Source organism: Dendrobates tinctorius, unplaced genomic scaffold (genome assembly GCF_039654945.1).
Source record: "Dendrobates tinctorius isolate UK_male_01 unplaced genomic scaffold, ASM3965494v1 ptg000396l, whole genome shotgun sequence".
In the NCBI taxonomy this organism is placed as follows: domain Eukaryota; kingdom Metazoa; phylum Chordata; class Amphibia; order Anura; family Dendrobatidae; genus Dendrobates; species Dendrobates tinctorius.
Genome location: NW_027362062.1, coordinates 2524272 through 2585219, shown reverse-complemented (window position 1 = coordinate 2585219; position 60948 = coordinate 2524272). Strand labels below are relative to the sequence as shown.

The 60948-nt window shown below is 46.3% G+C and overlaps 3 protein-coding genes across 6 annotated transcripts; 1 reads left to right on the top strand and 2 right to left on the bottom strand.

Moving 5' to 3' along the window:
* Nucleotides 1-270: 270 nt before the first annotated feature.
* Nucleotides 271-9023, bottom strand: MAGOH (mago homolog, exon junction complex subunit). Its single transcript, XM_073563731.1, has 5 exons — nt 8797-9023; nt 7573-7631; nt 4923-5033; nt 3041-3123; nt 271-480 (listed from the first exon to the last, which is right to left on the bottom strand). The coding sequence occupies exons 1-5, from the start codon at nt 8882-8884 to the stop codon at nt 381-383; spliced, it is 441 nt and encodes a 146-aa protein (XP_073419832.1). The 5' UTR covers nt 8885-9023; the 3' UTR covers nt 271-380.
* A 5556-nt stretch (nt 9024-14579) lies between these two features.
* Nucleotides 14580-25389, top strand: CZIB (CXXC motif containing zinc binding protein). Its single transcript, XM_073563632.1, has 8 exons — nt 14580-14861; nt 15872-15955; nt 20870-20926; nt 21918-21999; nt 22372-22403; nt 22852-22929; nt 24745-24810; nt 25153-25389. The coding sequence occupies exons 1-8, from the start codon at nt 14856-14858 to the stop codon at nt 25228-25230; spliced, it is 483 nt and encodes a 160-aa protein (XP_073419733.1). The 5' UTR covers nt 14580-14855; the 3' UTR covers nt 25231-25389.
* A 10143-nt stretch (nt 25390-35532) lies between these two features.
* On the bottom strand, nt 35533-53327 carry CPT2 (carnitine palmitoyltransferase 2). Of its 4 annotated transcripts, none has more exons than XM_073563630.1 (6): nt 53226-53327; nt 48838-49019; nt 45863-45943; nt 45671-45777; nt 37430-38734; nt 35533-36106 (listed from the first exon to the last, which is right to left on the bottom strand). In XM_073563630.1, the coding sequence occupies exons 2-6, from the start codon at nt 48993-48995 to the stop codon at nt 35772-35774; spliced, it is 1986 nt and encodes a 661-aa protein (XP_073419731.1). In that variant the 5' UTR covers nt 48996-49019; nt 53226-53327; the 3' UTR covers nt 35533-35771. The 4 variants fall into 4 exon arrangements, with proteins under 4 accessions (XP_073419731.1, XP_073419730.1, XP_073419728.1 ...); XM_073563629.1 differs by having other exon boundaries at nt 53126-53233; XM_073563627.1 differs by lacking the exon at nt 53226-53327 and adding an exon at nt 52820-53069.
* Between the last annotated feature and the right edge of the window lie 7621 nt (nt 53328-60948).

The following is a 60948-nucleotide window of genomic DNA, read 5'->3' as shown; positions in this document are numbered from 1 at the left end:
AACGGAGCGCTCGCAAACGTCACAGAGGAGCGGGAACTCCACGGCACTTCAGGAGAGGAGGAACAGACTGTTACTGGGGAGGAGGAGGAGGAGAGGTTCCTCCAAGACTACACAACAAAGATGTCCAGTTTCCTGAGCTCCATAATAAGAGTGCTGTACTTTTTTTTTTTGTACAAATTAAAGTGTTAACTGTCACTTTACAAGAGATAAGGAAAAATCCTTAATAAATGTATAGTAGTTTATTATAACCGTAAGCAAGACGACTTTCACTTTGTAGTATTTTACTATTTTTATTAGTCAGAACTGTAAAAACAAAAGATTCCATACATAAAAAACCTTCAGAAAATAAAATACAATGTGCAACCACCCTCCCCAGAGGATTAAATAGGTTTAATCTTAAAGTGAAGCCCAATCAAACTGAAGACTAGACACTTTAGGTCCTGAACCAGGTAATAGAAGACTCTCAATCCCTCGGGGTCTCTGCAAGACAGAAATACAAGGAGGTTTTGAGACTCTGGTAGACTTAATTATGTAGCACCAATCATCAACGAAGAGCACTGACCTTCCCCATCTAGAACACATACAAACATAGTACGATGTGAAGGACACTCAGGGGCTATATGCTGTGTGCCCACGTAAGCGTTTTTGAAGCGTCCCGGTCAAAACGCATTAAAGAAGCATCCCATTCATTTTAAATGAATTCCGCACTTTTTGTGCACATTGATGCGTTTTTTTCCCTCTCAAAAAATGCTTCGCAGCCAAAAATGCAGCACGCTCATTAATTTTGCGGAAAAGTCCGCGTTTTTGCTATTTTTTATGAGTCAGAAAACATGCGGTTTTTATGCAAAAACGCACGAAAAACGCGCGGAAATAAAACACGCGTTTTCTGGGAAGGTGTCCGATTTTGAAGCAGAAATTTTCTGCATACGTGGGCACATAGCCTAATGCATACTATGTGGGCTTTTATAGTAGTAAGCTGATACATGCCACAAAACAAACATACCAATGTTTTATCAAGATTTATTGTAGAAACACCTGCACTAATCTGTCCCATACGTGGGTTTCTGTGTGCTAAAGCTACATTTCATGGCAGCCCCCTGCTTCTCCTCAATGCTGTAGAACCCTCCCTCTGCTCTCCTATGTTCTTACCAACAGAGTTAGATAGATCTCAACATGGGAAATTTATACGGTTGGAGGTGACCATTGAGTGTAATGACTGTGACACACTACTTTGTAAATACTAATGGATATTGGAAAACTCCACACTTCACTGGTGGTCCAAGGGGATCTTTCATTTTACCCTTATAGAATCATAGAATCGTAGAGTTGGAAGGGACCTCCTGGGCCATCTGGTCCAACCCCCTGCTCAAAGCAGGATTCGCTAAATCATCCCAGTCAGATGTCTGTCCAGCCTCTGTTTGAAGACTTCCATTGAAGGAGAACTCACCACTTCTCGTGGCAGCCTGTTCCACTCATTGATCACTCTAACTGTCAAAAAGTTTTTTCTAATATCTAATCTGTGTCTCCTCCCATTCAGTTTCATCCCATTGCTTCTAGTCTTTCCTTGTGCAAATGAGAATAAAGTTGATCCTTCTACAATGTGACAGCCCTTTAGATATTTGTAGACAGCTATTAAGTCTCCTCTCAGTCTTCTCTTTTGCAAACTAAACATTCCCAAATCCTGCAACCTTTCCTCATAAGACAGGGTTTGCAGACCGGTCACCATTCTGGTCGCTCTTTTCTGAACTTGCTCCAGTTTGTTGATGTCTTTTTTAAAATGTGGTGCCCAAAACTGGACACAATATTCCAGATGAGGTCTGACCAAAGAGGAGTAGAGGGAAATAATGACTTCACGTGATCTAGACTGTATGCTTCTGTTAATACATCCTAGAATTGCATTTGCCTTTTTTGCTGCTGCATCACACTGTTGACTCATATTCAGTCTGTGATCTATTAGTATACCCAAGTCTTTTTCACATGTGCTGTCACTTAGCCCTATTCCTCCCATTCTATACATGCTTTTTCCATTTTTATTGCCCAGATGTAGTACTTTGCATTTCTCCCTGTTAAAAACCATTCTGTTAGTTGCTGCCCACTTCTCCAGTTTATTTAAATCTTTTTGAATCCTCTCTCTCTCTTCTCTAGTATTAGCTATCCCTCCTAGCTTTGTGTCATCAGCAAATTTAATCAGTTTACCCTCAATTCCTTCATCTAAATCGTTGATAAAGATGTTGAACAATACAGGGCCCAGGACAGAGCCCATTGGTACCCCACTTGAGACATTCTTCCAACTGGATGTGCAGCCATTTACGACCACTCTTTGGGTCCGATCACTAAGCCAGTTATGAATCCACCTAACAGTTGCCTATGTACTCCCCTCCGTGCTGATCTGTGCTACAACACGGCTGTCAGGACAATGTCTATGTTTTAGTAGACAGGGTCCATAGGTGCATATGGAGCCACCTAACAGTTGCCTATGTACTCCCCTCCGTGCTGATCTGTGCTACAACACGGCTGTCAGGACAATGTCTATGTTTTAGTAGACAGGGTCCATAGGTGCATATGGAGCCGATATCAGTGGGTTTCTCCACATAGCTGAGCTGCAACACGGATGTCGGTTTTATTAGACAGGGTATTTAGGGGCATCTGAGCAAAATCAGCCGATAGCATTAGAAATACTGAAGGAAGAATCCAGTGAAGAGCAAAAAGAACATCAACATTAGAGTAGTAATAGCTGCAACTCGGTGGAGAATTAAAAATATGTTAATATTGCTATATTGGTGCACACAATTAATTATGTGCGGAAACCTGAGACCACATTATAATTTTAGGAATAACCCGTTTAGCTACCATGTAAAATACTGAATGAGCCGTCTTCTCTAATACCAGTACGCCTTCTCTGGAGGATGTAGGGCCACCATATATGACCTACTGTAGATAGTTTCCCTTGATCATATCTGAATGCTAGAGCCTACTTTTTAATGATCAGGCATGTTAAATAAAAAAATAAAAGGATAAAAAAAAAAAAAAAAAAACTTACTTAGACTGATTCACATCTATGAGAGAGCCAATTTTTGAAGTAGTAAAGGATATGTGCTCATCGCCAATCACAATCTCCAGCTCCTGCAACATAAACAGAAAATATATTAATATCATGCAGCACCACTACTCACTCTGCAGGGATGACATTTACCCCCGCTGGCCTCACATATAAACAGCTAGATACCAATGTATACATGGAGAATATACCAGCACAGAAATGACACTTCCATAGCCACTCTGATATTAAAGCAGCACCTGTGTGTGGAATTAACAAAGACCTGGTAACTTACCCCCTGGGGAAGCCTGTTGAGGCAAAACTTGTTGGGGTGGCTGGCTATGTGTACATTTTAGTTAGGACCAGTGAAACGTGTGTATATCCTACACTACAGATACTCTTGTCTAAAGCTGTCTCAATCCATGGTATAGATCGGGTCGCATAGCCTCAGCAATGTATTTAGGTTGATCAATGAAATGTATAGGATCTAGGGATTATACTTGTATAGAAATAACACAGGCTCACTAATGTAATTTTAATCAGATTGTACCACTTTTCAAAATAGATCATAAGAGTCATGTTTTAATACATCTCTTAATTATGGATTAGTTATTGTGAAGAATATTGGAGATATAATTTTACACCAATCGTTTGTAGCCTATGTTGCACGGGATTATAATACCCCCTTCATTCTGCAGCTAGCTCAGCATGGGGTAAGGGGGTAAAGCCTCATGGGCTATGAGTGACAGATCTCACACCTTGAGTCAACTCAGAGCAGAAAAAAAGGCTTGCTGGCCATGTGGATACCATGCGGTAGAAACTGCTTTGTTGAGTTAGCCATTCTAGCACCCAGGGGTATGGAGGATACATAGAACAGCCAGTAGAAGCCAGATAGCAAAGCTGTGTTTGGTCTTAACGTGTAGCAAGGGCCCAGCTGGATCAGATGGCACCAAAACCGCCACTCTTGGAACGCCCAGAAAGGAGCTATGCTCTTTCACAGGTTTTGGAGTTTGCAGCTGCAGAAGTCAGGGGAGGGGATTTAGGCTCAGCCCTCAGGGCAGAGGGAAATGACCCAAAGGGGATAAAGGCTAGTGTAAGGCCATGTGGTCCCTTTCTCTGTGGTGCATGTGGTGCACTTCGACTGTGGGGGCCACATTGAGCAACATGCTGTGAATGACCTAGAAGCCAGCTGGCAACCCATGTCCCCTTGTGGCCCAGCACACCCATGATCTAACATCACCTGGTAATTGACATATTCTGCTTATATCTTGTCCTACCACTATTGTATTTGCATACTTGACCATTGTGTACTGTCTAGTGTGCCCTAAGGAAAGTAAATATATACTTTAACCTTGGGCTGCTCTTTTATCTTGATCCTGATGTCCGTTTCTCAGTTTAACTTTCCATGCGACCGGGTCTGATTTCTGGCCTGATCCCAATCCGTTAACGGGATTGTATTATTTCTAATGAGGAACTGGTGGCAGTGATCTGTTTCACGGTTCCTAGTGAAAGGGGCCTCTCAGGGTTGTGAGTGAGTGTGGTGCCATGTCAGCAAATGTGTGGGCCACATACTCTCCCCTCCCCAATGCCTCCCTGGACACAAACGCGCATAAAACTGCATCAATCTGACCTTCCTTGTTCCCAGGGGGTGCAGAACGTCACGTTGGTGTGAGTGTGGAGACCATACCAGGTGATCTCGCTGATGTAATAGTGATGTCAAGTGGGGAGGCGAGGTGAGGATTCGTCACAAGTGGTGGCAGCAGTGGGATTCTGCTTGATCTCCTTTGTGTAATCCGTCACAGTTATCACATTATCTAAAAGGTAATATGAATGTTCATCCCTAAACGGGCGTTTACACTCATCAATCAGCCCTACTAAAATCTACCTGTCGACCGACTCTGTCTGGCGGGGGCCAGAGGGCATCATCTTCTTTTGTGATTTCACTGTCATCTATGATCCGTTTCAATTCCTCCATCACACTCTTGTGTACATATGACTGGAATGAGAGAATTACCAGAACACACTAAGGAAATACCAACATTTTTCCCATGAATCAATAGTGCACGTGAATGTAAAACTTTGTAACATATCTTATCACAGAAATACACTTTTCTTTCTTTTCTATCTTTAATTCTGGCTCTTTATAGAATTTTAGAAGCACCAACTGCCATCTCTTGCAGTAATAGGAAACTCTATTCTCATTTAATACAGATTTTTTTTTTTCCTTGAAATGAGAGTAAAATATAAGTCCAGCAAGAGAAACAAGCAAATTTCTCTGATAACACACATTGCAAAGTCTGTGATCATTCATGGATGACTCCAGATATCATTTATAATGCAAAACAGAAAGAAACAGTCGTGTCCCAGACTGGACAAACTTTACAAGCTATGGTGCCCAAGAGACCAGCTGATCAGATGGAGATCTACGGTCAGTGCTGTAAATGGGATAAATAAGGTGTAATCGTTGGTGTTCTTCATGAACGGTCAACCAATGCAAAAATTAAACTCATGGACTGTACTAGACCCTAATACACATCAGGCAGCAAGATGTCAGCAACTTTGGTTCTCTTAAAAGCACAAAATGACTTCACACCAAGCAGAGGTACTCTCTGCACCCTTGGCGTCGAGCAGGTCAGTGCAGGTTCCCACCTACTTTCTTTCCAGTCGTCTCCACTAGTGATGAGAGAGCATGCTTGTATAAGGTGTTATTTGAGCACGCTTATGTTTAAGGCTAAGTGCACACGTACCGGAACTCTCGCGGAAATTACCGCGAGAGTTCCGGAATTCCAGTCCGTGGGAAAATCGCATTTTAAATTCCCGCGATTTTCCCGCGGAAAAACTAGCGTTTTGCAAGCGTATTTAGCTTGCAAAATGCTAGCGTTCTCCAAGCGATCTGTAGCATCGCTTGGAGAACTGATTGACAGGTTGGTCACACTCGTCAAACAGTGTTTGACGAGTGTGACCAACTTTTTACTACTGAGGCCGCCTATGCAGCATCAGTAGTAAAGATAGAATGTAAAAAAAAAAAAAAAAAAAAAAAAAAAAAATAGTGTTATTCTTACCCTCCGACGTCCCGCGCATCCGTTCCCAGTAATCCTTTGCGAAAATGCCCGCGATGACGTCAGTTCTCGCGGGATCGCGACGTCTCGCGGTAATTCACAATGACCGCGAGACTTCGCGATCCCACGAGAACGGACGCCATCGCGGGCATTTTCACAAAGGACTACTGGGAACGAGAGCGTGGAGAGAAGCGGGAAGGCTGCGCGGGACGCCGGAGGGTGAGAATAACAATATTTTTTTTTTTTAAATTCTATTTTTTGCAGGGATATGGTACCCAAAGCCCGGAGGACAGTCTCCTCTCCTCTGGCCCGTGGGTACCATCCGCAAATGTTCTGCTTACTTTCCGCATGGTGTGCACAGCCACATGCGGGAAGTAAGCGGAACAATGCATTCCTATGGGTGCGGGATCGCCGCGATTCCGCAAATTAATGAGCATGCTGCGGTTTTTACCGCGAAGCGATTCCGCCGCGGTAAAAACCGCAGCATTAGCACAGCATTGCGGAATCCCATAGGAAGCTTATTTTTCACGTTTTCGCGGCAAAATCGCGCGGTTAAAACCGCCGCGGAAACGCGAAAAAAACGCCACGTGTGAACTCAGCCTTAATAGAGCATCTTCGGCGTGCTCAAATGTTTCAGTCCCCTCAGCTGCATGTCTCGCGGCTGTTCGACAGCTGCAAAACATGTAGGGATTGCCTAACAGCGAGGAGACATGCAGCTGCTTGGACACAGTATTAGAGCATGGAGAAGATACTCTATTAGCACTCGAGCATGCTCAGATAACACCTTATCCAAACACGCTTGCTCATCACTAATCTCCAATCTCCCGTTTACTGTGCAATCAGAACTGTCAAAGGAAGAGGACGGGAGAGAAAAATGCAAAACTATGAAGTGGAAAGCGTGCACTGTACTGCTCGGCCATGCAAAAGGTACACTAAGCGCCTCTGTATTTGTTCGAATAGTCACTTTGTATTAAAATTTCATTTGATCTCTACAAGACTGTGCAATTTTTTCATTTTTTGCAGGTTCATATTTTTTCCCCTCGTTCTTCCAAAGGGCCATAATTATTTTTCCATCCACATATTCATTCTACCATATATGTACTAAAGAATGGGAAAAGTGGGGTGGAACAGAAGAAAAAATGAAATGTAATTTTAGTGATGACTGCCGTGTTTGAAGCCTTTTTAAATACTGCAGTCTCGCTTCACATCGGAATTTACAATTTTAATCTTGCAGTTGGGGCCTAGCTCAGATTGCAATAGTATCTCTTGGATGCCAGTTGTGCAACACAGCCGGCACCTGAGCCGCATGGAGCGTGCGCATTCCTGCAGCGATGATGCATTTCTAACATATATGCATGGCCACAGTTACCAAGTTGTTAGCAAACATGTAATGAATGCACCGAGCAGAACGGAGAAAACATTGAATCCTTTAAAGACGACGACCATAAAGTGCACACAAGAACAGCGATCACAAACCTCCTTTCTGATCATGACGTCATTCTTGTAATTGCTGTTATTGGCATAACGAAGTTTACCTGTAAGAAGAAAAATAACATTGGCTTTATACAAGACTCCTGCCACATACTGCACATATACAAACACTGGCTGAATACACACGATTGTACTGTACTATGGAACACATCTGCCAGACAACCCACAGCTGCAATAAAGTTATCCAGGAAGTCGCCATAGTCCAATCCATACAAGAACTGGCAATGGTGAAGTGTGGACCCTAATCCCATATTAGAGCATCAAATCCAGGGAGGGCGAGTAAAATACAGGGTCATTTTTTTTTTTTTTTTATTATTTTACACAAACTGCCGGGGAATAAAGGTTTTCTGAAAATGAAATAAATATTGAAGCGCCTAAAGGATTTTTCACAAGCTTCCTCATAGAGGGAAATGCGATAAACAAAGACACAACTATCACTCAGGGGGTAAATACTCTGTAGCTCTGGTGGCCCCACTGGTGTTGACTGACCCTGCAGTGCCAACCACACGTGATCGCTTACTTCACCTCTCACTACATTTAGCAGTCTCATGTGCCGGCATCACAGGTGGAACCAGTGATTGGCTGCAGCGGTCACATGGATGATGTCTAACTGTTAAATGCTATAAGAGCAGGAGCGGTAGAAGTTTTCCCTGGCGAGTGCACAAGGTTTTATAGAATTTTACAACAATCACTAAGGCAGAAGCAACGATACAAAACAAGGTAATGAGCAGTCAGCCTGTGTCTCCAGCACTCCCCACCAGACTCCACATTTGTGTCCTCACATGTGTCACCGCTGTGATCAATCACTGGCTGTCACACACTGCTTAGGCCAGTGATCGGCTGCAGCGGTCACACGCGCACAGGCTACACATGATGGCTGCAGGATGTCAGCCGAGACCGAGTGAAACAAATATAGGATATTCTTTACCTAGGCCAGCGATTGTCTGCAGCGGTCACATACTACTCGTGATCGCTGCAGGATGTCAGCCGAGAGCGGCGCAGAGCCCCAGAACTGCGAGAATGAGGCAAATACTGGATATTTTACAGCACAGCCTCCTGGAGGCCAATCTTCATGAAATATTGGAGCAGTCCCTGGGGGCAGCAGTTCTCAGAGCCTCAGGTGCCCACAGTAACGCCCTGCCCGGCACACACAGCCCAGGCCTGCCGCCAGCTGGCCCCGCAGCCCGGCTCTCATTCCCAGATTCTTACCGTCCGGTCTGAATTCAAACTCTAAAAACTCGTGTCCGAATTTGCCTTTGTGCCCCACGTAATACCGGAGGTAGAAATCGCTGCCCATGACGTGAAGTAACGGTGGAAGCTCCGGAGAGACGACAACCCCGAGCACCGGGCGCAAAAGATGATCGCACTTCCGGCTGGTGACGTAAAGGAGCGCGCCTCGAGAATCAACCAATGAGCTACGAGGGGGGCGGTCCTAAGAAGCCAGGTGCTTCCGCTTTTCACTAGACGGCGCAGGTAGCTGATTCTGATTGGCTTTACCCGAGCGCGAGAGGACATAGATTCTATAATGATAGTAATCGGCTTGGTCTCCGGAAAAATGGCCGCTAGCAGCACAGCTAGCTCTAGCGATTGGTGACAAACTTCCGGAAAAATGGCCGCTGGTAGTACAGCTAGCTCTACTATGTGGTGGCAACAAGTCTCCGGAAAAATGGCCGCTAGCAGTACAGATAGCTCTAGTGTGTGGTGACAAGCCTCCTGGAAAATGGCCACTAATAGGACAGCATGCTCTAATGATGGCGGCCATTAAGCAGTTGACAGTGTTTTCAAGCCATTTTATACCGACACAACATTGGGGAAGGAGGCTGCATGAACAGCTACAGGACTGAAACCTTCCATTTTTGCTCGTTTCATAACCTTTGCATTTTTGTCGTCGACATAGCCATATAAAACTGTTTTTTCTCTTGCAGGACCAGTTGCCGTTCTGAATGTTTCTGGATTAAAGGGAAAAAATGAATGAAATTGTTATAAAATTATGAGGAAAAAGTATGCAATACCGGCCTGAGTAACGGCGGCCCTCAGATTTGCCGTACTGTCATGTTTTGCATTAGTGCTGCTCGACTCTAAAAATCATATGTTGCAAAATGAACCGCCGATGCCAAAATGGCTGTGTTCTGACCATTCATGTGCAGCAAGACATTTCTTAAGTGCTGTGCCAGCTATGGTCCATTAGATGCCATAGTTGCCCTTCTCTTTTTCTATTCATGGATGTAAAATCCTTTCTCTTTAATTGTTGTTCTGTGTAGAACCGCCCCTCCAGGTTTCCCAGGCTTGAAGCATGTAGCCATTTTCTCTCTGATCTCTGAGCTACTCACGTTTCCAGCTTTCTGCAAAATCTTTGCGGATTCCGGTGAGGATTTAAAGGTCCCGTTACATTTAGCGATGCACCAGTGATCCCGACAACAATACGACTCGGTCAGGATCGCTGGTGCATCGCTAAATGGTCGCTAGTGAGCTGCCACACAGGCAGATCTCACCAGCGATGCTCAGCAGTCGTTACCTGCCACACGCAGCGCTGATGACGTCTTCCGCCTGCGTCCATGCGTCGCTCGTCGGCGCCAGTGAGAAGAAAAAAGGCCCAGGACGTTCTCGCGCAATCAACGATATCCGGGGGGGGGGGAGGTTGAAGGTAAGTGTCACATGTAGCAATATCGCTGTTGCGTCACAAAATCGGTCCTTAATGCATTTTTAACCGATCTCATCCACAATTGTGTTCACCAATCTCCTCCACTATATCATCTGTTATCTACCATTGTTGTTCACATCATCCTAATAAATATAGACTTAAGCATCCATACAGTCTTTTTACTGGGAGTGGATGAAGGGTTTAGCCGTATGCTGGAATCCACACAGCGTCATACGTGGAAGAAGGCAGAACAAGCCGCACACTGCAAAATCTATTCATAATCTATGGGACTAATGGAATAGAGAGCGGAGTACAGCATTGAGCTCAGTTTCACAGATCTGTGTATTACCACCATGCATGGATGGTCTGAGGATCTCCTGACCTGACATCTGGAGCCTCACGTACGCCTGTATGGCTGTGAAATCTGGATCAGGAGAGCTACGATCAGTCCTGTGCGTCACAATCCAAGTATGGAAAACAAAACAATATTGTTCAACAAGTTAGGCCTAGAAAAAATGGCACTTCCCAAAAAACATGTAAACCAAACAGATCAAGGAAGCATATAGCTATAAAATAAACAAAAATTTTATTGAAATTCATACAAAAAGACAGAGACAATCATAAAAAGAGATGGATATCCAATAAGATACGAAAAGTACACATGCATGTATGGCCTCTTTCACACTTCAGTTTTTTACAATCAGTCACAATCCGCCAGGTTTTGAAAAAAACGGATCCGCAATTTTTTTTTGAGGATTAGTTTTTTTTTCCCCATTGACTTGCATTATGGGCGGATTGTGACGGATTGCTGTCCGTTGCATCCGTTTTTTTTGCGGATCCGCCAAAAGTTGCTGTCCGTTACCATCCTCAAAGATTTCAAAACGGAGCTTGCAACGTTTTTTTTTCTGGCGGATCCTCCAGACACTGTTTTAACCCGAAATTCTTTCTGGCTGCCGGACAAAAAAAAAATTCTCTCTTTCTCTCTTTCTCTTTCTCTCTCTCTCTCTTTTTCTCGCTCTCTCTTTCTCTCTCTCTCTTTCTCTCTCTCTCTCTCTTTCTCTTTCTCTTTTTTCCAGGCTGCGATTCCTTTAAAAATCTGCATTTGTCGGATCCGTCAAAAAAACGGACGGGTGGCATCCGTTGTCATCAGTTCTACAACGGATCCGCCATCCGTCCTTTTGGCGGATTATGACTGATGCAAAAAACTGAAGTGTGAAAGAGGCCTAACCATGTAATGTGCCTAACGCTACACCAAGGGGTACACTCATGAATGTCAAACAATACGCAAAGAGTCATAGTATAGTACAATCAATATAAAATATGTAAGATACCAAGTAAAAATATGACACGCATGATGTGTACACTGCATAAGACACCACTGAAATATATGTCATGGGAGTGCAATTTCTCTGCAAGCTATATAAATGTTATGGTTAAATTACATCTACGCGGGTAAGTACCCATCAGAAATCATTAGTGTAAAAATATAATCACCCATAACTCAGACTACAAGCAGAAAACGCATTATGAGGTGCATGGCAAATGGCAGCAAAATGTATGCGACATCACAAGGTCGTATGCTTGTTACTATGCCTTCTTGGGGCTGCTGCAGCACACTTAGGGAATGGGATTAGTGCAATGTAGGAACTATATGGGCCGTTTAAGCATTTATGCTGGAATTTCATGTGCTAATCATCTCGGCACAGTTTCTATTTAACCCCTGTTATATACTGTCATACATTTTGCTGCCATTTGACCATTATATTATGGCACTATTGCCATGCACCTCATAATGCTTTTTCTGCTTGTAGTCTGAGTTATGGGTGATTATATTTTTACACTAATGATTTCTGATGGGTACTTACCCGCGTAGATGTAATTTAACCATAACATTTATATAGCTTGCAGAGAAATTGCACTCCCCTGACGTATATTTCAGTGGTGTCTTATGCAGTGTACACATCATGCGTGTCATATTTTTACTTGGTATCTTACATATTTTATATTGATTGTACTATACTATGACTCTTTGAGTATTGTTTGACATTCATGAGTGTACCCCTTGGTGTAGCGTTAGGCACATTACATGGTTACATGCATGTGTACTTTTCGTACCTTATTGGATATCCATCTCTTTTTATGATTGTCTCTGTCTTTTTGTATGAATTTCAATAAAGCTTTGTTTATTTTATGGCTATATGCTTCCTTGATCTGTTTGGTTTACAAAATTAACAATATCTAGTCCGACATCAGATAGATGCACTTTATCTGCTCTATACAGACCTGGAACAAAACCTCCCTGGTCTATATGCCTGTAAGAGAAATCCCCTAATAATGGAAGACATTTTTTTAATGGCCTGATTAATCCTCCTTAATTTTCCATAAAAGCCAGCCCCATTCCAGACCAAATTAACCTGGTTGCAACTTTGGTTAAAAGAAAAAAAAAGAAAGAAGCATTGGGAAAATAAAATTTAAGGAGAGCAAAATCATTTTTCATCTTTCAAATCAAATCCAGAATCCTAACTTTCCTGACGTCATTATCCCCAACATGTAGAATAATTCAGTATTGATTAGGCCATTCCAAATTTAGCTTTTTTTAATTCATGAATTTCCAAAACCCATTGCAATCCTCTAACTGCGAACCAAAATATACTGCAAAGCTTATTGTTAAATGACAGGTTTTCTAAATAATTTCTCCTTGAAGATCTCTAGAGCAGGTAGAGCAGGGTTCCCCAACTCCAGTCCTCAAGGCCCACCAACAGATCATGTTTTCAGGATTTCCTAAGGGTGGTTTCACATTAGCGCTTTTTAAGCGCACGCACGGCCGGGGGTAGCTCCGCCCCCGAGCCGGCTCTCTGCCCGGCGTGCCCGCCCCTTGCTTGTAGCGCCGCCTCCTAGCGCACAGCGGCGCCTGCGATCGGCGCACCCTATCTTTAGCGTAGGGTGCGCAGATCGTGCGCAGGCCGTGCGCTAGTTGCGCTTTGACCTGCGCTGCGCACTTTTGATGGTGCGCCGTGCGCGCCAAAATCAAACTTTTCGGATTTTGGCGCGCACGGCGCACCGTCAAAATTGCGCAGCGCAGGTCAAAGCGCAACTAGCGCACGGCCTGCGCACGATCTGCGCACCCTATGCTAAAGATAGGGTGCGCCGATCGCAGGCGCCGCTGTGCGCTAGGAGGCAGCGCTACAAGCAAGGGGCGGGCACGCCGGGCAGAGAGCCTGCTCGGGGGCGGAGCTACCCCCGGCCGTGCGTGCGCTTAAAAAGCGCTAATGTGAAACCACCCTTAGTATTGCTTAGGTGATAATTGCTTCACCTGTACAATATAAAGGAAATCCTGAAAACATGATCTGTTGGTGGGCCTTGAGGACTGGAGTTGGGGAACCCTGCCCTAGAGGGCCCAATAATTTCCACCCCCAATCCCATGTTACCAATGTTACCATATGGATTGCTGGATGACAGAGGAAAAAAATAAAGGGCGGTGAAATGAAAAAAAAAAGCAATTCTGCCATGAGTAGCGCTGCCTTTTGTCCCATTCAAATTAAAACAATAAAAAAATACACATTTGGTACGTTCAGAGACTCCCGATCTGTCAAAATATAAAAAGAATTAATCCGATCGGTGAACGGCGTAACTAGAAAATAAATCAAAACGCCAGAATTGTTATTTTTTTGTCACCGCAAAGTTGCATTAAAATGCAATAATGGGCGATTAAAACATCGTATCTGCACCAAAATGGTGTCATTAAAAAATGTCAGCTCGGACCCCAAAAAATAAGCCCCCACCCAACCCGAGATCTCAAAAAACATCTCTGAAAATGGGTGTGGGGGCTTTTATTTCACAAACTCTGAATTTTTTTTCACCACTTAAATAAAAAAGAACCTAGACATGTTTGGTGTCTATGAACTCGTAATGACCTGAAGAATCATCATGGCAGGGCAGGTTTAGCATCTAGTGAACCTAGTAAAAAAGCCAAACAAAAAAACAAGTGTTGAATCGCATTTTGTTTTTGCAATTTCACTGCACTTCGAATTTTTTATTCCTGTTTTCCAGTACACGATATGGTAAAATCAATGGTGGCATTAAAAAAGCACAACTTGTCCCGCAAAAAAACAAAAACAAACAAGCCCTCACATGGCCATATTGACTGGGAAATAAAAAAAAATTATGGCTCTGGGAAAAAGGGGAGGAAAAAACGAAAAAAGGAAAATCCCAAGGTGGTGAAGGGGTTACAGCACCACTCCAAGCCGTGTAATAAAAATGAAAAAAAAAATGCTGGCGTGGTGCTTTAAAAGAAAAAAAAAAAAGTAATTGCCTTGCAGCCCTTTCCCTAGCTCTCAGGACTGAGCTAATAGATGCATATTTAACCTTCGCTGCTCAAATGTGTTTCACCCAATTATTTATCAAACGCTCAGAAGTTTTGGGTGAAGAGGATAAAAACTAAAAGCAATCAATTCAGTAGCAGTCCGATGTCAGTAACAGGCATATACCAGCAGATGGCGACGTTCTACCACGTTTAGACTTTTCAAACTGCGCCACGTGACCCCTGCCGTCGTGGAGGGGGAACTCTTTGCGACGTGTATGTAGAGTTCCCATATCTTGCCGTAAAGCAATCACCGCCCGTGACGTCATGGTGGTAAGTTCTGCAGAAAAATTGCATGTTCCTGATTGGTATTACAGTAAGGCTGCTGGGAGCTGTAGGGTTAAATATAAGGGCATGGTACACTAGAGCTGGAAGGTGCACAATGGAGGGTAAAAGCAAGTCCTGTGCACTGGTCAATAGTACTTTATACATAAGCTGTTGCAAAACTACAACCTCCAGCATGCCCTGGCAGGTACATACTACCAAAGCATGCTGGATGTTGTAGTTTTTCACTCTCTAAATGCACACATACAAATAATGTTTGTGCACCCTTTGCCCTGTGAAAAACTACAACTCCCAGAATTCCCAAGCAGCTTCATACTATCATGGCATGCTGGGGGCTGTAGTTTTGCAGAGCTGCAGGTCACAGATCAACATTAGGGATATAATTCGGCTACCTTCACGCCATCTGCATTAGGGAATAGACAGTCACATGATGGACACGACGGCTCGTAATAGACCCTCTTGACTATAATGGGAAAAATCATGCAGAGTCAGTAGGGTCCTTTGGGTGCCATTTGTGTCCATCATGTGACAGATCCGTCCCATGAGAAATTCTGTATGACACATGTTGCCATGGCTTTAAGGAGCAGTTTTCTTAAAGGGCTGTTCTAAACAAAAAAACAAGTTATCTCCCAATCCATGGGGTTGGGAATAACTTTCTGATATCTGGGGTGTCCAACCCCCGGGATAAATAAATAATAATCTTTATTTTTATATAGCGCTAACATATTCCGCAGCGCTTTACAGTTTGCACACATTATCATCACTGTCCCCGATGGGGGCTCACAATCTACATTCCCTATCAGTATGTCTTTGAAGTCTTTGGATCCCCGGCAATCCTGACAGTAGCACTATCCTGAAGGAGGTGCATATTATTTCTCCAGCTGCTGAGATACTACAACTCCCAGCATTCATCTACCAATGGACTTGTGAGTGAGATGATCTTTGACATCATGAAGTCTTCACCGGTTTCTCTTTTTCTCCTGTTTGGACACTTGTAGAAGTTTGCGTTACAGTTGAAGGCCAATCTAGAAAACATCACAAGGCTGCGGCCGGTGGGTGATGATTTCCGCTGGTTCCTAAAGGTGAGAGGATCTCTGTTACTGTGTCTAGTGCTGAGAATGGGGATATGATGTGCAGACTCCGCTATGTTTGGATACAGGAAATACATTACTGCGGTACCACAACCTTATGGAAGGGATACTTGGGCACTACTGCGGGAACAATGTGTGCTCATTAATCTTCTAAACCGCTGATGTATGGTGCTACTGTGTGACCTTAGTATTTGTGTTGCTGCGTGGCTAGTGTTTGCACTGCTGCAGCCACTAGCGATTGTGCTACTGCGAGCACTAGCGATTGCACTGTTGCAGCCACTAGCGATTGTGCTGCGGACACTAGCTATTGTGCTGTTGTGTTCACTAGCCTTTGCGCTGCTGCGGGCTCTAGCGATTGCACTACTGCGTGCACTAGCGATTGCGCTGCTGCGGGCTCTAGCGATTGCGCTGCTGCGGGCTCTAGCGATTGCGCTGCTGCGTGCACTAGCAATTGCACTGTTGTGGGCACTAGCCATTGTGCTGCGGACACTAGCTATTGTGCTGTTGTGTTCACTAGCCTTTGCACTGTTGTGAGCACTAGCGATTGTACTGCTGCGTGCACTAGCGATTGCACTGTTGTGGGCACTAGCCTTTGCACTGTTGTGGGCACTAGCCTTTGCACTGTTGTGAGCACTAGCGATTGTGCTGCTGCGAGCACTAGCGATTGTGCTGCTGCGAGCACTAGCGATTGTGCTGCTGCGAGCACTAGCGATTGTGCTGCTGCGTGCACTAGCGATTGCACTGTTGTGAGCACTAGCGATTGTGCTGTTGCGGGCACTAGCGATTGTGCTACTGTGAGCACTAGCGATTGCACTGTCGTGGGCACTAGCGATTGTGCTGCTGCGTGCACTAGCGATTGTGCCGTTGCGGGCACTAGCGATTGCGCTGCTGCGAGCACTAGCGATTGTGCTGCTGCGAGCACTAGCGATTGCGCTGTTGTGAGCACTAGCGATTGTGCTGTTGCGGGCACTAGCGATTGTGCTACTGGGTGCACTAGCGATTGTGCTACTGGGTGCACTAGCGATTGCGCTGCTGCGTGCACTAGCGATTGCGCTGCTGCGAGCACTAGCGATTGTACTGCTGTGTGCACTAGCAATTGCTCTGCTGCGGACACTAGCGATTGCACTGTTGTGGGCACTAGCGATTGTGCTGTTGCGGGCACTAGCGATTGCGCTGCTGCGAGCACTAGCGATTGTGCTGCTGCGAGCACTAGCGATTGCGCTGTTGTGAGCACTAGCGATTGTGCTGTTGCGGGCACTAGCGATTGTGCTACTGCGAGCACTAGCGATTGCACTGTTGTGGGCACTAGCGATTGTGCTGTTGTGGGCACTAGCGATTGTGCTACTGCGAGCACTAGCGATTGCACTGTTGTGGGCACTAGCGATTGTGCTACTGCGAGCACTAGCGATTGTGCTACTGCGAGCACTAGCGATTGCACTGTTGTGGGCACTAGCGATTGTGCTGTTGCGGGCACTAGCGATTGTGCTACTGCGAGCACTAGCGATTGCACTGTTGCAGCAACTACGATTGTGCTGCTGCGGGCACTAACGATTGTGCTGCTGCGGGCACTAGCGATTGTGCTGTTGTGTTCACTAGCCTTTGCACTGTTGTGAGCACTAGCGATTGTGCTGCAGCGTGCACTAGCGATTGCACTGTTGTGAGCACTAGAGATTGTGCTGTTGCGGGCACTAGCGATTGTGCTACTGCGAGCACTAGCGATTGCACTGTTGTGGGCACTAGCGATTGTGCTGCTGCGTGCACTAGCGATTGTGCCGTTGCGTGCACTAGCGATTGTGCTGCTGCGAGCACTAGCGATTGTGCTGTTGCGAGCACTAGCGATTGCGCTGTTGCGAGCACTAGCGATTGTGCTGTTGCAGGCACTAGCGATTGTGCTACTGGGTGCACTAGCGATTGCGCTGCTGCGTGCACTAGCGATTGCGCTGCTGCGTGCACTAGCGATTGCGCTGCTGCGAGCACTAGCGATTGTACTGCTGTGTGCACTAGCAATTGCTCTGCTGCGGACACTAGCGATTGCACTGTTGTGGGCACTAGCGATTGTGCTGTTGCGGGCACTAGCGATTGCACTGTTGTGAGCACTAGCGATTGCACTGTTGTGGGCACTAGCGATTGTGCTGCTGCGTGCACTAGCAATTGTGCTGCTGCGTACACTGGCGATTGCGCTGCTGCGAGCACTAGCGATTGTGCTGCTGCGTGCACTAGCAATTGCACTGTTGTGGGCACTAGCGATTGTGCTGCGGGCACTAGCTATTGTACTGTTGTAAGCACTAGCGATTTTGCTGCTGCGTGCACTAGCGATTGTGCTACTGCGAGCACTAGCGATTGCACTGTTGTGGGCACTAGCGATTGTGCTGTTGCGGGCACTAGCGATTGTGCTACTGCGAGCACTAGCGATTGCACTGTTGTGGGCACTAGCGATTGTGCTGTTGCGGGCACTAGCGATTGCACTGTTGCAGCAACTACGATTGTGCTGCTGCGGGCACTAGCGATTGTGCTGTTGTGTTCACTAGCCTTTGCACTGTTGTGAGCACTAGCGATTGTGCTGCTGCGTGCACTAGCGATTGCACTGTTGTGGTCACTAGCGATTGTGCTGTTGCGGGCACTAGCGATTGCACTGTTGTGGGCACTAGCGATTGTGCTACTGCGAGCACTAGCGATTGCACTGTTGTGGGAACTAGCGATTGTGCTACTGCGAGCACTAGCGATTGCACTGTTGTGGGCACTAGCGATTGTGCTGTTGTGGGCACTAGCGATTGTGCTACTGCGAGCACTAGCGATTGCACTGTTGTGGGCACTAGCGATTGTGCTACTGCGAGCACTAGCGATTGCACTGTTGTGGGCACTAGCGATTGTGCTGTTGCGGGCACTAGCGATTGCACTGTTGTGGGCACTAGCGATTGTGCTGTTGCGGGCACTAGCGATTGCACTGTTGCAGCAACTACGATTGTGCTGCTGCGGGCACTAGCGATTGTGCTGTTGTGTTCACTAGCCTTTGCACTGTTGTGAGCACTAGCGATTGTGCTGCTGCGTGCACTAGCGATTGCACTGTTGTGGGCACTAGCGATTGTGCTACTGCGAGCACTAGCGATTGCACTGTTGTGGGCACTAGCGATTGTGCTGTTGCGGGCACTAGCGATTGTGCTACTGCGAGCACTAGCGATTGCACTGTTGTGGGCACTAGCGATTGTGCTGTTGCGGGCACTAGCGATTGCACTGTTGCAGCAACTACGATTGTGCTGCTGCGGGCACTAGCGATTGTGCTGTTGTGTTCACTAGCCTTTGCACTGTTGTGAGCACTAGCGATTGTGCTGCTGCGTGCACTAGCGATTGCACTGTTGTGGGCACTAGCGATTGTGCTGTTGCGGGCACTAGCGATTGCACTGTTGTGGGCACTAGCGATTGTGCTACTGCGAGCACTAGCGATTGCACTGTTGCAGCCACTACGATTGTGCTGCTGCGGGCATTAGCGATTGTGCTGCGGACACTAGCTATTGTGCTGTTGTGTTCACTAGCCTTTGCGCTGCTGCGGGCACTAGCTATTGTGCTGTTGTGTTCACTAGCCTTTGCGCTGCAGCGTGCACTAGCGATTGTGCTGCTGCGGGCACTAGCGATTGCGCTGCTGCGGGCACTAGCGATTGCACTGTTGCAGCCACTAGCGATTGCGCTGCTGCGGGCACTAGCGATTGTGCTGTTGTGTTCACTAGCCTTTGCACTGCTGCGGGCATTAGCGATTGTGCTGCTGCGGGCACTAGCGGTTGCGCTGCTGCGGGCACTAGCGATTGTACTGTTGTGAGCACTAGCGATTGTGCTGCTGCGGGCACTAGCGGTTGCGCTGCTGTGGGCACTAGCTATTGCGCTGCTGCGGGCACTAGCGGTTGCGCTGCTGCGGGCACTAGCGATTGCGCTGCTGCGGGCACTAGCGATTGTGCTGTTGTGGGCACAGTTGGTATATAACCATTATAGTCAGTTGCTGTGTAAGCTGCCAAGATTTATATCAGCTACTTCATTCAAAAAAGGAGCTGCGCCTACAAAAGGCAAGTAATTGTACATCGCTAGGAAATATCACTTGAAGGCATATTCCACAGGATAGGTGATAAGTTATAGAGCAGTGAGAGTTCAACTGCTGGGACCTGCACCAATCGCCTGCACGGATCACTTTCATATCTGTTAAAATGCAGCTGCTCATGGTCGACTGCCGCTCAGTTCATTCTCCATGAGACTGCCAAGCGCGATAGAGGGCTATCTCCGGCAATCCCCTAGAAAATGGATGGATGTGGCGGTTAATTTTGCGGACCACCACTCCATTTTAATGGAGATAGTGCCCCTTTCTGGCGATCTCTGTGCGTCGCAGCAGTACCAACCAAAATACCTCATTATGATCCAACCTCTGGAACTCTCACCGATCCGTCCTTTAACGGGACGTATTTTTCCTTGGCTCCCGGCCAATCAATGTGCAGCCCCATATACCGAAATGCACACGCTCTGTGCAGTCTTCATTCCCATGATCAATGGGAGGTTGGCCCCCTGCGATCTAGAGATGCCACATCCTGGCAATAGTCTATTACTTTTTCTATATAGTAATACTCCTTTAATAATCATGTTAATGGCAGCTTAGATTTGCGGAAAGTTAACGCTCCAGTTGAAAACTCTTTGCATGTGGCCATGTTTTGGCCATTGCAGCATGTAGACTCTTGTGTAAAATTTCCAAAATGGTCTCCTTGTAAATGTTCCCCGTCACTTATTATATACGGTGTACAAAAGTTAAATAAGTCTTCTTCACCATGTGGCTCTTCAGCTGTTGAACTACACCTTCCATCGTGCCTTGGAATGTTTCACCCACAGTGATCTAGATCATTTAATAATTATTTCCATTCTTCTTTTTTGTAGTTGAAATGTGGAAACTGCGGAGAGTTATCGGACAAATGGCAGTATATCACATTGATGGTGAGCGAGGATATCCTCTGGACTGTCTGGTATAATAATTCTGAATAGCAGCGTCTGACCGAAGGGAGATAGGGCAAATTAACATTTTTAGGACATGTTCACACAATGCTTTTTTTGCAGTGTTTTGCTGCTTCTATTACACACATTTGTTTTTTTTTTATGCTTTTTTTTTTACGCATTCAATTGACTGGATAAAAACAGCAAAAACTCTGAAAGAAATAGACAGCACCTCCTGTCCAGAATTCTGTCAGCTGCTTGCTTACATACCCTCCCCCTCTGTCCAAAGACAGGGGCTGGGCATTTTCACTCAAACAATTATGAACCTTATCCCAAGTCTTGACCAAGCCAATATGACATGCCTGGTTGGGCCTCCTTTTTCGTTGATTGGTAAACTTTCTAGTGGCTCTCATCAGCCCTTTACATATTCATCTTATTAACCCTCTCTGCACTTCCTATCCAGGATTCTGCCTGCTGCTTTTCTACACACAGAAAAATCAGAACGCGTGAACAAGCCCTCAAAGAGAACTTTCCATAATATTATTACATATGGGAGTGGTGGTATGTCTCTGTAGGTGGCTGTACCCATCTAAAAATATTATCTTTTTTGTAGACATCTGATGGGCCAGTCTTGAGAAATCTAATGTAGAAGTCATATGGAAATCAGTCTGTAAGGCATTGGGGGCGTGACAAAGCAGTCTGACTGCACGGACACGCCCTCAGTGCACTTCCAGTCTGATTTGCATATGGCTACCCTAGATTTCTCATGACTGGCACTTCAGATCTCTACAATAAAGGTATCATTTTTATATGAGGAAACCCAGGTACACAGCTATCTTGCTACTGCCATATGTAAAACGTGCTGATAGGTTCCCTTTAACAGTGTTTTGGATATACAGTTAGTAAATATTGGAGTGAGGATGACTGCGCTCTATACGTTTTATAGGTATAAGTCTGGTAATCTTCTGTCATTATTTCATTCATTCACGTGTAGGACAGTGTTCCTTTAAAAGGTGGCCGAGGCAGCGCCAGTATGGTACAGAAGTGTAAGCTTTGCTCTCGAGAAAACTCCATCGGTGAGTTATATTACAGGGGTGACCATAGCCTCGTTATTATATTACCTCCCAATAATAAGTTTATTATGGCGCCTGTGACCGTAGCAATCAGCTGCGATATCAAGGAGAAACCTACAAGGAGTGTCCTGTTTCCCTGCAGCACCTCTACAGGAGAAACAAAGCATTACACAGTCCCTATTAAATCAATGTGTTGGTTCTGTAATGTATAGGGCTGGAGACCCTCTTCATAGCTCTCTTGACTAATGGGAGACTCTAATAGCTCAGTACATGGACAACCCCTTAAAGCTCTTAGACCAGTCATTGATTACACAAAACATGGCAATAGAAAAAATATAGTAATGTGACAATTTTCCTTTTTTTGTTTTTGTATAGATATATTGAAAATCTCGCTGCAGCCGTACAATGTAAGTGACTTACAGGACTAAATAGTCGCATTACATGTGACGTTGTACGTGTTGTGGATGGCACATCGGTCTAATCTCGGATCACAATGCACCGAGCGGCCGCTCATCTCCTGCCCCCCAAGTGTGACCGCCTCATAGAAATATATGAAGCTGTCACGCTCGGGGTCGGGAGACACACCGCCAGTCCATGCACTGTGATCCGAGATCGTACCGATGACCACGGACGTCTGAAACAGCCCTAAGGCTGAGATAGTAATAACCCTATAGTATTTTATTGCGAGTGTTCTTCCGGAGTTTCTCTGTGTTACCGATGGGGTTTATGTACGTTTTATGAAGTGATCATGAAGTTTAAAGTCTACAAATATGAGTTTTATTCATGCTCGAATGCTCTCAGCCACACCGACCGATCATGTAATATTTCTGTTTTTGCCCCCTTTATCATATTCAGGCTGAAGACAGCGAGCGCTTTAAGACTATAGTGGAATTTGAGTGTCGCGGTTTGGAGCCGGTCGATTTTCAACCTCAGGTACATTTTTAATCACTGCGTTTTGCAAACGTAAAGCTACCGGCCTGGTGACTCAAAGCAGCAGTGTTGCCTCAAAGGGGTTGTCCGGCCTCGGAGTACAAGCCTGCAGTCACTTTAATCGGCTAGTGACCTCGTGTATGTAAATCATATACTTGCGGCCATGCGCCAACACCGGAGGATCCTGACAGCGCACGCACTGCACGCTGTGAGGATTCACAAGTCTGTAGTCACGTATAGTGACTGCAGACTTATACCCTAAGGCTGGACAACCCCTTTAATTCTCTGCATAACTCATCTCCAAACTCTGCATAGTAATCATATTGTGACTGCCGGCAGCCACCACTGGAGGGAGCTCTCTTCACTTCCATCAATATAGGATGCAGTCATCTACTGTCAGTGATGACTTTACGTAGCCCAGAAGGCTAAATATTAAATCTATGCAGAAGATTCGGAGCCCTGTGTCAGGAAAAAAACAGATGTCACACCATCTTCGTTCAATTTTGCATCAAAATATTTTGGAAAAAAAACGCATAAAAAAATAAATAAAATCAGGTATTTGGTTAAAAGTTGGACTCAAAACAGAAGCGGAGATGCACAAAAACTACCAAAAATACACGTTTTGGACATGCAGAGTTCATACTCTGTGGTGCCGGTATACAATCAGGACACAGAGTAAATGTCCAGATTAGGTGCAGGTAGAATAAAACGACTCCTATTTGGGATGATCAGATGTCATGTATATTCCCTGATGAGTAAGTGGGGTGATAACACGAGGAAAAGCTCCTGTACCTCCCTTTGGTTCAGTAAGTGAAAGACTGAGGTCTTTTCTTACCAATGTCACTTGTAGCCCCCCCATCCTATTCCCACACCGGCCTTCTCTTTCAGCCAACACCGATCCATCCTGACCACAGCGTCCAAGAAAGGTGGAGAAGAATGGGGATTCTGGCAGCGACTTCCATGAGAATAAAGTTTGGCCATGTTCATAGAATCGTTTGGAAGGGACCTCCTGGGCCATCTGGTCCACCCCCTGCTCTAAGCAGGATTCGCTAAATCATCCCAGACAGATGTCTGTCCAGCCTCTGTTTGAAGACTTCCATTGGAGGAGAACTTACCACTTCTCGTGGCAGTCTGTTCCACTCATTGATCACTCTGTCAAAAAGTTTTTTCTAATATCTAATCTGTGTCTCCTCCCATTCAGCTTCATCCCATTGCTTCTAGTCTTTCCTTGTGCAAATGAGAATAAAGTTGATCCTTCTACAATGTGACAGCCCTTGAGATATTTGTAGACAGCTATTAAGTCTCCTCTCAGTCTTCTCTTTTGCAAAGTCCAAAGTCCATGTTGGAAGTCCAAAATGCAGAACTCTGATAGGTGATAGGTGGTCGGCTGATTCTGCAAAGATTGGATGTGTTTATTTTTTAATAATAATCCTGTTCCCGGTCCTCTTTTGCTGTGAGAACAGCGATGATTGCTGGGGGTTTTTGCACCTTTTAAGTCCATGTGCTGTAAGCCCTTTATTAGATTACAGATTAGTCACGGCTCTATTACCGCCCATGTCTGATGTAACTGATTACTGTCGGTTATGTAAACCGGAACACTCACCGGGATTGCCAATCAATATATCCGTTACACAACGTCATTTATACATTACCAGATGGCCCCGCTCATAATGGCGGATACATTCTTGCTCCCTGTGGAGGCTCCATTGTGTTATTATTAATGTACAAGGGTGATGACACAATGATCTATCGATGGACTGAACACAAAAGGTATATATGTGTGTGTATATGACGACTGCTCTTATTATGCTCCTGCAGGCCGGATTTGCTGCTGAAGGGGCAGAAACTGGGACACCGTTCGGTGACATTAACCTGCAGGAAAAGGTTGGTGTTTGGGGGAAATTTTTTACCAAAAACAATTCTGTGAAAACTTGAGATAGGCTAAGGGCACGTTGTATCTGAGCCCAGTGTATGGCGGCACAATGCACACAGCGGCTACGGCCTGGATGGAGACGGCAGCATTCGTCCATCATAGATGTAACGTGTTCCAACACAACACCCCTTTAAATAAACGATAAGCAAAAGTATATCAGGCAGAGACGTTTAGCATATGACGTGAGGTTTTCCCAGTGAACATTTGGAGGGGGGGGTCTTAGCACCTGGAACCCCTACTGCTGACATGTCACTATAGCTACCTTTTACCATTGACTTTACGTTCTCCCGTAGGACTGGACGGATTATGATGAGAAGGCACAAGAGTCCGTGGGGATCTATGAGGTGACGCATCAGTTCAAGAAGTGCTAACACCGTCCTGTTTATATCTTAATTTGTCAGAAATTATTACACAGACTCGTTACACATCCAATATGGACATTGTCAAAGCTTTTACATTCATCTCTGTAAGTTATAAATGTACATTACTTATGTATCCGATTACTGAAAATATTTAAAAACAAAAAACTTTTCAGCAGTTTTTTTTTTCATCTGAGGAGTGTGCATGTGTATGTGTGGAATGGGAATATGCCCGCTCTTTCTAGTATGCAAACTTAAAGGGATTGTCTGGGAATAAAGTGTAGATGACCTGTAAGAGTGGCGAAGAGGCTGGAAACTCCAAAATCAGCTTCAAGGAGGGGAGGATGTAACCTGTGGCCCAAGCAAAACACCACAGCTGTTTCCTGTACGGCAGCCGTTCTCGGGTAGAGCCACTCAGATCCTATTCATTCCAATAAGAGCTGAGCCGCAGCATCCAGGATCAGATTCAATAGCAGGAATCACGTCGCTGAAGAGCTGGGATCTTGCACTGCAGCGTGCGCGAACATCAAACACTGGACATGTGTTTCTTCAGAGAGGAAATCAAGGCGCACTAGGGGGTGACAGAATATATATATATTTTTATTTTTTTTCTTTTACACAAGTCACAAATTTGTCATCTTGAAAGATTGAATAGTAAATCAATATAGATTCATGGGACACAGCCTTTTATCAAGAAGCGTGTAAACTAATCCCATTCTAATGCCGAGTTTGAAATTATTGGATATTCAATATCAGCTAAATGGCAGCCGAACTTTCACCGCTGATCTGCTGGAGTTAAGGGGTACTTCCATCTCAAAGATCCTACCTCCAATTAGAAATGTAGTATAGTTCTTCTGATTAGTTATGTCACTTACCCCATGTGCAGAGCATTACAGTATCTTAGGTATCCATGGTTACGGCCACTGATATAATGAAACTTGGTTAGTTGTTAGTAAAAATAACCATGGATACCTAAGCTACTGCAATGCCCTGCACATGGGGTAAGCATATTTTATCAGGAGAACTATACTACATTTCTAATTGCAGGTATTTGCTGATATTATTATACCTACTACATATTGGGATAGGATGTTGGAGATGGGAATACCCCTTCAAAAAGTGAGTGCCACATTCCCTTCATTGCTTGCTAAGCATTTTATTATGCATCTTTTTTTTACTCACATATTATAGTGCCTTTATCATTATTTGGGACTGTGTGTGAGGTCGTAGAAGAGCCTTGCTAATAAAAGATGGATTTTTGGTTCTTACCGTAAAATCTCTTTCTTGGAGCCTTCATTGGGGGACACAGAATACCATGGGTGTATGCTGCTGCTGCTAGGAGGCTGACACTATGCAAAAACAATAAAATTAGCTCCTCCCCGGCAGTATACACCCACCGACAGGCACCAAGCACCTCAGTTGGTGAAAAAGCAGTAGGAGAAGCAACGAGAAAAAAACTCGAACCATATGTACCAACCCAACAGGGGACTCTAAGACCCAACACGGTACAACTGAAAAAGGGAGGGTGCTGTGTCCCCCAATGAAGGCTCCAAGAAAGAGATTTTACGGTAAGAACCAAAAATCCATCTTTCTTTATCGCCTTATTGGGGGACACAGAATACCATGGGACGTCCCAAAGCAGTCCCAAGGGTGGGAACAGCAAAAAGGAACGAAAGTAACCGAAAGGCTCAGGTCGGCCGGTGAGCCACCGCCGCCTGCAGAACCTTCCTACCAACCACAGCATCAGACGAGGCCTGGGTATGAACCCTGTAGAACCTCGTGAAGGTGTGCAAGGATGACCAGGTTGCAGCCTTGCAAATTTGCATGGCCGAGGCCTGGTGACGAGCAGCCCACGAAGCCGCCACAGCCCGGGTGGAATGAGCTCTTACTCCCGGAGGGGGCCGCTGTTCCTGAAGACGATACGCTTCCAGAATGGTAGAACGAATCCAGCGAGCGATCGTGGATTTGGAAGCCGGAAGGCCCTTCTGGCGACCTTCAGAGATGATTAGCAAGGAATCGGACAGACGGAAGGAAGAGGTCCTGGCAAGATAGACACGCAGGGCTCTAACTACGTCCAGTTTGTGGAGAGACTTCTCAAGAGGATGAGATGGAGCCGGACAAAAAGAAGGAAGGACGATATCCTCATTGATATGGAAAGCGGAAACCACCTTTGGAAGAAAAGAAGGAACGGGCCTGAGGACGGCTTTGTCCTGATGGAGAATGAGGTAAGGGGAACGACATGACAAGGCCGCCAATTCAGAAACTCTTCTGATGGAGGAAATGGCGATCAAAAAGGTGACCTTCCAAGAGAGAAGGGACAAAGGAATGTCCTGGAGAGGCTCGAACGGCGCCTTCTGGAGCGCGCTAAGAACGAGGTTGAGATCCCACGGGTCTATTGGCGAATGATGAGGGGGAGCCACGTGGGAAACCCCTTGTAGAAAAGTCTTGACCTGTGGTAGAGAAGCTAGCTCTCTTTGGAAGAGGATAGAGAGAGCGGAAACCTGGCCCTTGAGCGTACTGAGGGACAGACCCGCGTCTAACCCAGCTTGAAGAAACCCTAGGATAGACGGGATAGAAAACGACATTGGGAAGACTTTGCTATCATCGCACCAACGGAAAAAAGCCTTCCAGTACCTATAGTAAATGCGGGAAGAGGCTGGTTTCCTGGCTCTGATCATAGTTTGAATAACCTGACTGGACAGACCTGATTCCTTTAGAATTGCGGTCTCAATGGCCATGCCGTCAAACTCAGAGACTGAGAATTCTCGTGGTAAAGGGGGCCTTGCGAGAGAAGGTCTGGACGGTCCGGAAGCCTCCAGGGAACGTCCGCGAGCATGTTGACCAGCTCCGCGTACCAAGGCCGTCTTGGCCAATCTGGAGCAACTAGAATCACTGGTACGCCTTCTGATTTTATCTTTTTTACCACCCGAGGGATCAATGCCAGAGGCGGGAACAAATACGGAAGTTGAAACTGGGACCACGGAGTCACCAGTGCGTCGCATGCGACGGCTAGAGGGTCCCTGGACCTGGCTACGAACTGCGGTACCTTGTGGTTCATCCGAGATGCCATGAGATCGACATCCGGGGTGCCCCAACGGTCGCATATCTGAGAGAAAACCGCGGGGTGCAGGGACCATTCGCCGGACGCTAGGCCCTGGCGACTCAGAAAGTCGGCTGCCCAATTTTCCACCCCTGGAATATGGACGGCAGAGATTGTCGGAACGTAACGTTCTGCCCAGCGGAATATCTTGGCCACTTCTGACATTACCTGTTTGCTGCGCGTACCCCCCTGATGGTTTATGTACGCCACGGCCGTGGCGTTGTCCGACTGAATGCGGACCGGCTTGCCGGAAAGGAGGGGCTGCCAGTGAAGAAGGGCAAGGAAAATCGCCCTGATCTCCAAAAGATTGATTGGAAGGAGAGACTCCTGTGGCTTCCAGCGTCCTTGGGCCGCTTTCTGATGGAACACGGCTCCCCATCCTAGAAGGCTTGCATCGGTGGTGATGATTTGCCACTGAGGAGGAAGGAAGGACCTCCCTTGGAGAACTGACGCTGGCCGTAGCCACCAAGTGAGAGACTGCCTCACTCTGAGAGGAAGCCGAATAGGACGGTCCAAGGACATCGTGGTCTTGTCCCAGGCTGAAAGCAGAGACAGCTGGAGAGGGCGAAGGTGGTACTGCGCAAAGGGCACTGCCTCCATGGAGGCCACCATCTTCCCCAGGACCTTCATGCCGAACCAAATCGGAATGGGAACAGGCCTCTTGAGAGATTTGATGCACTTGGACAGAGTTGCAAACTTTTCCTTTGGAAGAAAAACACGGGCTAGCTCCGTGTCGAATTCCATACCCAGAAAGGTCAGACGCTGGGTGGGGACCAGAATGGACTTCTCCTTGTTGACTAGCCAACCTAGGCGGCTGAGAGTGTCCAGGGTTATCTGAAGGCTCCGGAGACAGTCCTGGCGAGACGAACCCTTGATCAAAAGATCGTCCAGATAAGGGATGATGAGGATCCCTCTGGAGCGAAGGATGGCCATCACAGTCGCCATCACCTTCGTGAAAACCCGGGGCGCTGAAGCCAGGCCGAAAGGAAGAGCTGTGAACTGAAAGTGGTCTCCCTGAAACGCAAATCGAAGATACTTCTGATGTTGCACACATATTGGAATGTGGAGATAGGCATCCCGAATGTCCACCGAGCAGAGAAATTCCCCGGGCTCCATGGAAGCAATCACCGACCGAAGAGACTCCATCCTGAAATGGAGAATCTTCACGTGGCGATTGAGCAATTTGAGGTCCAGAATAGGACGAAGAGAGCCGTCTTTCTTCGGGACTACAAAGAGATTGGAGTAGAACCCGGAAAACCGTTCGTCTGAGGGAACGGGAACAATGACTCCGGCGGAAAGAAGGGAGGAAATGGCCTGCAGAAAACCCGGAATCTGGGCCCGCTGTCGCGGAGGCCGAGACCGGAAAAACCGTCTGTTCGGGAGTGAAGCAAATTCGATTTTGTAACCGGATGCGACGAGTTCTCTGACCCAAGCGTCGTCTACAACGGACAGCCAAGCATCCGCGAAAAAGGAAAGTCTGCCGCCCACCCTGGAAGGAATTCCAGGTGGGGGTGACCCGTCACTTAGACGAAAATCTGCCGGAATTGGCTCCTGCAGATCTGGAATATTGTCCTCTAGATCTCCAGCGAGGAGCGGGTTTGTAGGAAGGTTTCCTCTGATCCCGCTCCCTGGTGGCAGGCGGCCGATCCTGTTGAGTGGCCCTCTCCGTGGCAGAGAAGGGACGAAAAGGCCTGAATGGTCGAAACCCCCTTCTGTTGAAGGGGCGTTTTGGTCGAGACTGGGGAAGCGAAGTACTTTTGCCTCCAGTGGCATCGGAAATTATCTGATCCAGCTTTGCTCCAAAGAGCCTAGAGCCATGGAATGGCAGATTGGTAAGCGACTTTTTCGAAGTAGTGTCCGCATTCCATGACTTTAGCCAAAGGACTCGGCGTACAGCTACTATGTTGCTGTTAGCCCTTGCTACGCAGCCGGCCGCGTCCAAGGAGGCGGCCAAAAGGTATTTTCCCGCCTGGTTAATCTGATCTGCAAGATCTGCCAATTCGTCTTGAGGAGCTGACGCTAAGATGCCTCTGCGAAGAATTTTTGCCCAAGCGGAAATGACCTTCGCCACCCAGGCGGATGCGAAAATAGGGCAGAGAGAGGTGCCAGATGCCTCAAAGATAGATTTAGCCAGAGATTCAATCTGCCTGTCAGAAGGATCTTTGAGCGACGCCCCGTCTGGAAGAGAGAGAACCGTTTTAGAGGCTATCCGGGATACTGGAGGATCTACCTCTGGAGCCTTGGACCACTTTGAGAGCAGTTCTGCGTCAAAGGGGTACAGAACGTCCAAATACTTGCGGCCTGAGAAACGTTGTTCAGGGCGCTCCCAGTGTTTGGCTAAGGTAGTATTAAAATCGTTGTGATTGGGAAAGGTTCGGGACGGAGGTCTGGCTCGTCTAAGGACAACCGAGCCTTCCTGAGCTGGAGCCTCATCCTGTTTAAGTTTTAGTGTTTGGAAGATAGCTGCAAGCAAACTATCGACCATGTCCCGCGTTTTAGAAACGCTGTTCCCCTCAGAGCTAGCTTCCGAATGAGAATCATCGCCTGACTGAAGGCTGTCATCTGAGGAAGGAGAAGGAGGCCTGGGAGCAGAAGGGCCCTGCGAGCTCGAGGACGAAGAGGACCGAGCCCGCTTCCTAGAAGACCTTCCCCGTCTGTCTCTCTGAAGGTCGCGGTCAGGTGCGGACGACTCACCCCGAGAGGTGGTCGGGGCAGAGGTGGCTGAGGATAGCTGAGGTAATCGTTCTAAAACCTGGACCAGCGACTGTGATACTTTTGTCAAGTCAGACACAGACTGTGACATTGTAACGGCCCACTCCGGGGAGAGAGAGGAGGGAAGAGCGCCCTCCGCCCGGGACTCTGTGCGCTCCTGAGATGCTGACATATTGGAAGGACTGCAGGGGGGGCAGAATGGAGACGACTGACCTGATGCCCACTTCTTTTTACAGCGCGCACAGGCGTAATAGATAGCGGTGGGCCTGAAGCAGAGATCCCCTGAAGGGTTGGGCATAAGTAGACTGCACTGAATGGCCGCAGGATTTATGGAATAACTGCTGAGGGGAGCTAATCTTTGCCTCAGAGCAGAGCCTACCGAGATTCTGTGAGCAGCAGAAAACGCTGAAGTGTCCCCCAAACAGCGCAGGAAGGAGTGAGACAACCAGGAAATCCTTGTGCTGGAAGATGGGGGGCGGAGCTTAGCGGCTGCGCCGTGATTGGCTACCAGCGACGGAGGGGGCATGACAGAGAGGGGAGGCTGGCATTCCAAAGAGAAAGAAGCCCTGTGATGGGCTAGAAAAGGCGCGCTGAAAGAGCGCGCTCAAGAATGGAGGAGGGAGCAGAGAAATTCCCCTGGCTGAGGGGAAAGTGAAAGTGAAAGTGACGGCGCCCGCGCCGGCGCTGCAACCCCTTGCCCACCCCGACATACCGCGCTCAGGATGAAATATGAAGCGGTCCCCTGCTTGCGACGCTGCTGCGGTGAGTGAAGGAATCCGCAGCGTCTCCCTGACTAAGAGGGGAAGGGATAGTTCCATTGTGAGAGCGCGCGGCAGGCAAAAAGGGCGGGAGATTCAAAAACAGTGGACCTGTAATCCCAAGATCCAACTTCTCCCATGCACTGGAGCTTATGCGGGGGCCGGAGGGAACGTACAGGCACTTACCTGACGTCCCTGAAGAGGATGACCACAGGGGCCCACGGGGAAACGGCAGGCCGCTGGGGGGAAGGGAGTCCTCTGTACCCGCATCCTGCAGAAGACGGCTTGAAATACCTGCGATCGCCGTCTTCCTCTCAGCCCTGTCCCGAGAGAGGGGTGAGGAGGGGGATTCGGCAAGGACTAGCCACCTGTCCACAACCCTTATCACCGGAAGGCGAAAGGGAAAAGTCCTGCCTGCGGTACTGAGAGTTGCGATGTGGATGACACCACACTGCTCGCTCAGCCGCATGATATGGGAAATCAGGGTGACAACTACACCCTGTTTCCCGATGGAAAATAACCTAAAAGACAAAAGAGGGAAAAATTAAAAAGTTCAGACTAAACCTGAAAAGAAAAAAGCGGATCTGGGGAGATCCCGGTCCGCCTCCTACAGACACTAAGCACAAACTGAGGTGCTTGGTGCCTGTCGGTGGGTGTATACTGCCGGGGAGGAGCTAATTTTATTGTTTTTGCATAGTGTCAGCCTCCTAGCAGCAGCAGCATACACCCATGGTATTCTGTGTCCCCCAATAAGGCGATAAAGAAACACTGATGTTCTTAGTCTCCATTTTACGGGCTAAGACCCCCATATACATCGGTCAAATCCGCTGTTATCGACAGGTTCTTCCGACACCCCAATTTCAGTCTGCTGATCCTCTGTAATCTAAGAGATAAGCCGCCACTGCCAGAGATGTGTGGCAGCAGCTCTTTCATAAAGAAGACAGGAGAGGAGACATGCGAGAGCCAAGATAATCTTCCAACTGAACAATCGTTTGGTAGACAGGTATCCAAGGTGACGACTGTATCTCAATCACTAATGACACAGGCACATCGGGAGGTTGTTCTATTGTACATCTCCTACATGGAACAACCAAATAACATCAGCTCAATTTCTGCAGAAGTAAAGTGCTTTGCTTCGGTACAGTTTCCATTTTTAGACTTTTCTATGAAGATAACAGGAGATGATGTCTTATCAGATGGTCACAGACATGACATTCTTAAGGATTATCCGACCACAATCAATCAGAATAACACAGGTAAGGGATGTTTCAGATTGTGACAATATCCAAGAACTATTGATCTCATTAAAGGGAACCCATCAAGATGACTTTACACCTGGAACTTGTGGCAGGGCCTAGTACAAGAATCAATACAACACCTCTGTTACAGTAATCTATGTTCTTGCACCTAGAAATCAAACTTTGACGCCACATACAAATCAGACTGGAAGTGCATGGGGGGGGGTGTCCAGTGTGTACATCACCCCGCCCTCAATGCACTAAGGGGCTAATTTGCAAGTGGCTTTAAATCTTGATTTGTCAGCAGAACCATGGAGCGATGTGGTAAAAGCAAATGTTTTAAATACTTTTTTTCTCAACAGTGTTCACACAGGAAAAGGATTTGCCAGGGGAAATGCAGAGTGATAATGTAAACTCCCCATTAAGTATTACCTGCCTAACCCAGGAAGAAGTGCAGAACCGCCTTAGTAAGATTAAAATTGACAAATCACCAGGCCCTGATGGCATTCACCCTCAGGTATTAAGGGAGTTAAGTAATGTGATTGACAGGCCTCTATGCCTTATATTTAAAGACTCTATAGAAACAGGGTCTGTTCCTTTTGATTGGCGGCAAGCAAATGTGGTACCAATATTCCAAAAGGGGTGTAAAAGGGAACCTGGAAACTATAGGCCGGTAAGCTTAACATCTGTTGTGGGCAAAATTTTTGAAGGGTTTCTAAGGGATACCATTATGGAATATCTCAATGTTAATGTTTAACTCCATATCAACATGGATTTATGAAGGATCGCTCCTGTCAGACTAACCTGATCAGCTTCTATGAGGATGTAAGCTCTCAAATGGACCAAGGAGAATCATTGGATGTCATTTATCTCGACTTCCCTAAAGCATTTGACACTGTCCCACATAAAAGATTGGTAAGTAAGATGAGAAAGCTTGGGCTAGGGGAAAATGTGTGTAGATGGGTAGGTAGCTGGCTTAGTGATAGAAAACAAAGAGTGGTTATTAATGGTGCACACTCAGATTGGGCTAGGGTTACTAGTGGGGTACCACAGGGTTCTGTATTGGGCCCTCTACTATTTAATATATTTATTAATGATCTAGTGGATGGCTTACACAGTAAAATATCAGTATTTGCAGATGATACAAAACTATGTAAGGTAGTTAACACAAAGGAGGACAGTTTGCAACTACAGACAGATTTGAGTAAATTGGAGAATTGGGCTGAAAAATGGCAAATGAGGTTTAACACAGATAAGTGTAAGGTTATGCACATGGGAAGGAGAAACAGATGCTACAATTACTTACTAAATGGGAAACTGCTGGGGAAATCAGACATGGAAAAAGACTTAGGCATCTTAGTCAATAAGAAGCTAAATTGGAGTGCCCAGTGTCAGGCAGCTGCCACCAAAGCAAACAGGGTCATGGGATACATTAGAAGAGGTCTGGGGACACGAGATGAAAACAGAATTCTCCCTCTGTACAAATCACTCGTCAGACCACACTTGGAGTATTGTGTGCAATTGTGGACGCCGGTGCTCAAGAAAGACATTACTGAACTTGAAAGGGTTCAAAGGCGGGCTACTAAAATGATAAATGGAGTTGGTTCACTACAATACCCAGAAAGGTTATCAAAATTAGGTCTATTTTCTCTAGAAAAGAGAAGACTTAGGGGAGACTTAATATAAACGTACAAGTATATCAGAGGGCAATATAGAGATCTCTCCAATGAACTGTTTGTACCAAGGACTGTGACAAGAACAAGGGGGCATGCTCTTCATTTGGAGGAAAGACAATTTCTACACCAGCATAGAAGAGGGTTCTTCACGGTAAGAGCAGTGAGGCTCTGGAATTCTCTTCCTGAGGAAGTGGTGATGGCCAACTCACTGAATGAATTTAAGAAAGGAATGGATGCTTTCCTTGTGAGTAACAGTATAGAAGGTTACGAATAACAGAATATTATAGGTAGATGGTTGACCCAGCTTAGGGGAAGGAATTTTTTTTCCCTATGGAGAAAATTGGCTTCTACTCTGTGGGTTTTTTGCCTTCCCCAGGATCAACAATGCAGAACAGCTGCACTAAAAATAGGCTGAACTAGATGGACATAAGGTCTTCCTTCAGCTTTCAAAACTATGTTACTACAAATCTGGTGTCCTTTTTATTGTTGCTCTTGGACCTCTCCAGCTTTATCACCGGCAAAATCGGCCTGACAGTTTCTTGTAATCTTTCGTTTCAGGGTATGTTTTTTTTTTTGTTGTTTTTAGGTGTTCTTGGAGCAGAAACTCTCCAAATCCCCCTACATAAAAACCTCAGAACTACTCAAAACTCAGTTTCTGTTCCAAGTAAGACAAGATGCCGCTGTTTGCAAATTAATTGCTTCCTTATTATGGGGTTTCATTCACACTTTTTTTTTCCCCCTCAATGTTTTTGCTGCAATTTGGAAAAAGTGCTGTAAAATGCTGCGGGGATGAACGCAATGTGAATGTAGCGTCTCAATGCCCAAGAATAAACCGTTAATTAAGAGTTTATTAAAAATAGTCTGCGTCTCGTATCCGCCCAGAGAATTACTATTCTTGATGGGACGTAATAATCCAGACCACTCTGCATCCTTTATGCATTTCCACATAGATCACAATTCTTACCTCTGTGGCCAATTCAACTACATAGTACAATCTCAGCTGCGCATACAGAAGTAAGAAAATTAAACAAAAGGCAATTAAATCATTCATTCTCCAGCCGTCGGGGCTTCATGATTTATTCACACGTTTGTCTTCCAGCACTTTGAAAATGTCCTCCAAGGATTGGTGCACACACTGCACGAACTGCTTCACGTCACGCGTTGGATAGGAAGATATGTTGCAACCAATCCAGTCATCATGGACGCCGTAGCCCACACCAAATCCATCAGGGACCACAGGGGCAAAGCCTCCGACCTGCACGGCAGGACTGGTCAGGGTGCTGGTAGATAGGACGTTGTGATTAATCCGTGCATAGGCCGGATCCTGGAAGAGGTCTGGAACAGTCATGCCCTTGCCAGCTGCCATGTATCTTAAGGCAAAGAGATGTCTGTCAAAACCCTGACCTGCAGAAAGGGGAACGAAAAAAAAAAGTCAGTCTTATGTGCACGTACGAAAAAATAAGTGCTGCAACAACAAGCACCGACGTCTCACCAAAACTTTAGATTGATCACAGTGTTATTCACTCCTTCATGAAAAGGCGATTTTCCATTTGTCGTGCTTTTATTTTTTCCTTCCCTTCTTCCAAGAGTCATAACCTTATTTTTTCTATCAACTTAGCCGTATGAGGACTCGTTTTTTTTGTTGTAGCTTTGAATGACACCATTCATTTTACCATATAATTAACTGGGAGAAAAAAAAATCCAAGTGCAGTAAAAATTGCGAAAAAAGTTAATTCCGCCTTTGTGCGTAAAAAAAAAAAAAAAATTACCTGACAATACGATTCTCGATTCTGCGATCTGAAACATGTTTCATTTTACTTTAGGTGTTACATATATTTCAGAATTATTCTTAATAAAAAGGCACTTGTCACCAACTTTGCAGACCCATAATATTTTCATTTTTACGTGGAGCTGTGTGAGGGCTGGGTTTTTTTTTTGTTTTAGTGTGGCGAGCTGATGTTCATATTGATACCATTTTGGAGTAGATCAGACCTTTTGATCAGGTATTGTACTTGTTTGCATTGTTGCGTCAACCGAACAGTTGTAACTCTGGCGTTTAGATTTTTTTTATTCTTTGCAGTTTTTACCGTACGGGAGGGTTTAGATTTTGATAGAACGGACATTTATGAACACAGCAATATCAAATGTGTTTATTTTTTAAACATATTTAAAAGGGGCCCAGTACTGTGCACTATGTTCTCGGCTGGTCTCCTGGCTTCTTCTGTCTGGAGGCATTCCGGGACTGCTGTAGCCAATCAGCAGCCTCTGATCGTCTGCAGCCTTCACATTCAGTTGGAGCAGTTTTCGGACTCGAAGGTAAGAGGAGCGAATATGCTCGGATAAAGTCTCGTCACACCATGCTCGGATGCTAATCGAGTGTCTTTGGCGTGCTCGAAAAATGTTCGGCTGCATGTCTAGCGGCTGTTCGACAGCTGCAACACAATGCAGAGATTGTCAAACAAACAAGCAATCCATACATGTGTTGCAGCTGTCGAATAGCCGCGAGACATGCAGCCGCAGGGACTCGAGCATATTATTCGAGCACGCCGAAGACACTCGGTTAGCACCCAAGCATGCTCAGATAACACCTTATCCGAGCATGTTCACTTATCACTAGTAGGCAAGTACTGATTTGTTTTTAGTTTTCCACCCACCTTCGATCCATCTACAATATTATAAACTAGCGGATGACCCTATAAAAGGACTTATTGTCAGAATATTACTTACCCATCGCTGCCTCTTTTGTGAGCTGTCCGTGATATTTGGAGCAACTGTGCAGCATTTCCTTCAGCTCTGCTGGGGAATATTTAGAAGGACTCTTCACAAAAGCTTCAGAAGCCTTTTTGGTATAAATAGAAGCAGGGCGGATGGTCTCTGTTCGGCCATGTTTGAAGGCTGCCGTACTGCACGACTCGTAGGTTGCAGTTGTCTGCCCGTACTGCCTGAAGAAGCCCATTTGAAAGGAAAGCTGAGATATGGCATCAGGACTGAGCTTCTGAGTCTTCAGGAACTCCTTCCCTCCTCTCTTAAACTCCATGGCTTCAATACTCAGTGAACCCACTAATGCATTAAACTTCCTCTTGGCATCAGATACCACCGCTTTGAGCGAGTCGTCTAGGTTGAAGATAAGCTTTTGGACGGCTTTACTGGAGTCTACAGCCGCGGGGGTGCTCTGCGGGGATACACTGGGCCTCTCTGTGCTGTCCTTGAAAATCTCATTTTGGAATCTTAGAACAGCGACCCCATCTCCCCACGAGTGCTCAAAGTTAATGCCGGCCGTGCCGTCCTCCGTCATGATGATGCTGAATGATTTATCGAACCAGCGATTCATACCGGATCCATGGAGCAAATTGTGCGACAAGTGAATGTGATCTCTGGTTGGAAAATCATCTAAACACAGACAAAACACGGCAGAATCTACTTTCCTGAGAGCTTCTTGGTTTCCATTATCATGGAGCTTCTGCCTGACAAGTGCCCATGTGTTTCTATCATCACTAGTCAGATACCCCAGGGGGAATTCGGGTGCAGGGCTTGAGTCAGATAGGATGTGCTTCAGATGGGCATGGATTTCTGACGCTTTCACTATGTTTCCATCTTTATCTAATACATCAAATACGTACAAGTTCCCTCTCCTGAGGACCAAGAGATGTCTTCCCTTCTCGTCCGTCACCAGTTCATCCTTGTTTAGCTTTGGTATACGGGTGGAGTTAAAGAGACGGAAGTATTGAGACATATCTAATGGGTACGCATTTACCATGTACGCCCCATACCAAGAAAAGGAGGAAGGCACAAGACGGATAAGCTTCCTGAATTTCTGAGTGTCACTTTTTTCAGGATTCAAGTGGAAAATTTCCGGCTCTAAATAACCGGCTCGTATTGTTTTTAGGAAACGCATAGCAGAGACGGTCATGTTTGTGGCCCTCAGGAGCTGGTTATTATACTCTGGTCTTGGATCTGGAGTGAAGGACATGAATGGGTTGGAATTAAGAACAATGGTCTCACGTGCACAGAGATACATGTCAAACCATGGACCTGAAAGAGAGGAAGAAAATCAGTACGATGATAAATCTTGAAAAGGATTTTCCACTTGCAATTGGAAACACTTACAGAAATGGAAAATATCAAAACCGGACAGTACTCACCCTCCCTGGTTCAGTGCTCGCTCTCCGCCACTGCTGCAGTCACTGTGTTTAGGATGAAGTGGTAAAATCACATCTGTGTAAGCCAATATCTGAAATCAGCGACTCCTGCCTTCTACATCAGCAAAGCTGCCGAGCTCAGTGACTGGCTAAAATGACGATATGCACTGTTGATATAACATCACCACTGCAGCCAAAAGGCAGAGACAGAAGCAATGGCATACGTAGAGCCGTGCTGGACCTAGAGAGAATGAGGCCTACCTGATTTTGTTATTTTACAGGAGCGCTACTGTTCGGGGACCACTTTTTTTTAGAAAGTTGAAAACCTCTTTAAAATGAGTCTCCACATTTAGTCACAACGTCAATTAAAGATCTAAATGGCTGTACCGATTAATGTGTTAATGAGAGAGGACAGGATCAAGTGTCCATGTCGGTCCTCTCTGGTCATAGACAGGAGCAGCGTAAATTTCCTGACCTTCCGGGTTCCTCGGTGCAGCGTTCGATTTGCCGACCTGGTGTGACGTGATCTTTGATGACACGGCGCCACAGCAAATCTTAAAACGATCCGGAAGGTCAGGTATTTTGCGCAGCTCTAATTCACGGTCAGCACTGACCTGGACCGCAGTTGTCCAAAGCGATCTGCTCGTCTCTAGTGTTAATAGTTCTTTTATGGTGGTCAAAGTTCAATTTTTCTGATTACCTCAATATGGTTGCAGGGGATTTGGTTAAGGGTAAAATTTATGCTGTCACCAGCAACCACTAAATGGTGCTGACTACATGCTGGATATACAAGTTGTCCAGCCAGGAAAAAAAAGTGTGTAAAGTAGGAAAAAAATTAAGCTTTCTAACATGATTAAAAAAGGAGCCGCAATCACAAGATTTCGATGCGAAAGTACATCTTGTGTTTAAGGAGGCCAAGTATTCATTTCAATATCTGCCCTGACCCTCTTCATCCAGACTGATGCATAGATGGAGAAGCAGTTAGCTATTGAAATAAGCCGGTCAGCTGTCCCCCTCCATATACGACGAAGGTCAGGGGCTAACATGGGAAGCCCCATATAAAGCCGGAAGTGGAGGTCGGTACCTCCGATCTTAACGTTGGGGCACTTTTCTCAAATCAAGTATATTAGAAACTTTTATTCTAATTGGAGATGCCCTTTAATATGGGAGTGTGCAGAATTCTTGCTCATGTGGTGGCTTTCCACTCTATGTTTATTTAAGATAGAGTTACGGAACAAGGAACAAAAAAAAACAAAAAACACAACTACTGTCACTGTTCAGATACAGCAGATGAGAAACCCGTTCATATTCAGCCTCCAGTTATAAAAGAAAAACTAGAATGAGGCAAAACTTAGTCATGTAATCATTACTCTAAGTCACTGTTTTAGGGGACTTGTTTTTTAGCCCTTTAAAGGGAATCTGTCACCCCATTTTTCGAGTATCAGCTGCCGATACCGCCATCAGGGGCTTATCTACAGTATTCTGTAATGCTGTAGATAAGCCCCCAATGTAACCTGAAAGATGAGAAAAATGAGTTAGATTATACTCACCCAGGGGCGGTCCGGTCTTGGTCCGATGGGTGTTGCGGTCTGACACCTCCCATTTTCCAATGGTGACGTCCTCTTCTTTGCTGCCTGTTGTGGCTCCTGCGCAGGCACACTTCTCTGCCCTGTTGAGGCAGAGCAGAAAACTGCAGTGCGCAGGCGCCGGACCTCTCCCAGCGCCTGTGCACTACAGGACTCTACTCTGCCCTCAACAGGGCAGAGAAGTGCGCCTGCGCAGGAGCCACAACAGGCAGCAAAGAAGAGGACGTCACCGTTAGAAGATTGGAGGCGCTGGACCGGACCGCGACACCCATCGGACCAAAACCGGACCCGGACAGCCCATGGGTGAGTATAATCTAACTCATTTTTCTCATCTTTCAGGTTACATCGGGGGCTTATCTTTTTTTTTTTTTTTTTTTAATTCGTTTATTAAACAAGAAAAAAAGAAAAAGTAATGTACAACATACAGATTTGCTTGTGGCTATAAACATTGTACAGAGCATACACACACATTACCATCTGTCTGTTAAATACTAAACAAAAAAAAAAAGGAGAGAATTGAATACTCTTATTGATATACTGATAAGGTGTGCATAATATCACAAGCATATACAGAGAGCAACAGGCTATACATTATAAGCATGTACATCAGTCCTATCTTACCAGCCTTTACCTTATCACTCAAATAATATAGATTGATTATAGATTCCTAAACTAACCTACGACTACATCAACTATTTACAAATTCGCAGCCTACTATCTTGCACTATTTTATCTCATATGCAGTGTCTTCATTCTACAGAGTGAGATGAGAAGAATTCCACCTCCCCCAGATCTTTTCAAATTTGCCCAGGCATCCAATGTTTTGATATAGTGTGCGCTCGTATGGAACAATCGTATTTACCAAGTCAATCCAGGTTTTAAGAGTAGGACATGAATTGCCCATCCACCGTAATGCCAATACTTTCCGTGCCATAAACAGCGTCTCACGTAGAAAAATCCCAGCATGGTGATCCCAAACCTCCTCCCATACCCCAAACAAGCAGACCAGTGGCTCAAGAGGGACAGGAGTTTGCACTAGTGATGACAAGAATAGCGTCACCTCTTTCCAGTACTGTAGGGTAAAGGGACATTGCCATGTCATGTGGATAAAGTCTGCATATGGGGTATGACAACGCAAGCATTCCGACAACTGGAATCGACCCATCCTAAAAACTCGTATCGGTGTTAAATATGATTGGTTTATTATAAACAACTGTATCATTCTATTATTAATAGATGGTGAGACTCCAATCGGAGATTCCAGGATCTCTTCCCACTCCTCTCTCTGCGTATTAGGGATGAGTCTTTCCCACTTCCCTTTAACAGAGCTTAATGCAGACTCTGCTCCCACTGACAGCATGTACGTATATAAAGAGGAGATAAGGCCCTGGGGACCCTGTGAGTTAAGAATTCCTATCAAAGGTAGGGACGAAATGGCACGACCCACACCCACACACCTTATGTGCGACTGGAGAGCTGATCTTAGCTGTAAATAGCGGAAAAAATTGAGATCTCGGAACATCATATTTAGCCTGTATTTGTTCAAAAGACATTAAGGCCCCATGATCATACAAGTCTCCTATCAGGGAGACAGTATGTTGGATCCAAAAATCAACGGATGGGTGACTTAGTAATACCGGGAAATAGACATTCTCCCTTAGGGGCATTTCAGCTATGATATCTTGGAATCCAATCACTTTCTTAATTTGCCTCCATACTAATCTTGCCAGACGGAGCATGGGCAGTAAACGAGGGACACCAGGCCTCTCCAACTCCAGGAAACCCAATGGGCAGTCCGTTCCCGCAGAGTGAAGCAAGTTACTTTCAGAATTAGGGAGATAGTTACCCGGCATCCATTTACCTAGGGCTCCAGCCTGTCCAGCCAAATAATATAGGAAGAAATCTGGTAGCGCCGCCCACCCCTCCCTTTTTAGGCCTCTGCAGAGTGGACAATTTAAGTTTGGGTCTGGTTTTCCCCCATATAAAAGATGTAACCTGAGAATTAAGATTCACAAAAAAGGACTTGGGTACCGTTACAGCACTATGCTGAAGGGAATAGCTAAGTTTGGGAAGTAATATCATTTTAATCAGGTTAATGCGTCCGGCCACAGACAGCAGTAGTTTACTCCAGGCTGCAAACCTAAAGGCCCTTTTACATTTAGCGATGCACCAGCGATCCAACCAGCGATCCGACCCGGTCAGGATCGCTGGTGCATCGCTAAATGATCGCTAGTGAGCTTTCATACAGAAAGATCTCACAGCGATGCAGCAGCGACGCAGCGCACGATACTTACCATTCACACACAGCGATCCAGACGTCCTCCCGCCCGCCTCCACGCGTCGCTGGACGTCACAGCAGGAAGTCTCAGCAGGAAGCGCCCGACGAGAAATGGAGCCGGACATTCTCGCGCGATCAGCGATGGACAGCGGGGGAGCCGGTCGCTGGTAAGTATCACACATAGCGATATCGCTAGCAATATCGCTATAACATCACAAAACCGGTGACGTTTTAGCGATATTGCTAGCGATATTGCTTAGTGTAAAACCCCCCTAACTCTAACCAGTTCCAGCAATGGGTAGATATTAAGTTGTAAGTCGAGCGTACTGTTATGGGATATATGGACACCCAGGTATTTAAAGATAGATACAATAGACAACGAGGAGAGAGCTTCAAGTCGGGGCATCGGGGCATGGGAGAGGGGTAGCAGGGCAATTTATATATATAAACCCGAATATGTACTGAATCCGTCTATGGTGGCAATCACTTGAGGCAAAGTTTCCTCCACCTCGCCCATAAATATCACCATATCATCTGCATATAGACCTATGGTATCTACCCGATCCGCTATATCTATACCCCTAATGCAAGGGGAAGACCTTATACGTATTGCCAATGCCTCAATCGCAAGGGCGAAGAGAGCCGGGGAAAGGGGGCACCCCTGACGGGTCCCCCTGTGTAATGAAAAGGGCTCAGATATGGAATTGTTCACGATAATACGGGCCTTTGGCTTCATATACAATATTTTGACCCATTTTATGAACTTATCACCAAAGCCATATCTTTGTAGACATGCGGAGAGGAAAGGCCACTCAAGGGAGTCAAAAGCTTTGGTTGCATCTAGCGATGCCAGTGCCCATCTGTTGTCTGGCACCAGGGCGCTATATTGGACTACTGACTGGACTCGTCTTATGCTAATTGAAGTACTCTTACCAGGCATAAAGCCCGTCTGGTCAGGATGTATAAGGTTCAGTATAATCGAATTTAATCTGGTGGCGAGAATCTTAGTAAAAATGTTATAGTCCACATTTACTAACGGTATGGGACAATAGGATCCACATTCTAAAGGGTCCTTCCCCTCCTTCCTAAGTACTATGATGTTAGGCTCATAAAAGGATTCAGGCATAGATTCCATCTCCCATATTCCCCGAAATACCTTTAACAGAAGTGGCGTTAATATATCTCGGTATTTCCTATACAATTCAATAGGCAACCCGTCCGGCCCAGGATCCTTCCCAGAGGCCATGTCCGCTATAGCATTCTCTATCTCCTCCACAGTGAATTCAGCGTCCATAAAGGCTCGCTGATCAGGGTCTAGGGTAGAGAATGTTACATCCGACAAGTAATCCAAACACTCCAGACTAACAGAGCCACTTTTAGATTCATAGAATGACTTATAGTAATCGTAAAAGCAGCCGAGAATCTCCTCAGTTGAAGACACCAACGAATCATCCGACCACTGGATCCGAATATGTAATCTATGCGTGACAGGGAACGCTTAGTGGATGACTGGCAGGTATACTCCCTCAACTCAGGGTGCCGCACTCTCCACAAATCCAACCACCCACTACCCTCCATAAATAGTGACAGCTGGGTTGTTGTCGGCAAAGGAACCCCTCCAAATACTCCATCATCCAATCTCAATTTATCAAAATGATTATTCATGACCATATTGAAGTCCCCCATACAGATAACATCCGCATCCGGATAATTTAGGGCAAAGCTCATCGCCTTCTGAAGAATGGACATATTAGCAGGGGGTGGATTATAAATACACATAATCACATATTCCCTGGTATTTATTGATGCATATACGAAGACAAAACGACCCTCAGGATCCCTCCGGGTCTCCCTGGCTTCCCATCTAACATCTCTATGCACCAACAGTGAGACCCCCCTCGAGTAACTAGTATGGAATGCATGAACAAACCATTGTACCCAAGGCTTCTGCACGCTACGAGCTGTATCCCTGGCCAGATGCGTCTCCACCAAGGCCACAATTTGAGGGCGGTAATGTCTAATCTACGAGAAAACTTTGATCTTTTTCCGGGGGGTTTTTATACCTCTCACATTCCATGTCATGCATATCATCTCAGACCCCATATTCATTCCACTGGATATGGCCTACATCAATACTCGAGCAAAATTTAAAGACACCACACATCGATTGAAATTGCTGTTGGCTACGAATTCTACCTAAAAAACAAATAAAACCACTATAAAGAAACATCAAAGTAGAGAAACAAACAATACGGGAGCAAAGTCCTGCTCTCCCGTCATGAAATAGACAAGGGGATACCATCACTGAGCTTAGTGTCCGGTATTGTTGGTAATCCGGACGCCTGTGGAAAAAAGAGCTCCAATCAAACCATCACTGAAAAAAAGAAAGTTCTGATTAACAGTAGAAACATTAGGATTCCTTCGCAGCAGACCCTTTGTGGGACCGCAACCACTCAGCCGCCTCCGCCGGATCTGTAAAAAATAAAGAACCCTCATGGACCACCCGGAGCTTGGCCGGATAGATCATAGAATACACAACGTTCCTCTCCCAGAGCCGCTTCTTGATGTCCATGAATTGTGCCCATTGTTTCTGGAGTTCCGATCGGGGGCTTATCGACAGCATTACAGAATGCTGTAGATAAGCCCCTGATGGCGGTGCCGGCAGCTGATACTCGAAAAATGGGGTCACAGATTCCCTTTAATGCCCGGCCAGTCGTTAATGGGTCAGACCGCTGCATGGAAAAGCCACCGTTTGCACTTAACTAACATCCTAATCTGCCTCATCTGCCATCATATAGATAATTATGTTACAGGGGCCGGCACGGCACCATTTTTATTTTATACCTGGTGGCACAAATGAAAATGAAGAGACAGGAATTGTGTTTTTGGCATGACGATTTCACTGTAGCCTTCATCTCTAAATCTCAGTGTGTTTTGTCACTCCCTATTCCGTTTGGACTTTTACCGGAGATATAGCTGGTGTGTTTGTTCTCTTTGTCTTGCAGGACGAGCTCCTCGTGCAGCTGTTTCCCCACCCCGCTCTGGAAATTACGTGCCAGCTGCTCCGTCTTGCTGAAAGATATAATGATCGATATGATAGTGGATGCGATAACTGTAATAACAGGCACCTGCGCTATTCGGATATTACACCCCCTACCTGAACTGTTCGTCATCGAGGAGAGGTCGCTGAGCGTTTAGGTATCTTTTTACTGTGTCTTCAAGTTTAGGAACTGGCAACCTACAAAACAGAGGGGAAGGGATTTGTACCTAAGCAATTATACTAACATGCATAACAATTTTTAGAAAGCCAAAGCTAATGAAATGACACAGAAATACAAGACCTGGCCCCAGTGTAGACTATGGACTCACCACCTGTTACTAGTAAACCATATTAGTGCTCTACATACAGTTATCATGCATACATGACAATAATCCCTGCGTAAGTGCAGAACCATGCTGTCTACAAGTAATACGAGATCTGATTGGCTTTGCCCATGTTACTACCACAGCAGCAAGATAGATCTAAATGTCACTCATATTTCTTACTGTAAAAACACGTCGGCACAGAATCACCGTTCAAACCAAGCACAGGCGCTCGGTGCAGGAAACAGTTCAGAGCACCTTCCACCTGCTTGTTTTCCCTCCATCTCTGCCTCTACAAAACCAGAGCTGTCAATCAAAAAGAGGAGGGGTTGAAGATAAGAGGAAAAACACGTAGGTGGGAAGGTGCACTTAAAATGTCTTGCCGCACTGAGTGACCGTGCTTGGTTTGAGCAGTCATTATGTGCTGACGATTCCGTTTAAGGAAATATCATACAATACGGGTTAAGGATAATAAAGCAAAGCTGCCATATGCAATACCAGGTACAACCCAAGGACAACAGTAGTGCGTTTGTGAACAAAAAAAAACAAAAAAAAAAAACACTCCCCCCACCTAATACTAAACAGTGCAACCCTTTACTGCAGGGATCATACAAGTGACATTAGGCATGTAGGTTATATTTTTGCTGGCGCACTGGGGTAGCATGCACGGTGGCATACCTGTAGGTGAGTATTAACAGAAGGCGGGATATCCAGCTACTCCAAAAAATATTCTATAAAAAAAACATTTTTTATTGATATGCTAATAGAACGTTAAAAAAAAATGGAAATACTTGGGCAAAAATATCGAACATGTCACAAATTTGTGTGGCCCCTGGACTAGAATGACACAAATTTATGATACTTTTACCCAAGTGTTTCCATTTGCTAACCTCGTAAAGCATATAAATAAAAGGTGTTTTATATGAGATTCTTGCAGTGTTCCCCTCCTTTTCTTCTATTAATGCGCCAGGCCATGCCCCTACATGCCTGATGTGTCTTGTGTAGCTGGATTCCCCTCCTTTTCTTCCATTATTTCTCAATCTGGGAACCGCTCCGGGATCCTTTCTATGCACCGCACCCATCGTGGAATCCTTACCTGCCCCGATGAGTTGATGTAAAGATTTATTTTCTCTAATATTTGGCAGCATTGACAATCATTTGTGTAATTTAGAAAAGAAAAAAAAAAAAAAACAAAACGTCCAGTTGACAACGTGGTCTAAACCCAGCCATGCCATGCCAATGGCCGCCTGATCTGCAGACGATGGCCATCTGCTAGATTTTGGCTACAGCAACAGGCAGACAGAGTACTAGATAGCAAAGTATATTAGTAGGTAACCACATGGGTTTAATCTGCAATATGTGAACAGCAAATAGAATTAAAGAAAAAAAAAAACAATTTTGGATTCTTTGAATGTGAAGCTGATCTCAACCCAGTTGAGCATGCATTTCACTTGTTAAAGACTAAACTTCAGACAGAAAGGCCCACAAACAAACAGCAACTGAAAACCACCGCAGTGAAGGCCTGGCGGAGCATCAAAAGGGAGGAAACACAGCGTCTGGTGATGTCCATGAGTTAAAGACTTCAGGCAGTCATTGCCAACAAAGGGTTTTCAACCAAGTACTAGAAATGAACATTTTATTTACAATTATTTAATCTGTCCAATTACTTTTGGTCCCTTTAAAAACAGGGTGGCACATGTTAAGGAGCGGAAACTCCTAATCCCTTCATCCAATTTTAATGTGGATAGCCTCAAATGAAAGTTAAAAATCTGAACTTCAACTGCATCTGAATTGTTTTGTTTACAATTCATTGTGGTAATGTCTAGAACCAAAATTAGAAAAATGTTGTCTCTGTCCAAATATATATGGACCTATCTAACTGTACGTCTGAACCTCCTGCAAAACCGGATTCAGAGATATGTGCCGATGGGGCCATAGACTAACAGTGTCGGCAGAGTAAACGTGCACTCTATCGTGCATCATTTTCACGAGTGTCTACTGAAGATGGACACTCAGGCTAAGTGCACACGTACTTTTTTGCCCTGCGGATTTTTCGGCGCAGAATTGAAGAAATCCACAGGTCAAATGACCTGCATTTTTTCCTGCGGATTTCTTCCTTTTTTCTTGCGGCTTTTGTGCGGTTTTCCCCTGCGGATTTGGAGAATGGAGCAGGTGGAAAACCGCACACAAGAAGTGACATGCTGCATATTTTGAACCACAAGAAAACCGCACGGAAAAATCCACGTCTGCACAGCTGGTTTTTTTTCCTCTATTGATTAACATGCTACTGTACATCACAATGCGGATATGCAGCGTTTCTGCGCGGTAAAATCCGCTGCGATTCCGCTGGAAATCTGCATCGTGTGCACATGGCCTCAGACTTCTGCTGGACACAACGGTCCAGCAGAAACATACAACTTTCCAGTCTATTTTCTGTAACAATTCCCTGGTTTTCAAGATCTTTTTACAGTCTTATTAGGATCCTTAGATTTTACTTCCCAGAGACAAATAATAATCTACCCTCATCAGGCGATGAGACACAAAGGTGTAAGGTTCACAGCACTACATGTCTAAGAGACGAGACTTGTGTTCCTTTATAAGAGCTGAATGACAGCAAGCCGTAGTCTTGAAAACAATCTGTAAGGTATACAGAGAGTTCTCTGGAAAATAGCATACATTTTCATTATAAAAATAGCGGCGTTAATTTGCCGACGCTCTGACAATCTTCAATCTGCATCTACTGGAGAGAACAGAAATGCAGATTCCCACCTGGGTAGACTTTTCTGGAAGTGCATGGTTGGTACAATGCTTTTGTGCAAGTATTCTGTGTCACCACTTCCAGAGCTGTATGCCCTGAGCAAAACCGAACCTGGGGCACATGATGAACCTCCTTTCAAGAGGCAGGATTTAGTCAGGAGACGAGCCATTTCGGCAAACAGAATCTGTGAAACCTGGAAAAGAACAGAAGTCCGAAGAATTAGAGATATGGGTACAAGAGGGGACATGCTGCATAATGCCATAATGTGGTATTTTTCCTGCAGCTAAATCCTTTTAAACAGTTTTTTTTTTTTATGTACAAATGCTACAATTCCTCCCTGGGTTTTTTTTTTTTTATACATCTTTTCAGGCTCATCATTGAGATCTAAGGCCTGTTCGCATGTATTGTAAAAGTTGCATTTTTTGCTGTGATTTTTTGTGTGTCCAGAAATACTTCTGCATTTAAAAATTCAAGCAAAGTCAATGTGATTTCATAAAAACTCATTCCCATCATGTGGGTTTAACCACTTAATGACAGCCAATACGTCTTTTTACTGACCTGAGAGATAAGAGAATAGCATCCCCATACAGGTGACAGTCCAGCAGCTGTCAGCTGTCAACTATAGCTGACAACTTGCTGCATCAGAAATGATCGGTGTTGGCACCATCCAGATCTGTTTAACCCCGTAGTTGCTGCTGTCAAAAGTGACTACATCTAATAAATGGTTAACAGATTGTGGGGGGCTTCTGCTTTAATCTAATTGACACACCGAGATCATGATTGTGTGGTCCTGATGTTTGCCATAGCTGTTCATGGCCAAATAGACTCCCGGCTATAGCGGTCAGTTCAGAAGCCAGCGACATTTAGGTGGCAAACAAACACTTTTTCATTCCTGCTATACCACTTTGCATTAATTCCTGAAAATAACCTGAGGGGTTAATAAACTATTTGACAGCAGTTTTCAATACGTCGAGGGGTGCTGTTTTTAAAATGGTATCATATTTGGGGTCTTCCAATATATAGGACCCCAAAGTCACTTCAAACCTGGATAGGTCCCTCAAAAAAATAAATTTTGTAAACTTCCTTGAAAAAAATGAAAAATTACTGCTACATTTTTAAACTTCCTAAAAAGCTAATAAAATAAATTAGTGTTTTAAAAATGGTGCTGATGTAAAGCAGACATGTTGTTTATTAATGTTTTTCTGTGGTATGACTATCTGGATTAAAGGGATAATCATTCAACTTTTGAAAATTGCAATTTTTTTTTACATTTTTGACAGATTTCTGAGACTTTTTATAAATAAACACAAAACTTATCGACTTAAATTTACCATTATCATAAATTATAATGTGCCACGAAAAAACAATCTCAAAATCAATGGGATTTGTTGAAGCGTTCCAGAGTTATCATCTCAAAGTGACATTGGTCAGAATTTAAAAAATTGGCTCCGTCACTAAGGGGTTAAAGACACAGTGGAACAGTAGGGTTGGTTTCTTCCTTTGAAGGGGACTGGTCATGTGAAAAAAAAAAACAAACAGTATTATGCTGCAGATATGGGGTTAATCTGCAGTTAGTAGCAGTCTGAACCTGCCCAATGACTGCACTTTGAGCCACGCTGCCGGGACGAAACTTTATTCCGCCTGGAAGCGTTCGGCGTTCAGTCAAGGGAGCCAGCGCTGATTCAATCATCACTCTGTGTGTAGAGGGTGACGACTGTAACCGCACCCCCAGCACTGACTGACAGCAGGATCAAAAACAGACCCGGCTGTCAATCAGTGCCGAGAGCTCAGTCAGAGTCGCCGCTCACTAAAGGCTTCTATGCGAAAAAAAAAATAAACACAAACATTTGTTTCTGGACTAGAGAAAAAAAAACCCTGGAAAACAATAGCTGCTTGCCATCTGCGCCAAAAAGGCATAAAAAGGGAGGGGGCAAAAAACAAAAATGCACCAATTATGCAGATCAATAAGATGAGAATGCCATTTCATATTTTGGCACAGACATCTGCAGATAAGAAAAAAACAAAAAAAAAACAAAAAAAAAAACAGACTTTTAGGGAGTGAAATATGGCCTCGAGGCTTTCTTGCTACATGGAAAACTGCTTTTATTCTGCCTTTATGTATTTTTGGTGCAGATTTGACACAGCATTTTAAAGTGTAGCAATGCCGGGGTTCTGCACTTAAAAATGCAAGTGCATTTTTTTTTCAGCCTCCCTAAAATAACCTTTAGGGCAGTGGTTCCCAAACGCCAGTCCTCCGGGACCCCAACAGGTCATGTTTTCAGGATTTCCTTAGTATTTCACAGGTGATGGAAGTGTCATCAAGGCATCAGGAATTCTCTCACATGTGTAACACTATGGAGATCCTGAAAACAAGACCTGTTGGGGTCCGCGAGGTCTGGAGTTTGGGAACCACTGCTTTAGGGGGATCAGAACACCCCAAAAAAAGAATGCACAGTTCCACAGCATCTTTAAAGGGAATCTACCAGCAAGCTTTAACCATGTAATCACATGATGTAGGCGAGAGGCCCTGATTCCAACAATGTGTCACTTACTAGGCTGCTTGCTCCAGTTTTGATAAAATCAGTTTTCTCTGCTGCAGTTCACTGATTGCTGAGCTCTGTATAATGCGCCCACACCAGGGATTGTAAGGCTGTGTGCACACGCTGCGGATTTTGCTGCGGTGTACAGTACCATTATTCCCTATGGGAATCAAAATCCGCAGTGCAGACGGTGCGGAATTTTCCACGCGGATTATCTGCGGTTTTCAATCCGCAGAAAGAATTGACATGTCAATTCTTTCTGCGGATTCTGCTGCGGTTTGCCATCTCCTCCATAGAGGAGATGAAAAACCGCAGGGCAAAACCGCAGAGCAATCCGCAGGTAAAACCGCAGGTATTTTGACCTGTGGTTTCACCTGCGGATTTTACAAAATCCGCGCGGATGAATCCGCTCCTAATCCGCAGCGTGTGCTCACAGCCTTAGCTTTCTGTGTACACTGTGAATAGGCAGGAAGCTGCCAATCAGTGGTGGGGGTGAGGGTTATACAGAGCTCATGAATATAGAGGACTATATGGAAGCAGATGTACTAGTCCTCTAGTGAATCTCCTGCTGATAAAACTATTTTTATAAAACTTTCAGCAAGCAGCCTAGTGACACATCGCTGGAATTGGGGTCTCCGTCTCTATATTATGCTGCTCTCAGATTAGGTGGCAAAACACATGGTGACAGATTCCATTTAAATGCACAATGGGCACAAGTTTTCATAAAACCACATCCACTTTGCTTAAGCTATTAAAGAGAACCTGTCACTAGATTCATGTTGCTCAAACCAAAGTATGTGTCTTCTAGTTAAATGCTGCGGTATTTCAGAGAAAACATTGTAAAAAGACAAGCAATGACTATATGGAGGGACATGGCGCATCCCCGGCCAGCTTCTCCAGCCCCCACTATAGTTGATTGACAGTTCTACACTGCATCGGACTAGTCCGGTCTCTCCCTATGGTCCTCGGGCAGTTTTTAAAATGACGCTTTCTCTGAAATGCTGCAGCATTTCAGTAAACGACAACCGCACAGCCAGGCTCAGGCAGCAAGAATCCTTTAAATACAGCAACAATAAAAAGCGCAGTGTTTACACGACATAGGAACATGTCCTCAGCGGGGCTAAGCTGCGGCACCTAGTGCAGCCGCTACCAAATGTAACCGATGAAGAGGTCGGATGAAGACACTTTGTGTCAGCCAATCAGTGCAGAGGGTGGGGGTATCCAAGAGAAAGACCCTCGAAAATCTGATCACCTAAGGTACAAAAATCCAGGATAAGAGGGAAAATAAAGGACTTTCCTTTCCCCTAAACAGCACCGCTTCCATCCATGGCTCTATATAATAGAACGGGACTGAGCTGCAAAACCAGACACGGCCTGTGGACAAAGAGGGCGCTGTTTTTGAAAAAGGCATTTTTTTTTTTTTTTAATTTGCACAACACGCCAATAGCTGTACTTGTCTTGCAGGATTGTACGGTCGCCTAGAAGATGGCCATAAACATGCATACGAGGGTCCGCCGGTCACACGATGGAGGGGCATCGGAGGCTCATGGACAGCGCTTCTCCGCAGGACGACGCTTCTACTGACTTCTATGGGAAATCATGGCTGCATTGTGTAATCAGCACGTTATCGCTGCAGCAAAGATCCAGAGTTTCTCTGCCCTAAAGTGAAATGACAGGTGTGCAACACCCTCATCCTTCCGGCAGGTGGGTTGCCCGGGCACCTTCCTCCCTCCCCTAAAGTTATGGTGTCCCGCCATACCAGAGTGTAAGTCCTCTCCCTCCGCGGACCGTCACCGTCTCCTCTCCCAACCGTCCCGTTTACCTTTCCCCCAATTCCCTCATCTCCTCCTCTCTCTCACCTCTGTCCCGCCCCTTCTGTCCTCCGGCTCCCCAGCTTCAAAAGCACGGATAGGTGTAACACGAAATTCTGTCCCCCCGGAAACACTCTGCAGACGCGAGAGTTCCGGAAATAAGTCAGCTGACCATGTAGACGGCAGATATTCATCCCTTCTCAGAAATAACGGCAAATTTTTGCAAATTATGCATTTTTTTTATTGAAGGTTTTGTGTTTCTTTTTTTTGCAACATTTTGCTCTGATAGAAATAAAAAAAATATTTCAAAATTATTTTTTTATTTTTTTTTATACATTATTCTTATTATTTATCTATATAGCGCCATTGATTCCATGGTGTTCTACATGAGAACAATATATTTTATTTGCAACCCTTACCAGTCACATTACCCGGCCTTCGTTGGCGCACTCCTGGAACTGGAGCTTTTTTTCTTTATTTTGTCATTGACATAGACGTGCGGCTTATTTCTTTTGTGGGACGAGTTGTTGTTTCATGGCGGCTCCTTCCCAGCGCGGGCTAAATCGTAAGTCGCACAGCAAAGATCGCTGTATGCCTCCGCTACATCGTAGAGTAACACGAGCCCATAATTCTGATATGAAGACATCGGCTGCTTTCATTGTAAACTGTAAAATGAGGATAATTACAGTCAGAACTATCTGTACATGTTTCTTCAGCTTCAAATCTTCACAGACCCCTTTTTAATTTGACTTATTTTTACAGACTGTCTTGGACTTTCTGGAAGGTTGACAGCCGGGACGTACAGTGATCTTTGTCTGTATGACCGGTGTGGAGGCGAAGTCGCTGTGCGGCTCCCGGTGTAGAATATTCATGCAACATTGAGTGATGAAACTTACCTGAGAGATAAAGGTGCTGTCCACTACTTTTTATTAATTTAAAAACAGGCTCATCGTGGTCCTAAAGTGATAAAAACTCATACTTTTCCCTTCTAGTGATTGGCTGCAGTGGTCCCATTCTGTCCAAGCTGGAAGAAAGTGCTTGAAGACGGTTTCTTCTCTGTCAGATGCAACAGGACTGCTGTAGCCAACCACTGGTTGGTGATTAGCTGCAGTGGTCACCAACACCCGCACTTTAATGCCTCATTCAGACATCTGTGTTTGTTTAGTTACGCAAAGATAAAGGGTATGAATATCATCAGTGTTTTAGAAAAGAGTGTTTCCAGTTCTTAGTCCGTGTCTCAGTTTTTCTCATAAGCGTTTAGTCCGTGTCTCAGTTTTTCTCATTAGTTTTTAGTCCGTGTCTCAGTTTTTCTCATTAGTTTTTTTTAGTCCGTGTCTCAGTTTTTCTCATCAGTTTTTTTTAGTCCGTGTCTCAGTTTTTCTCATTAGTTTTTAGTCCGTGTCTCAGTTTTTCTCATCAGTTTTTAGTCCGTGTCTCAGTTTTTCTCATTAGTTTTTAGTCCGTGTCTCAGTTTTTCTCATCAGTTTTTTTTAGTCCGTGTCTCAGTTTTTCTCATTAGTTTTTGGTCCGTGTCTCAGTTTTTTTCATCAGTTTTTCGTCCGTGTCTCAGTTTTTCTCATCAGTTTTTAGTCCGTGTCTGTTTTTCTCATCAGTTTTTTTTAGTCCGTGTCTCAGTTTTTCTCATTAGTTTTTAGTCCGTGTCTCAGTTTTTCTCATCAGTTTTTTTTAGTCCGTGTCTCAGTTTTTCTCATTAGTTTTTGGTCCGTGTCTCAGTTTTTCTCATCAGTTTTTCGTCCGTGTCTCAGTTTTTCTCATCAGTTTTTAGTCCGTGTCTCAGTTTTTCTCATCAGTTTTTAGTCCATGTCTCAGTTTTTCTCATCAGTTTTTAGTCCATGTCTCAGTTTTTCTCATCAGTTTTTAGTCCATGTCTCAGTTTCATTAGTTTTTAGTCCGTGTCTCAGTTTTTCTCATTAGTTTTTAGTCCATGTCTCAGTTTTTCTCATTAGTTTTTAGTCCATGTCTCAGTTTTTCTCATCAGTTTTTAGTCCGTGTCTCAGTGTCACGCGGCGGCTGCCGCGGACTTCCTCTCTTACCTCCCTCCGGCCCCGGCTCACCCGCTCTCCGGGGGTCACCTCTCTGCCGCACCGGCCGCTGCGGGTCTCGGCGCGGTCTCTCCCAGCCTCCCGTCCACGGCCCACGATCGCCTCTGTCCAGCCCCCTGGTGCGCGCTCCCGCTCCTCCTCCTCGGCGGGTGCGTCTCCTCGCTATGGCCGGGCGCGCGCTCTCCCCCACCTGAGGACGCGCGTCTCCTCCTCCAGCTGGAGGTCATGACCTGGAAGGCCTTCGCTCTCCCTATATCAGGCCGCCTCCTTCTGGAGGCGATGCCTGACTATCATTAGTACTTGCTAGTGACTCTGGCCGCTCTCCTAGCGCTCCCCTGCCTTTTCCCGTGCATTTACCTAGTTCCTCTTGTGCTTCCTCTCCTAGGTTCTGTGGCTTCGGTTCTCGTCCGTGTCCCTCCTGTGTCTTCAAGCCTTGCCATCCCTCCTGTCTCGCCAAGACGTGCCGTCTCTCCTGTGTCTCCGAGCCGTGTCGTCTGTCCAGTGCCTGCTCTTTGGATCTACCTGTCTGTCCGCTCTGACTTTCCCGGGTACCAGCTACCGTGGTGATAGTTCCCCGTGGGCCTGCCCCATACACTCCCTGTATAGGGGGTGGTCCACCTGGTCAGCTCGCCCTCGGGAGGTTCGTTGCCACGGTCTAGTGGGTCCACCCCAGGAGTACCTTACAGTATAGTCAGGCCATGGATCCCGCTGGTACCTCGACCCCGACCCAAAAGGAACTTTTGTTCCTTCGTGAGAACCAGGCGAGGATCATGTCGTTCCTCAAATCGATGGAGTCCCGACTTTCCTCTTTGCAGACCTCCGATCCGGGAATTGCCTCCCAGATCTCCGGCCTGCAGCAGGAACTGGCCCAGCAGCGCGACACCCAGGCCCATATTTTGAACTACATTGCCTCTGTAGATAACCGCTTACTAGCCCTACAGGCGGCAGCCGCAGTTCCGGCACCTGTGGCAGTTCCACACTCCTCTCCCCGGTTGGCCAAACCCCCACGTTATAGCGGAGATCCCAAACTATGTCGGGGGTTCATCAACCAGTGCCAGTTGCATTTCGAGTTGGCTCCCCTACAGTATCCCTCCGACCGGGCCAAAGTGGCCTTTATGATTTCCCACTTTGAGGGTGAGGCACTGGCCTGGGTGAATCCCTTGTGGGAACGCGATGACCCGATAGTCTCCCAGCTCGCGACTTTCTTGGAGACCTTTCGTGAGGTCTTCGATGAGCCCGGTCGCCTGGTCTCTGCTACCGAGTCTTTGTTCTGCCTTCGCCAGGGTACCCTCTCGGTAGGACAGTACGCCATCCAGTTCCGTACGTTATCCTCGGAGCTGGGGTGGAACAATGAGGCCCTGGTTGGGGCTTTTTGGCGAGGCTTATCATCCCGAATCAAGGACGAGCTGGCAGGCCGGGATACACCCTCGACTTTGGAGGACCTCATCTCGCTGGCAACACGAGTTGATCTGCGTTTCCGGGAGCGTTCCCGCGAGATCGCCAGGGAGAGAAGGCCCAATCGTTTTTCTCCTCCTACACACAGCCCACCACGCTCACGGTCCTCCGCCGCAGCCGCAGCTCCCGAACCCATGCAAGTGGACCGACTAAGGCCCGCGGAGCTTCGCCGCCAGGACAGACTCGCTCATGGCCTTTGTCTCTATTGTGGCAGCGCCTCCCATCTCCTGCGTTCCTGTCCTGTGAGGCCGGGAAACTCCTCCGCCTAGGACAGGTAAGAGAGGCCTCCCTAGGTGTCACTGACACCTCTCTACCCTTGACCCTTTCTGTTGTGTTTTTCCTGGGCTCCAAACGTTTTTCGGAGTTAGCCTATATTGATTCGGGGGCTGCGGGAAACTTCATCCAACTCGAGGCGGTGAAGAGATTAGGGATACCTGTCAGGTCCTTGGAGGTTCCCCGGCAGTTAGCCTCTGTCGACGGTGCTCCCTTGCGCGAAGCCGTTACTCTGGTCACTGAAGAGCTGGAGTTACAGATCGGGTTCTTGCACCGTGAAAAGATAACCTTCTTCGTGCTGCCGTCTTTGTCCCACACCGTGCTTCTGGGTCTTCCGTGGTTGCGGATGCATGAACCTGTTCTGGATTGGCGGTCCGGAGACATCCTTCGCTGGGGCCGTTTCTGCCAAACCAGATGTCTCCGCCCAGTACGACCCCTCAAATGCTCGTCTCCTGTCTCGGGCCCTGCGGAGTTGCCTTCGGCTTACTGGGCCTTCGTGGACGTCTTCGATAAAAAGGAAGCGGAGGTCCTTCCTCCGCACCGGCAATATGATTGTCCCATCGAGCTTGTTCCTGGCTCGACTCCGCCCCGAGGGCGGATCTATCCGTTGAGTCCACTCGAGTCCCAGGCCATGACCGAATATGTACAGGAGAATTTGGCTAGGGGCTTCATCCGAAAGTCTTCTTCCCCTGCTGGAGCTGGCTTCTTTTTTGTCAAGAAAAAAGACGGGTCCCTGCGCCCCTGTATTGACTATCATGGTCTCAACGAGATTACCGTTAAGAATAGATATCCGCTACCTCTCATCCCCGAGTTGTTCGACCGGCTACGTGGGGCACGAATCTTTTCTAAATTGGATCTCCGTGGAGCCTATAATCTCATCCGTATTCGCTCTGGAGATGAGTGGAAGACCGCCTTCAACACCAGAGATGGACACTATGAGTATCTCGTCATGCCCTTTGGGTTATGCAACGCTCCCGCAGTCTTTCAGGAATTTGTGAACGACGTCTTCCGAGACCTTCTGTATTCCTGCGTGGTTGTGTACCTCGACGATATCCTGGTCTTTTCTCCTGATCTGTCCACTCATAGAAGAGATGTCCGGCGCGTGCTGTTCCGTTTGAGGGAGAATCGTCTGTACGCCAAGTTGGAGAAGTGTGCCTTTGAGCAGTCCTCTCTTCCATTTCTGGGCTATATCATCTCCGACTCTGGTCTGCGTATGGATCCTGAGAAGGTTTCGGCCGTGCTTAACTGGCCACGTCCTCAAGGGGTGAAAGCCATTCAGCGTTTTCTCGGCTTCGCAAACTACTACCGGCAGTTCATCTCCCATTTCTCCTCTTTGACTGGCGCTATCTCATCTTTGATCCGTAAGGGAGCCAACCCACACGTCTGGACCCCTGAAGCAGAAGAAGCCTTTCTATCTCTGAAACGTGCCTTTGCCACGGCCCCCATACTCCATCGCCCTGAGGTCAACAAACCATTCGTCCTTGAGGTAGATGCATCCGCAACGGGAGCCGGAGCTGTTTTGTCTCAGAGGTCCTCCTCCGGCAGGCTCGTTACGTGCGGTTTCTTTTCAAAATCTTTCTCCACCCCAGAGCGGAATTATTCCATCGGAGACCGAGAACTGCTTGCCATCAAGTTAGCCCTAGAAGAGTGGAGGTACTTGTTGGAGGGCGCCGCACATCCCTTCACAATCTACACAGACCATAAGAATCTGGCGTACCTGCGGTCTGCACAAAGACTCAACCCTCGGCAGGCCAGGTGGTCTCTGTTCTTTGGCCGATTCGATTTTGACCTGCATTTTCGTCCAGGCAACAAGAACCTCAAAGCCGACGCCTTGTCCAGGTCCTCTCTTTCCACGGATGTCGAGGAGGAACCTGCACATATTTTGGATCCATCCAGGTTCATCACCGTGGCACCGCTTTCTCTCCTCGCTACCCCACCTGGTAAGACTTTTGTTTCTGAGAGGGACCGAAGACGAATCCTTCACTGGGGCCATGCTTCTAAACTGGCGGGTCATCTCGGCCATAAAAAGACACTTCTTCTGGTGTCCCGCTATTACTGGTGGCCGACCCTTTCCCAAGATGTCCGGGATTTCGTCGCCTCCTGTCTCTCGTGTGCCAAAATCAAGGTGCCTCGGCAGCTGCCTTCTGGTCTTCTACATCCACTTCCAGTACCCTCGTCGCCTTGGCAACACATTGCCATGGACTTTATTACGGACCTACCCTCCTCTGCCAAGTGTACTGTCGTCTTAGTGGTAGTAGATAGATTCTCTAAAATGGCCCACTTCATCCCTTTGCCTGGCTTGCCATCGGCTTCCGCCTTGGCGAAGATTTTCGTCCAGCACATCTTTCGTCTCCATGGACTGCCCCAACATATTGTCTCGGACAGAGGAGTCCAATTCACCTCTCGCTTCTGGAGAGCTCTATGCAAATCGATGGATGTCACCCTTGACTTCTCCTCATCTTATCATCCACAGTCCAACGGTCAGGCAGAACGGACGAATCAGAGTTTGGTGAACTACCTCCGGCACTTTTCTAATATCCACCAGAACGACTGGTCTGAATTACTCCCGTGGGCTGAGTTTTCCTATAATAACCACATCAGTGAATCTTCTGGCAAATCCCCGTTTTTTGTCGTCTACGGTCTACATCCTGGTGTACCCCTACCAGTTCCCCCCGCCTCGGGTGTACCGGCGGCTGATCTTCTGTCCGGCGAATTCTCCAGGATCTGGCAGGAGACCAAGACCGCTCTCGAGTTGGTGCGTAACAGGGTAAAAGGATTCGCAGACAAGAGGCGCCTTGATGTCCCACCATATCACCCAGGTGATAAAGTTTGGCTAGCCTCCAAGTTTATTCGCCTCAAAGTCCCGTCCCACAAACTGGGCCCCCGCTATATTGGACCTTTTGAGGTCTTGTCCCGTATTAATGATGTCTCCTATAAATTGCGTCTTCCCGCCTCTCTCCGCATCCCTAATGCTTTCCATGTGTCTTTGCTTAAGCCAATTATTTTCAATCGTTTCCTTTCTGAAGCTCCTCACTCACCTCCGCCTGCCGCCGCAGACGATGTATTTGAGGTGAGAGATATTTTGGCCATGAGAAAGCAAAAAGGGAAAACCTTTTTTTTGGTTGATTGGAAGGGCTTTGGTCCTGAGGAGAGATCCTGGGAGCCCCAGGAGAATATCCAAGCTCCTCGAATCCTGGCTAAATTTTTGTCCGGTCTGCGGGGGAGGGCGCGTAAGGGGGGGGGTACTGTCACGCGGCGGCTGCCGCGGACTTCCTCTCTTACCTCCCTCCGGCCCCGGCTCACCCGCTCTCCGGGGGTCACCTCTCTGCCGCACCGGCCGCTGCGGGTCTCGGCGCGGTCTCTCCCGGCCTCCCGTCCACGGCCCACGATCGCCTCTGTCCAGCCCCCTGGTGCGCGCTCCCGCTCCTCCTCCTCGGCGGGTGCGTCTCCTCGCTATGGCCGGGCGCGCGCTCTCCCCCACCTGAGGACGCGCGTCTCCTCCTCCAGCTGGAGGTCATGACCTGGAAGGCCTTCGCTCTCCCTATATCAGGCCGCCTCCTTCTGGAGGCGATGCCTGACTATCATTAGTACTTGCTAGTGACTCTGGCCGCTCTCCTAGCGCTCCCCTGCCTTTTCCCGTGCATTTACCTAGTTCCTCTTGTGCTTCCTCTCCTAGGTTCTGTGGCTTCGGTTCTCGTCCGTGTCCCTCCTGTGTCTTCAAGCCTTGCCATCCCTCCTGTCTCGCCAAGACGTGCCGTCTCTCCTGTGTCTCCGAGCCGTGTCGTCTGTCCAGTGCCTGCTCTTTGGATCTACCTGTCTGTCCGCTCTGACTTTCCCGGGTACCGGCTACCGTGGTGATAGTTCCCCGTGGGCCTGCCCCATACACTCCCTGTATAGGGGGTGGTCCACCTGGTCAGCTCGCCCTCGGGAGGTTCGTTGCCACCGTCTAGTGGGTCCACCCCAGGAGTACCTTACACTCA

Coding starts and splice junctions, on each gene's coding strand:
- MAGOH (XM_073563731.1), bottom strand. CDS start 8,884: ATGGGCAGCGATTTCTACCTCCGGTATTACGTGGGGCACAAAGGCAAA. Junction 5,034..7,572: donor ACGTCATGATCAGAAAGGAG/GTTTGTGATCGC, acceptor CTCTCATTCCAG/TCATATGTACACAAGAGTGT. Junction 481..3,040: donor ATAGATGTGAATCAGTCTAA/GTAAGTTTTTTT, acceptor TCTGTCTTGCAG/AGACCCCGAGGGATTGAGAG.
- CZIB (XM_073563632.1), top strand. Junction 22,000..22,371: donor CTCTCGAGAAAACTCCATCG/GTGAGTTATATT, acceptor GTTTTTGTATAG/ATATATTGAAAATCTCGCTG. Junction 22,404..22,851: donor TCTCGCTGCAGCCGTACAAT/GTAAGTGACTTA, acceptor TATCATATTCAG/GCTGAAGACAGCGAGCGCTT.
- CPT2 (XM_073563627.1), bottom strand. CDS start 52,903: ATGCCCCTCCATCGTGTGACCGGCGGACCCTCGTATGCATGTTTATGG. Junction 38,735..45,670: donor ACACACCAGCTATATCTCCG/GTAAAAGTCCAA, acceptor CCTCTCTTTCAG/GTCCATGGTTTGACATGTAT. Junction 36,107..37,429: donor CACAAAAGAGGCAGCGATGG/GTAAGTAATATT, acceptor CCCTTTCTGCAG/GTCAGGGTTTTGACAGACAT.